The sequence below is a fragment of the Platichthys flesus genome, chromosome 2 (genome assembly GCF_949316205.1).
Source record: "Platichthys flesus chromosome 2, fPlaFle2.1, whole genome shotgun sequence".
In the NCBI taxonomy this organism is placed as follows: Eukaryota; Metazoa; Chordata; class Actinopteri; order Pleuronectiformes; family Pleuronectidae; genus Platichthys; species Platichthys flesus.
The window spans coordinates 26,739,167-26,811,255 of record NC_084946.1 but is presented as its reverse complement, the minus strand read 5'-3'; the positions used below and the strand labels follow the sequence as shown (position 1 = coordinate 26,811,255).

General features: G+C 42.6%; 2 protein-coding genes across 2 annotated transcripts in view; one reads left to right on the top strand and one right to left on the bottom strand.

Moving 5' to 3' along the window:
* The window catches only part of asip1 (agouti signaling protein 1), a 12,972-nt gene extending 10,721 nt beyond the window's left edge, over positions 1 to 2,251 (top strand). Inside the window, exons 2-4 of the mRNA XM_062411979.1 lie at positions 1 to 6; positions 458 to 510; positions 1,681 to 2,251. The exon at positions 1 to 6 is cut by the window's left edge and continues 166 nt beyond it. Of these exons, the coding sequence (XP_062267963.1) occupies positions 1 to 6; positions 458 to 510; positions 1,681 to 1,839 (218 nt within the window). The 3' untranslated portion in view covers positions 1,840 to 2,251. The remainder of the gene's footprint in view (positions 7 to 457; positions 511 to 1,680) is intronic.
* Positions 2,252 to 13,725: 11,474 nt separating this feature from the next.
* Positions 13,726 to 40,282, bottom strand: raly (RALY heterogeneous nuclear ribonucleoprotein). The gene is made up of 8 exons (XM_062411896.1): positions 39,983 to 40,282; positions 36,429 to 36,501; positions 32,823 to 32,870; positions 29,219 to 29,382; positions 24,250 to 24,369; positions 22,109 to 22,299; positions 20,697 to 20,744; positions 13,726 to 16,787 (listed from the first exon to the last, which is right to left on the bottom strand). The coding sequence occupies exons 1-7, from the start codon at positions 40,236 to 40,238 to the stop codon at positions 20,700 to 20,702; spliced, it is 897 nt and encodes a 298-aa protein (XP_062267880.1). The 5' UTR covers positions 40,239 to 40,282; the 3' UTR covers positions 13,726 to 16,787; positions 20,697 to 20,699.
* Between the last annotated feature and the right edge of the window lie 31,807 nt (positions 40,283 to 72,089).

Genomic DNA, 72,089 nt, shown 5'->3' with positions numbered 1-72,089 from the left:
TCATGGGTAAGTTTCATTTTATTTTCTGCCAAACTCTATTAATTTAACTGTAAACACCCTGTCTCCTCCATGTTAGCCGGTGGGACACGGACACAACTCAAAGTCACTTTACACAGCAAACTGATTTTTGTCAAGGATAGTTTCTCAATCGTTCTTATCACACTGATGTTTGATCACTTTTCCAGAAAGATTAGTTTTACTTACTGACTTTAATTGACTGACTCATGATTGGTCGATCATGCATTAACGGCCCCCCCCCCAATTGCTACAGCACAGAATCTGGCTCCAAATGTCCAAGATGGCAGCTTTTGTATCTGAAATACTTTGGCTTTTTTCTCGACAGTGGGGGGAGGTGTAGAGGAGTCGTCCATCTTTATAACTTTATATATATATATATATATATATATATACATATATGTAGTGCTCAGTATTTACATTTTCTAATGTTCTCTTTCAGAGTTACCCAAATCAGTCAAGAGCAAGAGAGCAAAGAAACAGAAGCAAAAGAAGGTGAGCACACAATAAACCTTGACAGCATGTGATTGTGTTTGTTGTAAAAAGGATGCATCAATATTTTATCATTTGTAAAGTAAATCCACATGTGTTACAAAATGACCACAATTCAAAAGGTCTGTTTAACTGAGATCCCAAATGAAAGCCCACCTGTTGAGTTGAGATTATTTTACCACACATACTGTTTCCAAAGTCGAAGAAAAATTTATCTCATGGTCAAATCTTATTTCTTGTTCTTTCACAATCTTTTGTTTTCGTTGTGTGAATATTGTTGTGCATGGGTGATGAAGACAGGGACAGTCTCTCAGGGCAGAGGCTTCCGTGCAAAGGGATGTAAAAAAAGAACTGATATTCAAGCAGGAAATTAATCGTCAGGCAGCAAAACACATGGAAGAACTTAAGAATAAGTTCAGGAAAATGAAACACAAACTCACGAGGAAGCTTAAAGTCCAAAGTTGATCATGGAACGATGTGCAGGCGAGGGGAGAGGAGGTTAATGTGACTGATGAAGTGGGAACGGGTGTCAAAAATAATAAGAAGAATCAAAAGGAGCTGGGTCGAAAAGTAAAAAAAAAAACAGAAAAAACTTAAGTCCTCTCCTCTGTGACCTTGATCATAAAAAAACTATTTTTAACTTACGACACGTGGAGGATAAAGCACAATGACAAACTCAACGGTGTGTGGACCTACAATTCATGTGAGGCTTCCTGTCCCGTCCGAACAGAATCAAAGATCCCTCGAAAACATTGTTTTCAGTTACACACAGGCCACACAGTTAACCATCAGCTACTCAGCCCAAGGAGAAACCAAAACAGATCTTGTATAAAACCAAAAAGAAATGAAAATGGTGAACATAGACCTTTTTTTCTTGGTGCATCATTATTGGATTTAAGGGGATTGTTCGACCATTCTGGATTTAAATACATTTGTTAAGTAAAGTTAGTGTTTTTAATTTTGTGAACCCCAAGTTTACCAATGTATTTAGGTGAAGAAGAGGTACAAGATACTTTCAGGTCATTTCACTTCCTTAGAAAGTTTAATGAGGACTGAGTTAAACAACATTGAACCTCATTTGAAATATCTTCATCTGTAGTTTGATGATGTAGCACGAACACCAACCGCTTCCAAAGTTTCACCACATGTTTTGTTTCTCTTCCTTTCCGTCAGAAAAAAATGGCGAGGCGGCCGCGCCCCCCGGCGAACTGCGTTCCCTTGTGGGGAAGCTGCAAATCCTCCGGCAACGTGTGCTGTGACTTCTGTGCCTTCTGCCATTGTCGGCTCTTCAGAACTGTGTGTGTCTGTCGAATGGGCAACCCCCGCTGCTGAGGGGCCACGTGCAGCCGACCCGGCTCCGGGCTCACAGGGCAGAACTTCATGCTGCAGCAGGCTACGTGAAGTGAGGGGACTCACTTCTGGGTTTGGTCCATGATGTGTAAGTCTGCCTGAAGTCCACTGCATGAGAGCACTTTATCACAGAGGCCTGCAGCACAGTGAACGTTCCCGAAGACTCCGACAGGGTGTGACTTCTGTAGCACTGCAATCAAACTCCTCAATAAAAGGTTTTTAAACAAGTCTCTATTTTACTTTGAGCTTTTAGCATGCATAGATAGAGTTTATGCTCAAACCATTTTGTATATTGCTTTATTTTTTACACAGAAAAAGATGAACGTACAATAACTTTTTTTTGTGAGTATCAGACATTTTATAAACCTTTGTAAGAATAAAGTCCTTTACTATGTTTTCAATGTTTTTTGTCTTTTTTAGCCCACGTTTATTTTAACAAAGCTTGTCTCATGTGTCTGACTTCCCTCGAATCGGCTGTGGGTCGTGACTTCAGACAGAACTCTTTAAAAACAAGTTAGATTTCCAATCTTGCCAGGCACTTGAATTATTTGCTTCTCAAGCAAGAGGAAAATTGTGTATTTGTTGGGGATTATTTTCAGAGGTGGATTAACACACAGGTGTTGCCTTAGTATTTCTAGTGGCTGCACAGTGTGTGTGAGAATCAATCAAAAATAAACTGCACTGTGTAAATAACGGAACATTTGATCCAGTGTAAATTTATTAAATGCTCCGTTTTGAGGGAAAGAGTGGAGGCACATAGTAAAGAACCAATTTGTCAATGATTTGAATCTGCCTTTCAACGGACGAAACTAATCACATAAATAGTTGAATATACCTAGAAAATAACTTAAACTGTTTTTATTATACAGAGATATGTACTGTAATACGTCTGAAGAGCTAATACACTTGTTAGCACTGAAATTGTTTGATTTAAAGTGTTACTTTCTGCATGCAGCTACACAATGCGCCTGCTGTTTACGTGCTTTAAAACAGGCAGGACCCTCGCTTCGCCCAAGAGCCCACATCTGAACACAGAGCAGAGCTGGTTGGCTCAGCACCTGGAAGAGAACACAGACACATGGTCCTGCAGCCTTCCTGTTGTTTTGTCTGCAGAGCTTTAGCCCGGAGGACAGAGATCAGTCTGCTGCTCTCAGTGATTCATCTGACCTCCAATCTTACCTGAAATAGAATTTACTCAGATGATCTGGGAGAAGGGAATCTTCATCCTGTACTGTCCTTGTACCTGTGCCAAGTAATGCTCTGTAGACCTTTATAATCAGATGCATCTCTGAAAACAGACAGTTCACATCAGCAGTCTGGACACCCATTGACTCAGGCCTGGTTAAGGTTTTTAACTGGTGCCTGTAATGGGGGATAAGACTAATCCTGCTGTGATCGGACTGACTGAGAATAACAAGGATATTGATATCGAAAGAAAAACATTGTGTTCAACGTCTCCATCATTTATATCTTACCAGTAAAACGATCAATTCTTTTTCTACTTGTCGGAGCCGGTAAAACTTTGTGAAGTCTGTCAAACTGCAAAAAGGCGATTTCACAAAGTCAAATGTTTTGTGGAGGAAACTGTTGCAATCCGATTTTAATTAAACTTTTGATATATATATATAGAAGTTAACGATAAGATGCTGCTATTCAATATTTTTGGGCTATATTGTTTTATCAATCAGGGTAAATTAATCTTTCATTTGTAATTTTTAGTAACATTATTGTGGATTAACATTAAATGTCTTCAAGACCTTAATGAACATGTCGTTGATGTAAAATGATCCATCAACAATTAACACAACTGTAAAACTGTTTAGCTCATTATTGATTTAACTATATATCGACTGTGTAGGTGATTTTCATGGCAGATATTATGTCAACAACTTTCTCTGCACCATCAGTGATGAACTGGTTTAGAAAGAAGAACACAGTAGATAAAGGTCTTTAGATGGTGGTGACCAAACCGGAGGGAAAAGTGAATATTTGTTCTTCATTAACAGTAGTTTTACCCCGGCAGTTCTGTGTCAACTTAGTGTTTAATTTTAACGTTTTAAATTTTAACATTTTAAAAGCTTGAAATTATGTTACAGCACGTTAAGCGCGAGTACAACTGAAAGCAGGGTGGGCCCGAACATATTCGTCCAACATCTGTCACATCAAATGAAAACAAGTGCTGTTTGCCATAAATAACGATGATAAAATCCAATTCCCATGAGCCGATTTCCAAGGAACAACTACAGGGAGCCAGGTCATTATTTATGACGGCTCCTGCTCAACATCATCTTGCTTGGTTCAGGTCTGTCCTGGAGTTTCTGATCTTTGGTTCCGTTCACCCTTGGGCAGAGGTTTCACATTTGTAAACATGTGATTATTATAAATTTGTCAGAGGAATTTTTCCTTTGACTTCGAAAACTGGAGACATGTGTACACACACACACACACACACACACATATATATAAATATGGATTGTTTAAATGTACAAATCAATGTGATTAAACCATTGACAACTCGCACAATCAGAAATCACAACTTCCTTTTGTTGGTCTCCATTTCGTTAATGGTCACGATCGACCATAAACAGCACCTGTTGATCAACAGGCTAATTTCTGTGCATCAACATTAATAAACTTCTTTGCATTGACCTCTTGTGACTGACCCACATGCACAGATTCCCAGGTAGACTGATTTATAAGGGGAACATTGCCTGCAGGTGGCAACATGCACAGGTGGAAAAATCGGACTATTTCTCAGTGCACGGCATGTTTTTGGTTTTCCGTGCACAAATACATTTGGGTATGGATGCACATTGTTTTCTGAATGAGGCCCCTGCTATGGTCGGAGGTGGGAGGGAGGAAGAAGGATTACTGCCGACAGCTGGACGACAGACGGATGTGAGGATGAGATGCTGAAGCACTGACAGAAAGCAGATCTCACCACATCACCTCTGGGTCTGCCATTTTGTAGATGCTTTTATTCATATCTGTTACTCTTACTCTTCAATAAAAATAAGATTGTGTACGCTCGGCCACTGTTTCCTTTTCAATTTGACACACAGCAGAGACCTCCAGCCAATAAAACCACTTCTCAAGCCATAATCATCCTGTTGAGCATGTTACAGAAAAGTCATTGATAAAAGAAACAGATGATGGTTTATAGACAGAGAACGAAACCATCTGAACTTCAATCCAATACTACCTGCTTCCTCAACTTCCTTATTTGCTCCTGTCATAAATTACTCCAGCCACTAGAGGCCGCCTGATGAAATAACATAACTGCATACTGAGAAGATGTAAACCGTGTTCATGCGAAAAGCTAAATTAATTCTACACCATGGGGCGGTGTGGCCTAGTGGTTAGAGTGATGGCTCTCCAACAAGAGGGTTGAAACCCCACTCTCACCCATCTGCATGCCGAAGTGTCCTTGGCAAGATACTGAACCCCTAAATGGCCCCTCATAAATGTTGAGTGTACTAATTGTAAGTCGCTTTGGACCAAAGCATCAGCCAAATGACATGTAATGTAATGCTCCCTGGGGCCAACTAGTGGCCGGTTTGATGAACTGCTGTCTCTGGGCCAATACCAGGACTTGTCTCTGGTGAGTCTCATTTCCAACGCTAAAGTTTTTCGTTTGATTTCAAATATTCCAACCCGACTTAAGGGGAACAATGCCATTGCCCAGCAGAGAAGGGGGATTCTCATGTTTCCCTGACTTTGTACATAGTAGAGCACAAAGAAACAGACAACTTTTCATCCCTGCAGCTTTAGGGGGCAGTAATGAGTAGCAATCTTTGGCACGCTGCTGAAAAGAAAAAGACGCATAAGCGGAAAACTTCTTAGGCCAAGGGACAGGAAGTCTGGCAAAGCGCTCAATTGTACTTTTCCCCAAAACTTTTAATTTCATTCCAAAAAAGACGTTGACGAGTAACTGTTTTTTTTTTTTTTTTTGCTGCACATTTGGTTAATTTATCCTCCTCTGAAAAAGAGCAGCTCTCCAGACTCAGCTTTGTTGTTGGAATCAAACCACATGGGTCACGATGAAACGTACGTGCCACTATCGTGCAGCGTTGTCAGAAAACACAAACTAAAGCAGTTGTTGCGTTTGACATGTGTCAACCCCCTGCTGCTGTTGTTCTCTGTAAGCCTTCATAATAATGGGTGTGTCAAGACAAGTCACAGTGGGTCGCCCTGATGCATAATCCACAGAGCTGCTGCAGGAGACTCACAGGATGTTCTGTCACAGTGGTGGTTTTTCAAGTCTGATGGAAAAACCCTAGAAAGGAAGAGATTAAGAAAATGGGTCAGTGATTTCAGATTTGAAAGATGTTTGACATGTTTATTGTCGCCAACAATAAACTGTATGACAGCCTTTACACATCTGAGCTCTGGACTTGTCAGTGAGTGAATCAACAGAAATCCGAGAGTGGACACTAACACCCTCTCTGGGAGTTCAACATCTGCTCCGCTCAATAAAAGCAGCCCAGTGATATGATGCCCAGAGATTTTCCATCCCATCATACTCGATCTGATTGTTTTGAACCGTAATATAGGCTGGTTTCATGAGAGGCTGAGCTCTTCATCCCATCTGAGGTCTGAAAACATTTCTCTGTAATGGATGTGTGAGAAAATACTGATGTTTTCAATTCTTGTTCTCTCTGAGAGAAAACAGGAGCTGGCAGTGATGAGTCCTGGCAGCAGGACACCAGAAGGACCAGACATGTCCGGGTGAGGAAAGCATCAGGGGTTTTTAATGGATGTTCTGAACTCAGGCCGAGAGGCTGTTTGTTGGAGCAGAGAAGGATCTGAGAGCATCACAGAGTAAGTTGTTCCTGAAAACTGAATAACATGATCATCAGCAGAGTCTGAACCAAACTTCATGTGTTTGTTCCGCTGTTTCCATTTGATCTGGTCAGTTCTGGTTCGACATATGTGCTTCCTGTCGTCATCACCTACGTGGGCTGCGTACACTGATACTCGACACTGATTGGTTTGTAGACTACTTATTTTATTAGCAATTTTTTTGAATCGAGTGCATATAGAAGAAAAAAGTTGTGCTTCTTTGTGATTGGATAAAATGAATCATCCACTTCACTTCCTTTGTTATTGTTTTTCAACTACAAAAGCAATCCTGCTGCCTCTTCTTGTTCTTCTTCTGTTGTTTAATGCTGACTCATCCTCCTGTGATAGGCCTTGAAGTGCAAACTATCACACTGCAATGAAAACAAACCATGGTTCAGTTTGATCTGATACCTCCTGGGGCTAAGATCTGGTGCGTGGTTTGGACTAAACTGAAGAATGAAGGTCCACACCCAGCAAGGTATATTTTAAAGCGCCATAAATGTTGGGAATGTATAATTTAACATCTTGAGGGATAAGTTACCATAGAGACACGTTGGCTTAGTACCTGTCTGTGAGGAACAGCAACGTTATTAACTTTTTTGGGGGGGGGGGTTAGAATACCTATAACCTCCATTTTCCTCCCTATCACTGTTACAACATGTTCGTTGAGGACAGAGTGTTGATGCTAATGGTGTTGGCCTGATGGATGAAGTGTGAAACAGGTGCAGCTGACTCGAAGGCTGAATATGATCGATTCAGTTTGAGGAAAGGTATCGCTGGTAAGTGGATTCTTTTGAAAGAGCACAACGTCCAGGTGTTTCTTCTCCTTGATGTCTTCTTCGGTTGGGCTTCCGAACTTCTTAAACGCCTAGGAGGCTGTTATGCACGTGCACGCAAGCAACCATGGCAGCCGAAGAGCCAGGTATATCAAATACCCAAACCGGAGGGGAAACACACGTGAAGCTTGTTTTGCTGAACATACAGAACAACGACTGTATATAAAAGGGGACTAAAACAAAGCCAAATCATCTTGATTGCCCCTGGTGGGCTGGGTGCAGTATACCTCATAATCCCCTGCCTCCTCCATGTTAGCAAACAGGACACGGACCAAATTAAATTACAATCAAAGTTCACATCAAGTTATTATTCCCTCAAAGGTTATTTCAAACATTTTAGGTTCAGATCTTATCTTTATGATGTTTGTTCAGGTTAGCTAGTTAGTGAAATGTCCTGATTGACGGCTGAGACAGACGTTGGGATTGGTCAGATGGGTTCGTCCTCGATACACCAGCTCAACTCCATGATTAAGATTTAGCTTCTTTCCTCATTGTTACAGTGAGGTTAGCATCGTATTGACCTGTTTACTCTGGTATCTTTGTCAAGCACGTTAGCTGCTACAGTCAGATGGATGGTAAGCCCGGACAAGAGGTAATTTAGTCTGCTCTTATAGTTTTGCTGTAGATGATTGACACTTTAATTTATACTTGTCATGTGGTTAAAGTTTCCAGACGGACTAACTGGAGGAATTTTCCCCCAACAGCTGTTCCTACGAGCAGCCGGGGCCCCGTCAGACGGCGGGAGCCATAGAAGAGAGGCAAGGGGCGGATGCTGTTGAAGACAGATCAAAGGACGTGTCAGCCCGACAACTGAGGACGATATCGTAAGGAAAAGACTTGTTTCGATAACAATCTGTTCCCCTTGTCATTAAAGTAATTGCTGCCCGTTTATTTCTGACTGCCAGTGTTGTGACCCTCAGCATGAAAGGGCAAAAAAAAAAAAATCACTTCATCAAATGTGTCATGTGAATACTCCGGGGGGAACATACACTCAGCATGGAGCGGGAGTCCTGTGTCTGGAAAGAGGGATCTGCACTGACTTATGGGATGTTGAACCTCCAGATGCAGAGGAAGAAGACAATGGATGGTTTCGTCATGCAGCCCACGGACAGTTTGTTACAGGAGGACATGGGACACCTGGTCCACGTCAGAGCCGTCGTACCAAAGCACCGTGTCGGCTGCAGGTGAGCCTGATCTCCACCTCTTCATAGAAGTCACAGGGGTTTGATTGGAAGCGGTGTTATATATATATATATATATATAATTTCAGAACAATATATATATATATATGATATACATATGATGTACGATTTCTGCACAATATACCGTGAAAACTGTTATTTATATTATTTAATGCAGACTTTACAAATGTAAATGATGCTGTTATTATGCAATCATGAGATTTTCTGTCTCTTGTACTAGCAAATATAAAACAAACACATTTTTATGGAAGTTACCAACTGAGCTTTTAAATTAGGAAATCTTAATTTTCACTTTTCACGTTGTTAAACCTGAAAGTCTGAACGAAGCTTCAAGTCTTTGTTCCATTGTTTCCACTTTCAGAACATTTGTACATCCTGTCGTCATTAACATGGGCTCTAATGTTCTTAATGTACTTAATACTGACTCAGCCTGTGTTGTTCGTGTTGTCAGTTGGGTTTCTTGTCGTCTTCGTGTTTGAATGGAGAAAATGACTGAACCGCTTAATTTGGTTAATTCCGTTGCCACTCTAATATCGTTATAGTGTCACCACCGCCATTATATTGTACGATGGCTGCAGCAATCCACGATCCACTTCATCTGCTTTGTCTTTTATTGTTTAGTAACTTCCTGTGATGGTTCAAAAGTCCGATCTATGACCAAAAAGTGTTTTGAGGCTGAAGACAAACCGAACCATGGTCATGATTACAGACGTTGTTCTGATATACTCAGGTTGTCCAACTGTCTTTCAGGATCATTTTGTGAGTGTATAAACTCAGGTCAGATGAGAAATGAGATAAAAAGAACAAAAAACTAATTGTAGTGATGCTTCAAAAACTTTATAACTTATTTCATTCACATGTTATCAGTTTGTCAGGTGCTTGTTTGTCTGTGGACAGATTTCAATGCGATAGCGTCAGTGCAAGATGCGGTCGGAGCACTTTGAGACTGAAGTCTGTGTTAAAGCCAAACGAAGGCTCAGTTTAAAGACGTATGTGTTCATGTTGGGGTTGTCCTTCGGGATGTTTACCCTCATCAATGCCGCTAAAAACTTTAATCTGGATGATGTACTCCTACACGTGGCATCTATTGCACTTCTGTCCGTCCTGGGAGAGGGATCCCTCACATGTGGCTCTCTCTGAGGTTTCTACATATTTTTACCCTGTTAAAAAATTTTTTAGTAGTTTTTCCTTACTCTTGCTGAGGGTTAAGGACAGAGGATGTCACACCCTGTTAAAGCCCTATGAGACGAATTGTAATTTGTGAATATGGGCTTTACAAATAAAATTTGATTGATTGATTGATTGATTGAAGCCATTAGTATTAAATACACTGTAGTAAGGACAGAGCACTTATGGGTCGGATACCAACAAGGAGATATTTTGAAGCTGTAACTCATGTGTTTTTTGTCCAGTTCTGAACTTCTTCAGACACATACATCGATTCCAAAACACCCCTCCACTCCGGAGTTACATGTGGGTAGAAACCTGTAGAGATAAGTGGGAAAACATGTCGATCACTGAACCTGCTCTGAACATAGCGAAATCCAAACGGTAGATTTATGCCGGATGAAGCATCACACTCCCAAAATGATACAGCGCACGACTTTGAAGCTGAGTTTTGACTTTCAGCTTGACAAGGGATCCAGCAGCCAGAGGTAAAGAGAAATGAAAAATGAATCCCCGAAATGTGTTCAAGATATGAAATCCATGTGTTTGCCAGTTTCAAGTACATTTGCAAAGATCGCATACAGATGAGAGATAAAAGAAATCTCTTGGAGAATAGTGTCAGGAGGACTAACACTCACTAGATCGATTGTTAACTGTGCACAGGTGTCGAGGTTACGAGTTCAGACTCGGCCTCGATTTTAAATGGCGTCTAAAGCAGATATGTTGATAAACTATCGTGAGTTAATAAGATCAAAATCTACTATTTACAATGGACAACTGTCTGTGACATTGAACATTAAACATTAAGAAAATATTAAGTTTTTTTTATTTGACTAAATCACTATATGATGGGTACAGACCGCCGTCATGGCAGCAACATTCACAGAATCACTTTCTGTTTGGCAATTTGTCTTCAAAGTAAAAGCACAACATTTTTTTTTTTTTTGCAACAATGCTTCGTATGGACCTGGAGTACAGAGCTTTTTATTTTGAAAAGCTGGGAATTTGGGTTGAATTACATTTTAAATATACAAATATAATAGTAGCCAATAAAGTATTAGCAGTTTCATGAATGTGAAAACAGACGTTGAATATCCAAGGTATGAAAGCGCTTGAAACCTGTGGAGGAGAAAACACACTGGGATGGTTCCTCTGTCCCAGGAGATGCAGAGATAGCTTGATAGCCTGAAGTGGGTGAAATAATCATAAGAACTTAGTGAAGGTGATAAAGTGTAAAAGTTTATGCATAAAGCCTTAATTTCATGTTCTGCACAATCAGCAAAATTTTCCCCATTGTGTGGATAAATAAAGAAATCTAATCTAATCTAAAAAATAGAAGATATCAAATCTGAGGGAACAACATGGAGGACGTAGATTAAAATTCTCGTCAACACCTGGAATTTTATTTATCTTTTCATTTTCCTGTTGTGCTGTGAAGCTGGTGAACCCGGTTTCCTTCTTCTCCTCTGCCACAGCACAACAGTTCTAAAGGTTTATCAGGGTTATTCAAACATATCGAATCGATGCATCTTCTTGTACAAACACAGATGAAATGTCTTTGGCGTGAAGAAAAGAAACGACCGCAGCAGAACATCATAAAAATCATGAGCCCTGTAACATCTTCACTGACCATCAGTTCACTGAGGCCGAATTCCAGGTTCTATCTGCTGCAGGCAACTGAGCACCTGGCACAAATTGTCCACGCTGGACTAGGATGAATAAAAACATTCAGAGTTTGTAGAAGTTGCATTTTCTGATAAACGAGAAGCTCGTTATTTTACCAACCAGGTACTTCTTGGTCTGTCCCAGTGTCCCATCATGTCTCCAGCCCATGATTTGTCCCCCTTTGATCTGTGTGGTACCTGAATTTGTACTAACATTCTGAAGTATATGTACAACATCGCTTGCACTCGTCCGACCACGACCTTGACATCTTTGTTGTATTTCAGGTTTATCTGATGTCAGCGCTGGTGGAAGTTGGAGTGAGTCACACGTTCGCAGCGAGGAGCAGCAGGTGCAAACAGTTAGCGGCTGAGCGTACCACAGATGTTCGCAAGTTCAAAAGAATTACTGTAGCAAATATATATATATACGCACACACACATACATTTATACACATATTATGTATACTTATACTTTTGTGTTGGAAATACTGACGCTTCGTTATTTTGGGTAAAATTTAACTCAAAATTCTTTTTTTCAATTTGATCACAAACTTTCTTGCCACTTTTGCATCATTTATCTGTATATTATTATTAAATTAAATCGATTACTTTTTAGGCTCATATATATATATGTATATATAGACACATTTTAAGGGACATGTTTGCTTGGATTTGGTTCCGATATAAAACTTCTCCACTGCTCATTATGACTATGACTCTTTAGAGCTTTGCACCATAAAAGTAAACACGCTTGACGCTGTCTCACGCAGCCTCTAGAGGTCACTAGATAATAAAATTTAACTGTGGGTCGTGATTAGCTGTTTGCCACTGTGACCATTCAGGTCAGCTTTTACAGGATAGTCGTTAAAAGGGAGAAGATGTTTTCAGTAAACACATTTTATCTGGTTGGTCGTTGCGAAACTGTGATCTGTGAATGTGAGCTGCACAAATACAATCCGACATTATTTGATCTGGTATAAAAGACGAGTTTATGAATAATTGGCCCTTGAACACAGGGTGGTCTCCGGAAGTTTGGTGAAAACCCAACGACCTGAGTTATATCAGTATTTTCTGACAGTGTTCCAAGTATTTTGGGTCCTCGTCTCCAAGTGCCTCATTGATGTTTAATGGGGCTGAGGTCAGGTCAGCGTGGAGGAGAGTCCATGGTCAGACCTCCTCAGTCCTCTTTGGTCTTCAAACAGTTATCGCAAAGCTTTGAGGTGAGTTTGGGATCATTATCTCGCTGCCGTATGAATCATTCTCCTCGAAGATGCAAACCAGAGCGTACAGCATGTATATGAAAAATGGAGTCCTACTCCTCAGGGTGGAGGTGCGGTCAATGTGGTGCAGGTGTCCGACTCCAGAGAAGGAATAACAGCCTCAGACTTGAATCTTCCCACCACCGTGTTTCACCGTCTGTTTGATACACTGCAGGATCAATCTTTCCTGTTACATTCACCCGTCGCTCTCATAAATCTCACAACTTGGATTCATCAGCAAGACGCAGGCAACGCTTCCCACTCCGGAGAAGGAGAACCGCTACTCGTCCTCTCGGACCAATACATGGAATACATTTTAATTTGGCAGAATTAAGCGAAGTGTGTATGTGAGGACGGAGCTTTTCTGTCTCTTAGGGATATGAACTCATATTGATCGTGGCCACTTGGTTCCGAACTGATTGTGCTTTGGACCCAGTTCCTGCAAAGAGTTTGAGAGGTCTCTGCCTCTTGGAATCACTCACGCTCAATCCACGATTTGATGTTCAGGCGAAAGATCTTTGCTTAGAATAACAATATGACACGTTCACTCAGTCTGAATCCAGATTTCTGACGGCAGTGCTACTTAGTAAGCAATGATCTGCTTTTTAATTATTTTTGGAAAAGGTAAAGCCAGGGAAATGTGAAGGAGTAGAACCCATTTATTATATGATTATTAACAATAATAAAAGTTAATAGAGATATTGGTATTTGAATCTGTTTCATTTCATTGGCCCCAAGAAATCCACATGGATCGGCCTCTGATATAGATTTTCTGTGAGCACATCGAGGACCGAGGTTTGTCGTAAGTAGTAAATGAAAAATAATGAAATAATTCACGTATTCAGACAAACCACTAGTTTTTTTATTCATGAAAGATGTAAATATAAACGTTCTCAGTTTGATCTGTGATAACAAAAGTCCTCAGACAACGGTCACAGCTTCCACCTCTTTTTATTTGGATTATTTACATGTGTTGTAAAGGCCTCGGTGCAGACAGAGGAGTCGGCATCATCACCTTCATCACCTTCATCGTAAAGGAGGTCGTTGAAATAACAGCAGAGCCTTTTCAGAACATCAGCATGTAGCAAGTGGACGGGAACAAGAGGAGAAAATGGGGAGAAGAAGTGAAAAGATGTCGAGAAACAGGAGGAAGAGAGGAAAGAGAGAGACACAACATTTCACCCTGAAGATTCATTATTTTATAAATCAAGAGTCACTGATTGAAAAGAAAAGAATCGTTGAAAATTCAAAGCTGGAGATCTGATCATTTCGTGGTAAAAAAAAAAGTTCCAGGCTGTAGATCACATTTACATAAAATGATGCTGTACTGGCTGATGATTCAGGAAATTATAACAAGTATATACAAGCAACAGTACAAATTACAGTGTAGCCTGTGTGAAGGTGAAGTTCTTAAACAAACCTGCTGACAATGACGAGTAAAACTAAAGCAAGAGAAGGCAAAACAAGGCAGTGGGAGAATCAGCTCAGACTTTGGGTTCAAGTTTGTTTTCAATGTCGCATTTAATAAATGTATTTGTTTTGAGAAAATGTTCGTAAGACTTGAGGTGAGAACATTTATGTTTTCAGATCAAACCTAAATCCGTAATACGTCATATTCTGCAGCTGGTTCTCTCATTTGAAACATTAACAACACAAAGACCTCGATGACATCGTGAGGAAACGTAGAATCATGGGAAGTTTTTAATGGGGAGCTGAATTATTCACAGAGGTTTTCCTGATCTCAAAATAAATGGATTAAATTCATTAATTAAATCACTGGACAAAGCAAATTTGTGTAAACAATCAGTATTTCTTCAACATTGTTTGGTGGATACAAGACGTCTTAAAGGACTTGAACATTTACTCCGATTGTGACTCTCATAATTTAAAATAGTTGATGACTGAAATCCTGAATCATGTCTGAATATGACCAAGATCTAAAAAAGTGTATCAGCAACATTTGGCTCTAAACTAGAAAGTAAAAATGTAATTGTATAAATGTAAAAATAGAATTCAGCACGATTTATATCATACGTCCAGTAGTTTAATTCAGAGAACTTACATATTATCCCTTTAAATCATTGTGCTTTCCCAATCTCTCACACAGAAAAGAATAGAAAGAGAAAACAAACGAAATCAAGATCTGTATGAAAACGAGACGAGAGTTGAAGAATAAACCCAGAACGAGGAAATAGCAGTGTTTGGCCCAAAGAAGAAACCAAAGACGACCAAGAAAAGCCCGAGAGGAAAGTGACGGATGTAATAAAAGTCTAATGTGAAGTGAGAAAGGAAAGTTGGACAATGGAGTGAGAAATAAATAAAGTGAGAGGGAAACAGGCGGAAAGACGTGGACAAGATAAACAGATGTTGGGAATAAAGAAAAGCGGTCAGAAAGAGATGGAAGCAGGTGAATAAAGGAAGGATGAAACAGACAGAGGGGGGGGGGACAAAAGGTTCAGAGACAGTTTAACTTCATCAGCAGCAACAAAACGATTTTATCTCCTCTTTGAATAAGTGTCAACTGAGGAATCCCGTGATCCATATTTACCTCTACTGCTAATAAGTCTATATTTACATTATAATGTGTGTTTGAGGGACCGAGGCTGCTCATCTGCAAACTGGATATTATTATGACGGGGAAAAGACCAAATTGATATTTCTTTATGCATCAGGACACAAACTTGATTCAACTCTTAAACAGGCTGTTTATGAATCAGTTAAAATCTGATCTCGCTAAAGTGGAGCCACAATAACCCTGGTCGCCCCCTGGTGCATGGCTAAGGCACAGGTCAAAACACCTAGACATCAATCAGTCATGTTTTACTGCTTCATCTCTAATGGGGCCAGTGTCCTGTTGGTTTTTAATTCTGTTGGTTTAACTTCTTCTTGTTCAGCACTTTGAGACGTTGTTATAACATCATCACATCAAACTTTGATTTATCAGCTCTTATCACCACATGTCAAAGCAATTAGCCATAGTTCTAAAAAACATTATGACCCATTCCTCATTTTTAACAAAGCCATTTTGGGGCCATGACTCTATAATAGTGTTAACGATCTTACAATGTGATTATTGTTTGATAAATATATCAGATAATTAATCAATTACAATCTATTTTGAACTGTATATGTGGTTTAATAAGCTGCATTAGATCTTGAAACTTATTCAATATTATCACAGATTGGGTTTGTGGTTAAACTTTGGAGCTGAACGTTTTATATATATATTTTGTTTTTACACAGATGAGGAAATTTCTTCTAGATTTTAATCCAAAAAGAATTTGCCTCAACCAGGTTTTGTGATGGAGAACCAGCTGTGCCTCAGCACGTTGTGTGTTCAGTTGTGTTGCTCTACGTTGAAGCAGCAGATGATGATCCCGTGTTTGTGGCTTAAACCTGCTCAGATTAAGATGCGTGTTGGCAGCAGCCTGCTGTTTTACTGTCTCCCCGTGGCTCCGAGTGTCTCCTTCACTTTCGGTTTTTCCTTGTGTATGTGTGTGTGTGTGCGCACACGGGTGTTAGTATGTGTAACTCATCACTTTACGACGTGTTCTGTCAATACCCTGCTGTTTTAGTATCTTCCTGTTGCTCTGGTAAAGTGTGAAGTCTGTCTCTGCTGGAGTTTTAACGTGTGTGTGTGTGTGTTTGAGTGCGTGCGTGTTGCTGTGTGTGTGTGTGTTTATGATGGTTGACATTGTGAGGACATGTTGGCAGGTCCTCACAAACATCAAAGGCGTGTTTGAGGGTAAAGGGGCTGGGAATGTAATTTGTCAGTGACAGTCCTCACAACTGAAGTAAGACAAGTATGTGTGTAGGAGAAAGTGAGTGAGGGTGAGTGTGTCGGTCGAGCTCCCTGCTGTTTGATGGCGTTCCTGTGTTGTCATCCATCTCTCTCTCTCTCTCTCTCTCTCCCTCTCTCTCTCTCCTTCTGTCTGACTCGTCCTCCACAGGCCTCTCTATCTGAAACAGAAATGACATTGAAGGGATAGTTTCATTTATTGGGTGAACTATTCCTTTAAGCCTTCACACATTCAGCATGAAAAATGAAACAAAGACGTAGAAATCGTAGGAATAATGTTCAGTAACTTCACCTCTACACACAGTGGTGTCAATTCGACCTATGAATGAGTTTTAAATATTTTTCTGAAATGTTTATGTTGAAGTGATTTGACCGTCAGGGCCACCGTTACAAATCAATTTAACCCTTCAGCTTGAGTTTTCACACGGATTTCAGTTTGTCATTGGCCTGACGAGCTTAGCGCCAGTGGGACGGGTTGACCTGCACTCAAGCTAACGTTGATATTTCACACAGCACTTTGGACTAAAGCATCGCCATCTGATTTTCATTACGACCGTGCCCCGTCTCTTCCCTTTTGGTTTAACCCTCGTAAAGCTCCGGTTTCTCTCAATTCAGAAGACATTCAAACAGGCTTTTAACCTTTGACCCTGACTCGTGCTATCTGTGACACATAGTGCAGACTTTACGGCCAACAGATAAATGCTATAGTAAGGTTAATTATTTCTGTAACACCCCTGTTAGTGCTTCTATAAAGAGAAAAAACACTGGTGGGGGTCCTTTTAAAGTACCTTCATTTACAATCCGTATCCAGAACTTTACATCCATGGTGTAAACCATTAAAGTATTTATGTTTCAAAGTGATGTTTCAACACGAAGCTCCAGGAGAACATGCTAACTCCACACAGGAGGAACCGGGATTCAAACCACAGACATGTATGTGTTGTGTAAGTCTTTGAAGGCGACTCTATGCAGTACAGTCAAAATATATTTTATATTTGATCTATTCTGTGTAAATTCCTTGCGTGGCAGCTTCTCTTTTACAGGAATGCCTTGATCACTGAAGGCTGCCCTGGTCTGAACTAGCATTTGCATCTAATGCCTTGCTCAAGGGCGCCAAAGTGGCTATGTTGAAGGAAGGGCAAGTGCTGCTTGATCACTATTTCAACCCATTTAATCCAGTTGCATCCAGACACTAAAGTCTATTTGGACACAAACCAAACTGGCTTCAGTGGTAAAAACACGTTTGATTTCATGTAAATAAAATAAACCAAAAATCTAGACCTGAACAAAGACGCGTTATATTTCTATAAAGGTTCAGTTTTCAAACATTCTTTGACAAAAGAAAAAAAGTTAAACTGTGCAGTTCTTGGTATTATCTGAGAATCCAGCCGTGACATCGAATCGAGCCTTCACGTTATATTTGTTCCCTGCACATAATCTCTCAATTCACAAACTGCCGCGGGGCCGTTTTATTTTATCTGGAAAGACCTCGAATCAAAAGCCGCCGGTCGGCTCAGCGGGGATTTGATCATCGAGTCCAGTGTTCAGGGTCGACGAGTCACCAAGAGGAGGAAGGTGAGGGCTGAGGGAGGGTGGACTTCAGTTTTCCAAAAGGACAAAACGTGTCTGAAATGAGGCTCCGACTGTTTGGTCTCTGTGTAATTCAAGTATTATATAAGAGTAGAGCTTTTTATTATTAGACATAATATCGTAGTACGACTCTGCACATGCTACGAAACTGTGACAGGAGGTTGTGTTCTCCTCTAAAGCCACAAGTCGTATGACGTCAACATTTAACATAGAATATAATAACATAGTACATAATGGGACATCCAATTCCTCGTTACTGCTATCCATCCCTCCATGGAGGACACAATCTATTATAATGTGGTGAATTTAGAAAGAATGGAAATGAAACAACGAGGATCCGATTCATCTGTTGTTGGTCACATCTCATTCTTCTGCTCCGTCACGTACTGTACAAGCTTCATTTAGACCACACTGAAACCAGAACCACATTTTAAAGATCACTAAGAAATGAGTGTCACAAAAGCCGATCGTTGTAAATACCTGGCAAACAACTAGACTCAGTGTTACCATTAATAAGGTTAATAAGGCATTAGTCATGTTCTGTGAAAGCAGCAGGACGACTCCGTAATTAGAACGTTTTTTCTGATCTAATTCTGTGGAGCGACCAAGCTCACGAGCAGAATGGTGGTGGGATGTTGTGCAGCCACTCAAAGGTCGAGGTGTTCTCTCTTCACTCGTCCGAAACTCCTGCCAAAGCAATTGCTTCTTTGTTTACCCAAGACGAACCTAAGACGGTCGGACACTGAGATTCTACTATAACGTCTTGGATATTGCACTGTCCCCCCCCCCCCCCCCGCGCTGGATATCTGTGTACACAATCAGCACAAGTGGGCGGCATCTATTACAAAAAATAAATATCTGTGCCTGAGTTTCAGGTTTTGTCAGGGTTTGTTTGCTCGACAGGTTTCCTGCCAATATCATGGAATTAGACGGAGTCAGATCCAGATGTAAGAATGTCAAAGATGTTTAAAGATAGAACGATGTTCTCCAGAGAAGCAACAGTACATTTTATGTATAGGGAAATATTAATATAGTTCATACAATGTGTTTTGTGTGTCATCGACAAACACATTCACAGTATATGTACTACAGCCGAACCAATGATAATTACCTCCCCATGGAGACTCGTACTTTGTCTGTCTGTTGGTTTTCAGAATCAATGCAAAACCAAATGAACAGATTTCCACAAAACTTGGTGGACGGGTTCGAGAAAGTCTTAATGTCCTTTTGGTGCAGAACCAGGAATTAAATTTAACTTTCTCTGTGGTCGTTGCCACAGAATTCATTCAATCCAGAGAAGAAACATGCATCTGCCAAACTCAATATTAGTGATTAGAACAGTTTAAAGTATAAATGAAGACGCTCAAAGTTCTGAGAGTGAATGGAAATGTAAGAAGACGTGCGGGTGAGCACAGACTCGCACAGTGTGGAGAGCACACGGCATGTTCCTGCCCTAAAAATCATAAAGATCTGAATTCAATCAAAACCAGATGTATATCACTTTATGTGAAGCTGCGTTTGTTTTCCAGCCATCGGCTTTAAACTTACTGAGGCATATATATATATATATATATATGTGTGAGTGTGTGTCCCTGTGTGTGTGTATTTCTATAACCTTCTGCCCCGGGCCTGCACAAATTGCCAATTTCCTCCTGTCTTTTAAAAAACACTTCCACGCTGGTCAAATGCTCCGCCAATTTGCGATGGATTCTGACTTTGTTTACACACTTGGGCCGTGACAGAGTTCTGTTATTTTGCTTTTATTTGATTATTTTCAGACATCACATGGAGATAATTTGTTTCAGGATATTCATTGATTCATTAGCTTTGCTGCTGATCCTCTGAGGGTCACTGGGAGGCTACAGTCAATCCCAGCTGACACTGGGGAACAGGAGAAGGAGGAGGAGAACATCCTGGACGGGATCACAATCAGATAACTGACGTATAAAGGCAAACAGCCATTTTCACTCACACTTACAGGAGGTTTAGATTCTACAAGTCACATAACCTGCCTGTTGTTTTTACTTTGGAGGGAAGCTACAGGAAGCTGCAGAAATCCAACAGAGACACGGGAGAGTTCAAACCTGTTGCAGAAATATTTACTGTAAAACAACAAGAGGGCAACTCAATTGAAAAGTTAATGACCTTATGGAAATGAACAACCAGGCAGGCTGGTGTTAGGTTGTTGGTTCAATTCCTTGACGAGCAGGGTAACTATGAGTGGGAAAGTGACAGCACCATGTGTCCCTTCCTTATCTCTGCCACTTGGTTTGAAAGTGTGAGTGTGAAGGTGCAGCAGCAATAGATCCCTGGTTCAACAGTATGTGTCTTTACTTTGTTGCTTTTCAAACACACAACATCTAAAAGTGGTCAGGAATAAGAAGTGGAGGCTGATTTAAGTCCACTGGTCCTTTGAAAGCTGTGAATGTGAATACATGTGATAGACCCGGACTGAACTGAGTCCACAGAGAAACACTCACGTCTCACGGGTGAAGGGATTCCCTCTCTGATGATAGGCGACTGTTTTCCTGAACAAAACAACACAGCGTCAGTGAAACTGTCCTCAGATCAGGATCACGTCCACTTCTGACACACCATCACTCAACAGGAGGCTGGAATTCATCATGTTTTCATAACAGGTTTAGAAGAAGAACTTTTTAAAATGTTTTTACAGTTAACATTTTAAAGAAAGTAATATTCATTGAAATAACATCTTATTCTCACAGAAGTAAAACATTTCCACACATATTTCCACACTCACCTTTATCAAAATTTAACATTTTGTATATCTTAAAGGGCATTAGTTATACGACTCAGGATTTGATATAAAGAATCACAATTATTTGAATTTTAAGGATTTATATGATGAAGAACCCTGTTTAACCAATCCAGTGAATACCAATAAGATAAAGTCTGTGTACACCCGGGTCTGTTCTCTCCCTCACTTGAGGACGTCCCCTCTGCTCATCGTCTTTTTGAGGGGATCAGTATTGAGCCCCCCCCCACACCTCTGTGAATTAAAGAAGCTGAGCTTGTCGAAACCCTTTCATTGCCACGAGCAGCTCACACACAAGAAACTCAGCATCGAATACACGGGAGCATCACTAGGTATTAAGAGGGGGAAGGTTGCATAAGAAATTAAGCCCTGAATCTAAAAAGCATTATATTACTTAGCATCAGAGAGAATTCATCATTATATTACTTAGCATCAGAGAGAATTCATCAAGTCGACTGTTGCCGGTGACTTTCTGACCTGTTCTGAACAACAACTCCTGCTTAACCTCACAGATAAAATAAGACATAAGACAAAACAATATTTGATTTTCCATAAAGGTAAATAAAATATCTTCCAGCCAATTACGCTGGGAAATTTGATGATCTGAAAATTACACCAGGGAGCCATCCCTCAGAAATCCCCCTGATGATTTGATAAACTATTCTGATCTCCTTTTATGAAACGATTGGTGGACTCACCACACACCGTCAGTACAACATTTAATAATATATAATACACACATGGGGCATCTTTGAAATGTGCAGCAGTTACAGGCTGTGAAGAACAAAAGGGATCAAATCAACAGATCATACAATAATTAATAACCAATCGCATAATCAGCAATTACGCGACAGAAATCTACTCAAAGCTGATATGAGACAAAAGTTGAAATAACGTGAATAAAAAAAAGGGATTAAAGGGATTTTGTGCTGCCATACATGCTATGACTACTTCCTTCATGAACCCAGTTCATACACTCATATATAGAAAGGCCTCAGTTGACTAATTAAGTGGAAATAAAAGGGAAATATAAATGAGCATTAAGCCTTAAGTCCTCTGTTGGATCAATGTGAGGACACTCAGTGACACTCAGACTGGTACAGGTGTAATACGCACCATGTGGTCTTGGGTGTCGTGTGGTGTGTGCTCTCCCTCCTCCTCTTCCTCATCTTCTTCCTCCTCCTCCTCCTCCTCCTCAGCTTCGCTGTTCTGTCTTTGCTCCTCCTCTTCGTCATCCAGCTCTGAGCTCGACTCCTCCCCTTCCTGCCACGCCTCCTCATTTTTACACTCGTCTGCCTTCCTCAGTTCTGGATCAGAAGGAACAGACAAACACAAAACCACCAAACATCAGACTTGTTACAGCAGCAGAGTCAGGGTGAGACAGACGAGAGCATGACAATATCTAAAGGCATAAGAATGAAAATAATGCATTGAATAAAAGGTGCAGAATATGTATTTTACATACGCCTTTAACTAGAGAAATGTTGTTTTACAAATATAACAATAATTTGGATATTGCCCATTGGTTTAATAACATGGACCAACTCATCACCTGATAACGAATTAGCTTCTGGATGCAAGGGGCAAATGTTTTCGGAAATCTGGACCAAAACTCCATCTTTCAAACATGGTATTTTTATGAAATGTGAGATGTTACTAGTGGAATGTTTCTCCACACAAGCAGTGGTAGTTTTGATTTCTAAGACCATGTATGAAAGCAGATATCTGATGTGTTTAAGACACTGTGCTCCAGATCCTTTGCTCCTCACACGGACTGTTTACCTGCTGGCGACCAAAACTAGAAAAAGAAACCAGAAGCTTCCTGTCTTGATTCTGCACGTTCTCCTGCAGAGTCTGTCAGTATCACTGTCTCAGTCACTCTGGTCTAAGCTTTAACTCCCAGCTTATTAACTCGGTAAGAGATTTGATCATTGAGGTCTGTTCTTATTTTTTGGATCTGCCTCGTCCTTTCACCTCTGGACCACAAAGCCTGTGAAAGTTGGGGAAACTCCTGGAATCCTGAAATAAACTTTATTCCTAATTCATATCCTTTTATTTCCTCAAACCTTCACAAAGCCAAATCTGCCTCCAGCACTTTGAAACACAAGCTGTTCGAATGCAGTCGTCTCACAGAATAAAGTTTAATAACCCGTCGCTAAACCTGCTGACTTCCCTTATTGTTGGATTGTATGCGGTACCGCTTCACTGCGCTGTCTGTGCATTGCTCTCATAAAACAATGCCACGGCTTAGGGGATCAGTCGGTGAATCTAATGTGCAGAGAACCATGAGAACCTCATTATATCATCTGGCAAGTGGGCAGCTCGCCGTGAGACTCCCACATGAGCAGTACTGGGTCTCCTGTGTGCCATGAATTTATATTGTGTATTTACATTCCTAAGAAAACTGTTTAACTTCCACTAAAGCAACAAACTGGGGACTGGTAGCACATCTGTAGGCAGCAGCAGCAGTAGCAGCTTGTCAAGGCCCTGAACCTGACGGTGGCTGATGGGATCAGAACCTCACCGGCTGGAGAGAGAGTTTACAGCTGGAGGTCGAGGAAGACTAAACCCCAAAACATTTTTATCATTTTTATTTAATTCACTTCTTCTTATATTTAGCACCACCGACAATTAAAGAAGATGATTTTAAGTGGAAATGAATTGATTCCAGAGTGGACTTTTAAAGTTTAGATTACTGTTGTTTGAATTTAATTGAATTGAATTCTATGGTATTGTATTATACAACAAAATTCAAGGAAAATAATCTGTGAATCACATCTCTGTACACCTCTGATTTATGTTTGAATGTTCACAACACAATGCAACAAAACAACAAAATGCTATACAATGCTGATGGAGAACACAGGACAACTCTTCGGCTTAATAACTAATTCTGAATGAAACGAATACTTAAGAATTTATAGCCTTCTTCTATTGGTAGATATTATTTATAGAAGGTGTTTCATCATGCATGGGACCTGATTTATTATTCAAATTAAGATATCCCTCGCTAACTATTTCATTAAAAAAAAAAAGCCAGTTAAGGATGCAGACAAAACCAAAGGAAGTGAAATCCTAAAAGTTATTTCCTGCTTGTTTCTCTTGATGTGAAAATGATTTATTCCCCCCCCCAGTGAATCTAACGGGGCGTGTACGATGAGAGTGACAGTTATTACTCAAACGATTCTCACAGTTCATATTTCTCAGCATGTTTCCATTTACAGGTTTACAGTGTTTGACTGTGTAGTGTGAGTCACCTGCGGCGGTGATGTGTGCGTCTTCTGTGATCTGCTCCAGTCTGCCCAGCAAAGCTTCGATGTTGGTTTTAATCTGAGTCAACTCTGACTTGATCGCCTGAAGCTCTGCACCCCTCACTGCTGCTAGAGAGAGAGAGGGAGGGAGAGGGAGAGGGAGAGAGAGAGAGAGAGAGAGAGAGAGAGAGAGAGAGAGAGAGGGAGGGAGAGAGAGCGAGAGAGAGAGAGAGAGGGAGGGAGAGAGAGAGAGAGAGAGAGAGAGGGAGAGAGGGAGGGAGAGAGAGGGAGGAAGAGAGAGAGAGAGAGAGAGAGAGAGGGAGGGAGGGAGAGAGAGAGAGAGAGAGAGAGAGAGAGAGGGAGGGAGAGAGAGAGAGACACACACACACACACATACAGACAGATATGAGAAAAGTTAGTGTTCATGCTCTGATTAATAATTTAAGTGTATAATTTTAGTGTGTGTTACTTTATTGAGCTCGAGCTTCCGTCTCATGCTGGAAACTGAAGTTAGAAAGACATGAATTTTAAACACTGGTCATGTGATTTTCTGAGGTCACTGAGGGGTCAAACCATGACATCACCAGCAACCTGCCTGAACCATCTGACCAAAGCCGGGGGGTGGAATTGAAAAATGGAGAGGGTTCCGTCTTTTGCTTGGGAATCTGCCAGTGACATTTCTGATGGTTATTGTTCATGTGAAGCAAACACCAGAGAAAATGTCTTGGAACCCAAAACGTCAGGGTTCATTCTTTTGGGATCCATCAATCTCCCCAAGCGCCTGAACCAACACATCCTGAGAAAGTGCATCAGAGCCTCGGGTCTTATTATGTGATTCTTTCAGTTCCCTTACTCTTATTTTATTTCATAATAATTTTTATGAAATTTCAATCCAAACAATGATTGTTACTTCAAACCATGAGATAAATATATATATATATCGTATATTTCTATTTGTTAGCTTCAATGAATTTTTCTTGATTTCATTTATTTATTTATTGATCTGATTTAGCAGTTAAATTAACTCATCTTGTATTGCACTGACATGTTGTATTTTCATCGTTTGTCCTGCAATAAAAAAAAACAATGAAGCATTCACAAGTTTCTGGAGCAAATGACAGAAAAGAGGTGAGAGAGAAAGACGGGGGGTGGGGGGGGGGCAGAGTGATGAGTACATTGGTAGCAGCAGAAAACAACTGGAGTCGTGCAACACATCTGGTGGTTGTTTTTTGTTTCACCACAATATACTCACAATTATTACCATATTTCACCGACTGTGAGTGAGGGAGGGGATGTTGCGCAATGCTCTTCCACCACTCCTCTCTCCCTCCCTCCCTCGCCCTCTCTCTCTGATGTCTGTGCTTCTTCCATTACATCGTCTTGCTCCCATGTTTTCGTCCCTTCTCTCTCCCTTCTGCCCTGATTTCTCTATCTTGTCCACTTCCCTGTGAATCCGTTTGTATCTTGTTCCATTTCTTGATTCTCCTCCCGTCTAATTGTTTTCTTTCCCGTCTCTCACTCGCTACTCTGCACGTCTCTGCTGTCAATGGACATGTCTCAATACGCAAACCCAGCTGAGACAAATCTGTCTTGGTCTTCAGATGCACTAAAACTATCTCCTCCTCACTCTGGTTTCTAAGTCAGATCTTTCAATACTCAACTCCACAACCTCAAAGTGCCAGATATGCAGAGTTTGACAAGATCCACGGCTGCTGATGTGCAAGCTGCTGCAGACAATACACTTTCTAAAGAATTATGTTTTGCCAATTTATTTTTCTGGAAATAAAACGCTGCCAGCACTGGGAGAAAAGCATCCATAAAGATTTTACCATCTCTGGCAGGACTCGGCATGAACTCGGTAGATAACATTGTTGCTCTGCATAATAATGCATCAAGCAAACAGTTATCTATTGTAGAGGTTCATCCCCTGCAACCCCCCCCCCCCATCCCAGACTGATCAGCTCCTACAGTTAATCATCTAGAGAAACTCTTTCATATTCAAAGCGAGTTTGGTCGCCCGCTGCACAAGAACTCAACCAACCTCAAAAACACACTCTGTGGTGTAAACACTTAATTTACCTGTGATTTAATGTGTTTATTTGACCAGTAAATCCACAATTTAATAAATATAAAACAGTGCACTGCAGGTTTTCCACATGTAGGTAGCCAGGCTGCATGTGCATCAGTGTCTGATGATAACTGCACAGTTCACATAGTCTGGATGTATGGCACTAACAGGGGATCGGAGCCTGAGAAGATCCAGGTCCCGTCTGAGAGGTTAATGAATATCAGATGTTTCTCCAGCCCGTTGGCCTGGATTTCAAAAGGTTACCTTTCCATCAGAATTTTGCAATATGCTGCATCCAGAGCTGCGTTTTTCTTCCTCCTCAGGATCTAATAAAAGTCAGATGCTATAAAACACTTGTGGTAACACTTGATTCTCTCTGAAGTTAAAACTATAATAAGAGGAGGAGGAGAAAAAACGGCACAAGGGAAGTATTTAACTATTGATGTTTGACAACTTAGAGTATTCTCCTCCAGGTTTTATAGCACCTCCCTGACAGTATCACTGAGTTGTGGTCTGGGGGGAGTCAGTGAAATAAGCCAGTGTGCGAGGCGGAACATTTGATCGCTGTAAAGTTTTATATAAATCCATATAATTTGAAAATACTATCTGCGCAAGTTCTTCTGAGATAAGTTGAACTAACCTTGTTTTGGGATCCTCTCACAGCTCGAGAAGATAACTTTCTTTGGTTTTTATCCATGCATATAAAGGTTTGTGTCACTAAAGCCTGAGAACAATGTTAACATCAAATAATTCTATTAATAAGCACATTATTGTTTCTGGACTGTTTCTACTGACGCAACTCGTCTTCCTCCCACTGCCCAGAAATGCAGCCAAAGCATCTCAGACATGATCCAGACCAGGACAGAGGTCGGAGCCAGAACCAAGAAGGAAAGCTGTCAGTATGTATTTAGCATTTTAAACGTATAGAGACAAGAGGAGAAAAGAGAAACTTTGCAAATCTTTGAGTCCAATTTGGTCAAATGTACTATGACAACAGATTAGTGAGACACATGATCTAATAATAAACCTAATATCAGAGCGTTCGGTGCTCGTTTAAACAGCAGGAGCACCGAGTGAAGGACCTGGAGTCTGTCAGTCGACAGGAGCTTGAGATCCCACTGGGGTTCCTCCACACTGAATTCAAGGCAGCTCCGGAATTACTGCATTTTCTCTTAAGCTCAGACTTCTGACCTCGGCATGGTCCCTGCAGAGGGAGCAACAGGAGACAAGATGATGCCCCTGCACTCTGAGCTCTTCTTGTCTTTAAATGGAAAACACTAAAGTTCCCATCACGTCTGATTCCCACCAGTAAGAATTCTGAAATCCCAACTTAATCCAGACCCGGTAGAAGTGAAGAAAGTTCACACTGTTTTAACTTCACCTGAAGTACTGTCTCTCTCTCTCTCTCTCTCTCTCTCTCTGATGATGGACTGAACTGATGAAGCACTTCTTCACTTTCCATCCCAGGCCTCACTCAACCATGAACACACACATCACATCCATCACACTCCACACATCAGCTGTGGGGGTCAGTGTCTGATCCGAGGACACAAGGGAGCTGGAGCTCCTCAAGATGTCTGAGCGTTTGGGTTCGGGACATTCTCTAGACTCTAGCTTGAAGAAGAACAAGCAGTGTGAAGAAGTAGAAACTCTTGTGTGTCTGTTTGACTTTTTCCTTTTCAAATCCATTTTTGATGCAACTTTGATGAGTACACAGAAACACACTCCGATCAGTGACATGAAAACTGCTTTGTGAGCCCGGACGTTCAGGGAAACTCAAGAAGTGAAAGAAAAACAACTCAGCTGCTGTTTGGAAAGAAAAGGTCCAGGTCGAAGTCAGATGTGAAAAGAGCTGAAGCAGAAAAGAGCTGAAGCAGCGTCGCTCCTCACATCTGGAATCTGAACATGATGCTGGATGAATGTCTAATGAGCAGGATGCAAAAATAAAGTGACAACAGTCGACCCGCTGCCTGAACCTGCCACCGACATGTAAAACATGAGAGCTGAAGGGAAGATGAAGGGTTCGAGTCAGAGTCAGAGTTAGAGGTTCAAGAGAGGAGAACATGAGAGAGACGAGTCAGAAGATTCAGAAAGACACTTAGTTTTCTAAAGTTTACTTTCAATGCAACAACCGATATATAGATAGACAGACAGACAGACAGACAGACAGACAGACAGATAAATAGATAGATAGATAGATAGATAGATAGATAGATAGATAGATAGATAGATAGATAGATAGATAGATAGATAGATAGATAGACAGACAGACAGACAGACAGACAGACAGACAGACAGACAGACAGACAGACAGACAGACAGACAGACAGACAGACAGACAGACAGACAGACAGACAGACAGACAGACAGACAGACAGACAGACAGACAGACAGACAGACAGACAGACAGACAGACAGACAGACAGACAGACAGACAGACAGACAGACAGATAGATAGATAGATATGGGATAAATGGACTGATCCAGGAATTGTATTATAAAAGTATTATTATTAAAAAGACATAAGTATTCCTCCAGTATGATATTGAGTGATACTGAAAAAGAAAAACTAAAATCTGATTGTTAAAAATTCCTTTTTGACATTATTACTAATATTATTATTATTTGAATATATTCAAGTTTTATTTGAAATTGTAGGTGAAGCACAGCACAAGGAAATGTGGGCTGAATACCTTATTGAGAATATATTACATATGTGTTATACTACGGGGACACAGTGAAGACGTGGGGGGGGGGGGGGGGGAGCTGGCAGAGGCTGCACAGCTGTTTGGACACAAACGATTGAGTCTGAATACAAGTGGCAGCGGCTCTCCACTGCTGGTTCACCGTCTCTGCTGGATGAAGAATATCTGAATATTTGTTTATGTTTAATAAGCAGACACTCACATCTCTGTTTGTTTCCATTGCTGGTGGGGAGCACCGAGGCGTTACGCGCCAGCAGTTTGACTGGCAGGGATTTGACTCGTCGCACCAGGGGCACTGCCACCCGCGGGCGTTTGACGGGCACCACCCGGGGAACTGGAGACACCCTGCCACGGAACTCAAACAACCTGCAGAGACAGACAGGAGGGAGGACAGAAGGGAGAGAGAGACAGGCGGGAGAGAGAGACAGGAGGGAGAGAGAGACAGGAGAGAGGACAGGAGGGAGAGAGAGACAGGAGAGAGGACAGGAGGGAGAGAGAGAGAGACAGGAGGGAGGACAGGAGGGAGAGAGAGACAGGAGGGAGGACAGGAGGGAGAGAGAGACAGGCGGGAGAGAGAGACAGGAGGGAGAGAGAGACAGGAGAGAGGACAGGAGGGAGAGAGAGACAGGAGAGAGGACAGGAGGGAGAGAGAGAGAGAGACAGGAGGGAGGACAGGAGGGAGAGAGAGCGAGACAGGAAGGAGGACAGAAGGGAGAGAGGGACAGGAGACAGGACAGGAAGGAGAGAGAGACAGGAGGGAGGACAGGAGGGAGAGAGAGACAGGCGGGAGAGAGAGACAGGAGGGAGGACAGGAGGGAGAGAGAGACAGGAGAGAGGACAGGAGGGAGAGAGAGAGAGACAGGAGGGAGGAAAGGAGGGAGAGAGACAGGAGGGAGGACAGGAGGGAGAGAGAGACAGGAGAGAGAGAGAGACAGGAGAGAGGACAGACAGGTGGGAGGACAAGAGGGAGAGAGAGACAGGAGAGAGGACAGGAGGGAGAGAGAGACAGGAGGGAGAGAGAGACAGGAGAGAGGACATGAGGGAGAGAGAGACAGGAGAGAGGACAGGAGGGAGAGAGAGACAGGAGAGAGGACAGGAGAGAGGACAGGAGGGGGAGAGAGACAGGAGGGAGAGAGAGACAGGAGAGAGGACGGGAGGGAGAGAGAGACAGGCGGGAGAGAGAGACAGGAGAGAGGACATGAGGGAGAGAGAGACAGGAGAGAGGACAGGAGGGAGAGAGAAAACAGGAGAGAGGACAGGAGAGAGGACAGGAGGGGGAGAGAGACAGGAGGGAGAGACAGACAGGAGGGAGAGAGAAGCAGGAGGGAGAGAGAGACAGGGAGGAGAGAGGAGAAGTAACCGACAAAGTTAAGAACTAAGAAGAACGAAGGATGAATTAAGCTGAAAAACAAATTAACAGAAGGAATAGAAATTAAGTTATTCTGAGAAATGAATTCATAATACAAACAAAAAACATTCAAAAAAATGATTTAATTTAAATTCACAATTATCCAACAATTATTAATTATTAATTTTGTCTAAATATGTAATAATTGAGGAATTTACAAATAATAAAATAAGATATTCATTCAGTCTTAAAGACACAAAATAAAATACAAATTCGGGTACAATCAGGAATTGCTCTTGAATAAAAGAATATTATAACAAGGGATTTAGAAGAGTGAAATATTATAAATAGAACCATTTTGTCGTTCTTAATTTAAGTAAAAACCTGGAGATGCACAGAAAACCATCTGGTCCTGAACGACTCTGAGACCAGAGAGCTCATCATGGACTAAATCCCACTGCTATCAATATGATGCAATATGTGTTTGTTTTATACATTTTATTTAAAATCATTCATCTCTTTTTTTTGTGTGGTTTGGTTTTTGCAATGGTGCAAGAGAGCAAATACCGAGTTAAGTTCTCTGGCTGTTCCCTCCAAAGGGGGAAAGTGATGCATTAATCAGGGAATTAAAGAGACACAACTGATCTTCCCTCCCTGGGAGAAAGAGGAACCAGGATGGAAGACTTTGAAGTTGTGTGTATCCAGTGATTCTCATCCCACTGCCTCGACTCTGTGAGCAAGCATGTGCCATAACAACCCTATTAACTGACCACAGACCTGTCACTCAAAGAAACACAAGGACTTCCATGTATTTTCCCTGTAACCCCTCTGTGATAATGTTATCGTCCATTATCTAAGATCAAATGCAGCAAATAATCCAGATACTTCAACACTGTTTCCTACTCTTCTCCTTCAGGCTGTTTTCAGACTCGTCCTCCAGGTAAAATCCAGAGTTTGTGTTTCACACGTGCACAACACAGCAGGAGGTCCTCTGCACAGACCCCCTCACAACAGCATCAAATCCCTCAGGTGGAGACAGGAAGTGATGTATTAACTCCGCTGTGGAAAGCAGCTTTAATCTTACAGTGACTAACCTCTGGAACTGTATTGTTACTATACTGAAGAACTGCTCCCGTGGCAGAGGATGCTCGACATTGTCATTATTTCCCCTCGGGCTGATCACGTCCTCAGATTGGAGACAGACACTGACGTCGGGGCTCATCAGAGGCATCGTCCCTGATTCATGTCAGATGGACATCTCAAACGTCCTGTTCCGCTCTGCTCGCTTTTTAAGAACAAAACAACCAGACTTGCTGGAAGCACGGGCGATGCCAGGATGACAAATGCAGCAATTTCTTTCTGCCCTCTTTGGTTTAACGGCGATGACTTTGATGATTTTCTTTTTTTTACTTTCAGCTGCTCCTGTCAGAGCGGTTCTGATTACCACACTGTGGCAGGACTGTGGAGGTCCAAGTAAATCAACCACATCAAACCAGATGTTCCTCATTATTAGTTTCATCAGATCCTCACGAGCCAAAAGCAGATAATCCTGCTAAAAATACTTTAGTTGGAACTATGCTGAATAGGATCTGTTACTGTTTGGCTGCTGTTGGGGTTTGTGGGTAATTTATCACCAATCAATCGTTTATGAAGTTATTGTTTATGAGTCATCAGGACATCTGTCCGGTCTCCAGCTGAGAGGTTCTCTCAGATTGGCTTTTGACTGAAGCTGTGATTGGATCCGTCAGTTCATCAATTCTCCTCCAGCCTGACAAACCTTGCGTCAATGGAAACACTGGGATCTCAACTGGGATTTATTCAGATAAATAACATTCCTGCAGGTGCACAGACACACACCTGCACAGCTACTGCTCCTCCCAACTTCACCTGACTTCAAAGATAATTCCACAACATCTACCAAAAGAGCCGAGCATCCATCTTCCTACATTTGGACTGAACCAGTTCTCTTCTCCAGTATATTAACATATAATATATAAAACAATTGTACCTGTCCACTGGTTTAGTACACAAACAATAAAGACCTGCACTAAATTACCTTTTAAAACTATTATTATATCAACAAAACGTTTGGTCATCAGCTGATTCTCTCTCACACAAACAACACTGATCCAGGTTTAGTTACTGTCTGAAGATGAACTCTGTTTTTCTTCACAGGTGAAAACTGTCTCGTCTTCATTTCCACGTCTCATAACAACGATCCCGTGAAGAGCTTCGAACTTTATATTCATTCTTTATTCCTCAGCAGAGACGTGTTTGAGTCCAGTGGTTCTCCGAGCAGCACTCAGACCTCCGGCCTCCGGGAGGTTAACTCGATTAACCTTCAGCTGATCGCTGGAAACAGCAGGGCCACGAAATCAAAATGCTCAGAGTCTGAATTCATCTCTGCTGACAGGAGGAGAAATGCTGGAGGAACCCCAAGAACCATCCTTCCTCTTACCTGTCATAGAATTCTTCTCTGTAGTAATCGTAGTCAAACTCGTAGCCGCTGGGGGAAAAAGCACATTAGGACATATTGACTATACAAAACACACAATGCATTTCATAACACAAGCATTAAATCCACATTTAAAACATTGCATGGGAAAAAAGCTTAGTCGAGCTTTGCATGCAGAGTATATACAAATAAAAAACATTAAAAATTTATAAAAATATAACATCAATACTTCTGAACTGAGTGGGATAGACAAAGAAACCACAACAACTTCCTATCTGGTTAGGAGACAGAAGGAGATGAATGACAATCTGAAGTGAAACCTGTTTAAACAGAGAGTGGATGAAGTGGGAGATGTTTAACAGGTTCTGACACTTGTCACAGCACAAACATCCCAGATGCTCGGTTCCTCAGATGTTCGGTCCAAACAAGAGACCAGGGTTTAGAACGCGGAGGAGACACGAACACGTCAGATGTTCTTAAACCCCAGGAAAAGGGAATATACAATAACTGTGTGGGGATGGGGCGTAGCAGGGGTTTGGATTTTGAGTCCAGGTTCAGCCGGGGACCTACTGTGTGGAGTTGGCATGTTCTCCCAGTGTTTGCATGGTTTCCTCCAGGTTCTCCTCCTTCCTCCCACAGTTCAACGCTCTAAACTAACCATCTGTATGAATGTGGGAGAGAGTGGTTGTCCAGACCCCCCCCCCCCCCCCCACCCCCGATGATAAGGTGCAAGAATGTCTCTGTAACCCATCACACCCTCAGATCGTCTGGACCTCACATCGGTAACGACAGATGGCTCCTTTGATTCTTGGGGGGTGGGAATCAGGGTTAAATGGGTCAAACCCTCCAGTGGCTCCAGCTTTAGTTTCACCAGGGAACCATCAACCACTTTAACAGATCTACTGGGATATCAGGTTAATTTCAGTTCACCTTAGCTGCACTCGTCTCATCCAGAGGCTACCTGCCCAGCTACAAACATCAGAGGAGCCAGAAACTTTAACTTGAAGTTCATTTGAACAGTAAAGTTTTTTAGTCAGTAAAGTACTTGTTATTCAAGGACTGCTTTATTTATTAAATATCCTTTTTTTCAGTTTCAGGAATTCTCCCTCTTATTGGGATTGAGGTACATTTATTAATTTATTAATATCTTTACATTTATAGATTATATTTTGTGTGTATTTTAAAAACCTTATCTAAGCAAAAAACTGCCAAAGAATCTGATTTCTCACGATAATATTACCTCTGTCATATCAGAAATACTCTGTCTCTGTTCTACGTTAAAAAGAAACAACCTAAACGTTCTGAGAGGCTTTGATGCACGAGGACGGAGACGTTTAAAAATAGAAGATGGTGCTTTAGTTCATGAAACAGCTTCAGCTCTCCTCCATCAGCAGGGTGGTGCTGACCCGGTGGGTTTAAAGTGTCGGATCTCCTCAAGTTATCTGGTTCAGATCGACATTTGTTCCTGTACTTAACATATCTGTTGATCTTATGTGGATCTGATGAATCTGATGAATCTGATGAATCTGATGAATCTGATGGATCTGATGAATCTGATGGATCTGATTGAATCTCATTGAATTTCATTGAATCTCATTAATCTGATGGATCTGAGGAATCTGATGGATCTGATGGATCTGATTGAATATGATGAATCTGATGAATCTCATTGAATCTGATGAATCTGATGGACCTGATGGATCTGATGGATCTGATGGATCGGATGGATCGGATGGATCTGATGGATCGGATGGATCGGATGAATCGTATGAATCTGATGGATCTGAAGAATCTGATGGATCTGATTGGATCTAATGGATCTGATGGATCTGATGGATCTGATGGATCTGATGAATCTGATGAATCTGATGGATCTGATGGATCTGATTGAATATGATGAATCTGATGGATCTGATGGATCTGATGAATCTGATGGATCTGATTGAATCTGATGGATCTGATTGGATCTGATTGAATATGATGAATCTGATGAATCTGGTGGATCTGATGGATCTGATGAATCTCATTGAATCTGATTGGATGTGATGGATCTGGTTCAATCTGATGGATCTGATGGATCTGATTGAATCTCATTGAATTTCATTGAATCTCATTAATCTGATGGATCTGAGGAATCTGATGAATCTGATGGATCTGATGGATCTGATGGGTCTGATTGAATATGATGAATCTGATGAATATCATTGAATCTGATGGATCTGATGGACCTGATGGATCTGATGGATTGGATGAATCGGATGAATCTGATGAATCTCATTGAATCTGATGAATCTGATGAATCTTATGGATCTGATTGATCTAATGGATGTGGAGAATCTGATGGATCTGCTTGGATTTAATGGATCTGAGGGATCTGATGGATCTGATGAATCTGATGAATCTGATGGATCTGATGGATCGGATGAATCTCATTGAATCTGAAGAATCTGATGAATCTGATGAATCTGATGGATCTGATGGATCTGATGGATCTGATTGGACCTGATGGATCTGATGGATCTGATGGATCTGATGAATCTGATGAATCTGATGGATCTGATTGAATATGATGAATCTGATGAATCTGATGGATCTGATGAATCTGATGGATCTGATTGAATCTGATGAATCTGATGAATCTGATGGATCTGATGAATCTGATGGATCTGATTGAATCTGATGGATCTGATGAATCTGGTGGATCTGATGGATCTGATGGATCTGATGGATCTCATTGAATATGATTGGATGTGATGGATCTGATTGGATCTGGTTCAATCTGATGGATCTGATGGATCTGATGGACCTGATGGATCTGATGAATCTCATTGAATCTGATGGACCTGATGGACCTGATGAATCTGATGGATCTGATGGACCTGATGGATCTGATGGATCTGATGGATCTGATGGATCTGATTGGATCTGATGGGTCTGATGAATCTCATTGAATCTGATGAATCTGATGGATCTGATTGGATCTGGTTGAATCTGATGGATCTGATGGATCTGATGGATCTGATGGATCTGATGGATCTGATTGGATCTGATGGGTCTGATGAATCTCATTGAATCTGATGAATCTGATGGACCTGATGGATCTGATGGATCTGATGGATCTGATGGATCTGATTGGATCTGATGGGTCTGATGAATCTCATTGAATCTGATGAATCTGATGGATCTGATTGGATCTGGTTGAATCTGATGAATCTGATGGATCTGATTGGATCTGGTTGAATCTGATGGATCTGATGGACCTGATGAATCTGATGGACCTGATGAATCTGATGGATCTGATGGACCTGATGGATCTGATGAATCTGATGGACCTGATGAATCTCATTGAATCTGATGAATCTGATGGATCTGATGGACCTGATGGACCTGATGAATCTGATGGATCTGATGGACCTGATGGATCTGATGGATCTGATGGATCTGATGGATCTGATGGATCTGATTGGATCTGATGGGTCTGATGAATCTCATTGAATCTGATGAATCTGATGGATCTGATTGGATCTGGTTGAATCTGATGGATCTGATGGATCTGATGGATCTGATGGACCTGATGGATCTGATGGATCTGATATCAGAGGCGTGTACCTGTAGAGAGAAGCTGCAGATCTCTTTAGGACTTTAGGTCTAGTCGGCTTCGGTTCTCCTGCCATGTTGACGTCTGAGAAGAAAGCAGAGGAATCAAACTTTTGTTAAATTTAATTTAAAGCTCCTGTTCCATTAAAAGCCCTTAAATCTTGAACTGATCTGGACTCAGAGATATTTATTCCAAAGCCTGGAAGAGAGAGAGAACCTATGACAAGATGAGGAGCATGTGTGCCAACGGAGCTGGACGGTGTGTTATGGCATAGTCTCCACTGGGGGGCGCTGCTGAGCCATTTTACACCATCTACAGTGAACTTTAAACAGCAGCTCAGGCTGTTCCCATTGGTTAACGTCACATTAATGTATATCCACACATTTATAAACAAACCGAGTTCGACCCAGAGTGAATAAATGATGAAGACATGTGTTAATAAATAAGAGTTTCTGGTGTGAGGACGAAATCAACATTAATGGAAGAGGATTCAAAGGTTTAAAGTAAAATAATCTATTTGTTGCTTCCTGCTTTATTTACAGAGCTGAGTCGAGGATGCAACACACATACACACACACACACACACACACAAACACAAAACCACACGCACACACACACACTTAGATAACTACACACAGTAATGGGAACACACAAAGGTGTAATTATCCTGCATTAGTTGTGGACATTTACAAATCAAATGAGTGATTGATATGGAGAATATTGAAATTAAAGGATTAATAATTAATCCCAGTCGATGAGTAGTTGAAACCAAAACCCTGTAAATTTAATTAAATTCATTTAAAAAAATGATCTCAGATAGAAGTCAGTTAAAATGTAGAGATGAGGTTTTGTCTCCATGTTAATCTCCTTTAATCTCTCTGAACTGTCTTTGATCTCATTTCACTCGTTAGTTTCTCTTCTGTAAATGCTGCCATCAAACTGCCGCTGCTGCTGCTTCTCCTCCTGTGGGTGAATCTACTTTTGCATATACTTATATATATATATATATATATATATATATATTCTATCAATGTATATGTTTATACAGGAGATTAGAGAGCATTTAAGAATTGACAACAAACTTGACTTTGACATGAATGAATGAAATCTCCCTCCACTTATTGAATTAAGATCAGAAACTACAGACGTGTGTAAACCTCTGAAACCTCACAGCTGACACACACGTCAGTAGTTGATGATCTTTCTTTACGTTTTTTATATATATATATTTAGTAGAAAAGATGGAATATGTGTTGAAGTGGTGAATTCGAAGCTTCAGCCGACAACACAAATCTCTCAGGTCGACTTCCTCAGCTGTGCTTCACGGGGAGTAATTGTTATTTCTTTCTGATTATTTATTTAATGCTTTAAATTGCAAATTTAAAGTTTGTGTTTCTATTAACAACCTGAAATACATTTTAGATTTTATTTCCCTGAGGAACATAACGCGCTCAGCAACACCTGGCTGGTGGAAACCGTGAAGAACAAATCAGGGAAACTGCTCGTATCAGTATTAACTGCTTGGTGGTTAATTGTCGCTCGGTTCTCACACAGAGAGAAAATCATCAGGGGTGGGAGTCAATCCCAGAATGCACTGGGGGGGGGGGGGGTGGGTGCTCTGCGCGGCGTTCCAGTCTCATTACAGAGGAAGCTGCAGTTTTCACCCCACCAGGACCTGCAGGACTTTGGATTGTGGGAGGAGACTACCTGCAAGACACGCCCCCGCAGGCACGACAGGAGGAAATTCACACACACACCTACACACACACACACACACACACACACACGCATAGTCTATCCATAACCATTGGGGTCATTTTTGTTTTACCATCATCTCACTTTTAGGTTCTGAAGTCGTGTTTACTGGGAAACCAGAGAAGTGAGGTGGTGACAAGGGTTAGTCTGACGTTATAAACTCTGTAAATACTTTAAACTGGAGCCCACGGTCGTCTGTGATGAGAGGAGGAGAAGAGTCGAGGAGATGAGTGCTTCAGAGAGAGAAGACGGAATTGATATGTTCCCCATGGCAACACACGCAGCACATGTGCACACACATACACACACACACACACACACACACACACACACACACACACACAGAAACACAAAAAGCTGCAGCGGGGCGGAGAGCATCACTTAGTGATCCCTTAGCTGTAACAGCGACACTACACACACACATACACACACAAACACACACACACACAAAATCACAGTTATGCCAGATACATTTGTGTGTGTTTTGTGATATCGCACAATTAAACCTTTATCCCAATACACACACATTTTCAGTTATGCTCATTCACATATTTTCTTGTATCAAGCACACATGCACACACATGCACACACACACACACACACACACACACACAACCACACACATATACACACACACACACACACACACACATACACACAAACACAGAAACACAAAAAGCTGCAGCGGGGCGGAGAGCATCACTTAGTGGTCCCTTAGTTGTCACAGCGAGACCACACACACACACACACACACACACACACACACACACACACACACACACACAGACACACACACACACACAAACACAACCACACACACACACACACAGCACTGAGAGTCTATTAAAGATTTTTGTCTGACTTTGAGAATCATTGCAGGCCTATTAGTCGTCAAGCAGCGATTTCATTTTTGCATTAAGCTCCTAAATTATGCTCATTATGAAACGATGCAGAAATGACTGAGTTCCTCATAATGCTGTGAAATGTGGAGGTCAGGGTGAGAAGGGCTTCATGGTTGATTGATTGATTGATGATTTGTCTGACTTTGACATCAGCACAGCAAGAAAAAACAGTTTCACGTGTCTAAACCAGTAAAACAGACTGGTCTGTGAAATCGTACCAACAGATTTGGCATCAGGTTTGAAATAAAAAGCTCTGGACTTGTGAAAGGATTCCGTGAGGATCTGGTGTTTGGGATTTTCAGGAGCTTACAACAGAAGCTCCTGAAACATACTGTCAGACAAACGCTGATGATTTGGACCAAACTGAGCTCGAGTGAACTTTAAGATGTGCTTGTGTTCACTGGAGCCTTCAGGGCCTCAGTCGCCTTCAAGTCACATTCAAAAGACACAAAGCAGCCGGAGCTGAGGGAATAATGGTTTGTTGTTGTCTACTCACTCGTTTGTTCCTAAGTGGAAACACAAAAAAACCTTGTTTGTCATTTTAACCACTTGAATGCTGAAGATACTGGGACCTCAACTCTCTGGGGGGGGGGGGGGGGGGGGGAGAATATAACTTAATATATATCGTAGTTGGTTAAAGTCATTTAGGTCCTTTCAATTTAAAGTATGTGTTATTTTCTGTTCCATCAATTTGTGCTGAAATCTGTGTAAAAGGACAACTCTCCTTTTTATTGACCTTCAGAGGAGCTGCAGGTAAATTCACCTCAAAACTACTTTGCATGAAAACAAAGAAGCTTCTATCCCCAGATCTCTTCAGCGTGGACACGTCTCGGCCTCACGACTCGTTTGCACGTGTCCTCTTCCTCAAAGACTCAAAGATGAAGGAGAGAGATGAACCAGGGACTCACCGAGCGTCTGCCCCGCCAGCACCCGGCCGTTCTCCCCGACCACGGCGCCCCGGGCCTGCCGCTCGCCGGCGTACTGGATGAAGGCGTAGCCCTTGTGCACGGAGCAGCCCAGCACGCGGCCGTACTTGGAGAAGATGCTCTCCACGTCCGACTTCTTCACCACCGCCGTGTTGAGGTTCCCGATGAACACCCGCGAGTTGATGGACTTCGGGTCGTTCTTGTTGGTCACGTTACTGGTCTGGACCTTCAGCGACATGCTGGACCGACGAGGTGGGGGGGCGACCTGGGGGGAGATGGGATGTGTCGGGGGGGAGGAGGCGCAGAGAGACGGAGGATCTGAAGGACCAAAGAGGACAGACAACATCGTGTTAGTCATTAAAAGAGAGAGAGAGTGGAGGACAGCTGCAGCAGATCAACATCACCGACTGGGACATTTGAGATTTGAGCTCAGAAATCAACAAACCTCTGAGAGCGAGTCTGTGAAGTGATGATGACGAAGATGAAGATTTGCTTCATTGAGTCTCAGTATGGATTTTATTTATCTGCCGAACAGGTTTTCATTCATAACTTATAACGTTTAGAAACGGAGCATTGTGCGTATCGATTGCAACAGCTGAATTCTAAACGTGTGTGTGTGTGTGTGTGTGTGTGTGTCCTTCCTACACTTTCACCTTCCCAGTGAAACCTGACTGGTCCAACTCTCATGAATCAAATTGAACTTGACCCTGGGGGACTCAGGAGATTCAGTCAAACATTCGGAATATTGTTGATTCAGAAAATCTAATGTGTGTGTGTGAGAGAAAGACAGTGAGAGACTGTGTGTGTGTGTGTGTGTCTGTGTGTGTGTGTGTGTGTGTGTGTGTGTGTGTGTGTGTGTGTGTACGAGAGAGTTTGAATGTTTCGAGTTCTTAAATAAATAATAAAAGACCCACATGTTGTTCAATGCACACACACACATATAAACAAGTTGTTTATATTTACAACTTATGCATCGTTGCGCACACACACGCATGCACGCTCACACACAAACACACACAGACACTTAGGGCTATGTGCCATGTATGCATGTCAGTGTGTTTGCAGTTATTGCATCAAAGTGTGAATGTTAAAAATGAATTTGTGTGATAATTCCAGAGGATCTGAGTGAAACGGGAAAACGAGCCCAGTCTCATTGAAGAGTGGATTTCAAACACGATTACACAACGAACATTAGCATGAGAAGAAACACACAGAGCCGCTCAGCTGGAAGAAGATGTCAGAATGACTCACGCTTCACACGCAGAGGAGTGGAAGTGTTGTCATTGTGAAGCGTTGTTCATGAAAACGCATGTATCCATAGAAATCCGTCCTGAGTGCAAACAGGAGCAGCAGCTTCTTGTGTGTCTGTGCTACACAACCACCTCATGCTCCACACGCACATTATCTTTAAAAGCCTCCTCCTCTGGGGGATTCACGGGGCCATGATCCACGCACACATTAGCATAACACCGCTTCCAGTCCTTACATGACTCAGAGAGCTGACTTTGTGCTTTTCATGTAAACTCCTGCTCATGAATTCAAATGCTAACTGCTCGTTAGATTCACATTCAGGAGATAACATGTCAGGGGGGAGGCCTCCACACTCGTGTTTGTTTGTGGGTCGAAGCTGAATGTCTGGTGATATGCCTAAAGGAGACCACATCTGGGGTCAGGGGTCAACGGCGGTCAGCGGGTCAGGGGCTAACAGCCAATCACGGCTCTCTTCAGTAAGAACAGGTTTAGTGGAACAGTTATTTTTAAAGTTCCTTTGTATTCATGTTCTCCTCGGTGCAATTCATGTATAATTCTGATAGAAAAGTAAGTTTTGAAATTATAATAACTGTTTTAAATGTATGATTTTATTCAGCGGCTGTAAATTTAACTGGAGCTTCACTTCGAGCTCCGATTCAGCTGCGTTAAAAAATGGATTCACAGAAGAGACACAATGAGATGTGTAGTTCAAACTAAACTCAAGCAACAACGTGTTTTGAAATAAATTGTATTAGGATTAGTATTTACATATTTGACAATTAGTTGGTTTTCTGCTAAAACATCCAAACAACAAAAGTTGGATGACACAACAGCCAAAATATCTCAATCACCCCCTGGTGGCTGGCTAGAGTATAGGTCATAAACCCCTCCTCATCCATGTTAGTGGTTAGGACATGGAACAAAATTAATAAGTCAAAAATGGATGTGCAGTTGTTCAGTTTATGCTCAGTTGTGTGTTAAGTAGTAGTTAGATGATATAAAACATGGAGAATGTGTGTTTCTGTAGGAAGTCGTCACCACGGGTCGATCCCCTGATCCAGAAGTTAGTGTCCGATGCGTTTTGTGTTTATTTCAGGATATGCAACACAATATCCACTTGTCACAAAAGTATTAATATCAAACTTATGCACAGCAGTCAGTGAATACAAGGCTCAGAATGGTATCGTATGTGATTCAGATAAAGTTCAACAAACTCGTCTCCTGGTGTGAGACGTTGAGTGTTGTCAACACACAAACACCGAAGCTGTCACATCTAAACACAATGATATTTCCCAAATGAGTTAAACAACTTGAAAGGCATATGTGTTGTGTGGAGGGTTGAATGTCTTGAGGAGGACACTAGGCGTCCATGCCTGAGCTGCTGCTGTGCCCTTGAGCAAATCACCAAAACTTGAATGCTCCGTCCAGCACAGATCAGTGACGGCCGGACCCCACAGCGGAAAGTTGTGTTACCCGTGAGTGTGTTTGTGGGATTAGCATTCAGACAAACTCTCCAGGTTCACTGAATCCGATCCATTAGCATTCCTCAGTCCCACTTGGAGAACAAAGCGAGCAGCTTTACACCCAAATGAGCTTAATTTCATGAGTTTTTAATTAAACTGAAGACGTGCACATATCCTGCACCGGCACAACCTCTCCCTCGGATTCTGTGAGCAGGATTAGCAATTAAAGCGAACACCGCGGGGGACGGTGTTGTGATTATACAGATTATACAAATGCTGCCTTCAGGCGCTGTTGGAAATGGCATCACAAATAGGACAGAGGTAGCATCCCACAGAGGTCTGAGAAGTCACACACGACGGCTGAATAGTGATTTTCACCTCACTCACTCAAATTATTGATGTTAAAATCAAAACATGAACATTCATTTCCATTGTCAGATTTGACATAACAAGTAAAAGCGTCCCATGTTTGGTGATTATTTCCAATTTCAACCCGAGTGATCAAAATGAAAATACTGTTAAATTCAACCGACAATTCAATTTGTCCAATTAGTCAGACTTCTGCTCTGACCCTCAGTTTCCCGACATGTTGATTCAATTCAGACGTGAAACATTCAAACGAGTTATTTCAGTGACAAATCGCTGCTCATTCCATTCACAATGAAACTGAATTACTGTGAGTGTGGGAGTTTCAGAAGCAGATGGTAAATATGATCCACACTTTTGACACATATAATAATCCAGTTACGTGCACAGCTTCTGTTTTCCGTCTGCAGGGCAAACAGAACGTGTGCTCATTGAGTTCCAGGAGTAAAACATCCGCTGAATGAATCAACACATCACACAGATGATGATGAACAATCAACCGCAGCAGCACAAACAAAGAGACTGACAATAACTCTCTGTGCTGGAATGGAAACAGAAATGGAACTAGATGACAGTCAGTGGAGCGGATCCCTCTGCCCGGGCCCAGCACGCCCTCATGGAACCACATTTAAATACACTCAGTCCACATTTCATACATAGAGTTACACACATTCACAGATATCATGGTCCAAAATACATTGTTCCATCTAGATCGATTAATAAGTCCCCAGGAAATCTGTGAAAATTACAAATACTGCTCACAAGTGAATTCCTGGATCCGCCCCCTTTATGTGGGTCCATCCCAAAATTTCATAAACTCATTCTTGGCTCAAGTCCCATCCTCAAACCTAGTTCTGTGGAAATCCATCAGTTATTTTTGTATTAAAAACCTTTACGTATAAAAAGAGCTGTAATAATTATACACATACTTCCAGGTGTCCATGGTTGTGACACAATACATCCACTAGAGGGCAGACTTTCAGTTGACTGCTTGTGTGAAGTATTGGCTACACTGCCCTCTTACGATTTCCGATGCTCCTATTTGTCCGATTCATCCGTATCCAGTCGTTTGTAGGAAGACGAGAACAATTAAGGACGAAGCCTCCATTCACTGTCGTATCTTACGTTGATTTTAAACGAGCCTGTAACCTTCACTACCCACGTAACTCCATGCATCCTTAACTTTGGCAGGGCTGTTGAGCAGTACATCCACTAGAGGGCAGCACCGAGATGATATATAGTGACACATAACGAAATGTGGACGGGGAATTCTATTCACAACCATAATTATCAATAAGAGTCATCTCCATAGTTGAAAATGTTCTGATGTTGTTTAAACTATTGGCTGCACTGCCCCCCTTTGATTACCAGTGGTACTGCTCCGTTTCTTCTCTTTCATCCGTATCTGTACGTGTTCAGAAGACATTAACGAATATGAAGGAAATTAATGTACGAACTGAAGTCTCCGTCCACTGACTCGTCTGCTGGTGAGCTAATGAGCATCAATCCCTCCGACAAAGCAACAGACAAAAACACAGACAGGGGGTCCGTGATTTATGAGACTCATTTTAAAACCTCACTAACTTCGGCCTTCGTGAGATTAGACGAATAAAACAAATCCTCAGAGCTTCTGTGACATGTGAGCACAGGGTGTGATTTCAATAATCAACCGGAGGAGAGATGAAGAGGAGGTAAAAACACTTTGCTCCCTGTTGTATGGTTGTTTTTCTCCGTGTTGCTTTTCTATCCTCATGTTTAATTGATGTTCGGCTGTAATTTGTGTTTCTTTACATCCACACAGCTCCACACTGCTCCACACTGCTCCACACAGCTCCACACAGCTCCACACTGCTCCACACTGCTCCACACAGCTCCACACTGCTCCACACTGCTCCACACAGCTCCACACAGGTCCACACAGGTCCACACTGCTCCACACAGCTCCACACTGCTCCACACAGCTCCACACAGCTCCACACTGCTCCACACTGCTCCACACTGCTCCACACAGCTCCACACTGCTCCACACTGCTCCACACAGCTCCACTCAGCTCCACACAGCTCCACACTGCTCCACACAGCTCCACACAGGTCCACACAGGTCCACACTGCTCCACACTGCTCCACACAGCTCCACACTGCTCCACACTGCTCCACACAGCTCCACACAGCTCCACACTGCTCCACACAGCTCCACACAGCTCCACACTGCTCCACACTGCTCCACACAGCTCCACACTGCTCCACACTGCTCCACACAGCTCCACACAGGTCCACACTGCTCCACACAGCTCCACACTGCTCCACACAGCTCCACACTGCTCCACACAGCTCCACACTGCTCCACACTGCTCCACACAGCTCCACACAGCTCCACACAGCTCCACACTGCTCCACACAGCTCCACACAGCTCCACACTGCTCCACTCAGCTCCACACCGCTCCACACCGCTCCACACCGCTCCACACAGCTCCACACAGCTCCACACAGCTCCACACAGCTCCACACTGCTCCACACAGCTCCACACTGCTCCACACTGCTCCACACTGCTCCACACCGCTCCACACAGCTCCACACAGCTCCACACTGCTCCACACTGCTCCACACAGCTCCACACAGCTCCACACTGCTCCACACTGCTCCACACAGCTCCACACTGCTCCACTCAGCTCCACACTGCTCCACACAGCTCCACACAGCTCCACTCAGCTCCACTCAGCTCCACACTGCTCCACACAGCTCCACACTGCTCGACACTGCTCCACACTGCTCCACACTGCTCCACACAGCTCCACACTGCTCCACACTGCTCCACACTGCTCACTCAGCTCCACACAGCTCCACACTGCTCCACACTGCTCCACACAGCTCCACACTGCTCCACACTGCTCCACACAGCTCCACACAGCTCCACACTGCTCCACACAGCTCCACACAGCTCCACACTGCTCCACACTGCTCCACACAGCTCCACACAGCTCCACGCTGCTCCACGCTGCTCCACACAGCTCCACACTGCTCCACTCAGCTCCACACTGCTCCACACAGCTCCACACAGCTCCACTCAGCTCCACTCAGCTCCACACTGCTCCACACAGCTCCACACTGCTCGACACTGCTCCACACTGCTCCACACTGCTCCACACAGCTCCACACTGCTCCACACAGCTCCACACTGCTCCACACTGCCCAGGTTTAATATTTTAGAGCTCAGCAGTTTGAAGTGGGATCCTTTGATGTTTAAGTGGACCCTACATCACGAGAAGGAGAAAAGATGATCTGATGTTTGAGAGCAGCTTTCGTTTGGACTCACTGAGGCTGTTAGTTTGAATTCACCTCAGTGTGAGTGTGTTTGTGTACTTATAGTATTATTGAACATTTGGACTTGTTTCAAAGTGTCAATACAACGTGGCTCCGCCCATTGGTTTGACATTTTGTCCAGGGCCATCTTGTTTTTATGAAACCAGAAAAGGCCATATTTGGAGAAGCAAGGGGGTGGAGCCTGACCGAGAGACTGAGATATAAAGTCCTTAGGAAAATGTTTACTGACGTTATGAATCAAGTGAAGAGTAATTTTCTTATAGACTTTGTTAGAATCTAAATTCTTGTTTCTCTTTTGTCTTTAACTTCCTGCGATTTTTGCCAACTGCTTTAATCTCAGACTCTTCGGATTTTACCCGTTGGTCTTTTCTGAAAACGACTTTAGTCTTAAACTTCAGCATCATTTCTTTTAGGTTGATATGGACGTCTGATATTTACAGTACCATCCCTCTCGTATGTAGCCCCAGGCTGTTTACATCCAATTAATACTTATTATCCTCGGTGGAGTCAGTTTATCTCCTCTAGTGTCATAAAAAGTCATGGAAGAATTTATTGAGTCGGGTTTCTTCCTGTCAAAATTCTGAGTTCATTTTGAAGAAGTAGGTCAGTTCAGAGTGTTGCTGCCAGGACTTTGTGGAACAGTGGGGAAGCTCTGAGAGGACGACAACATGAAGAACATAATAAAATGTTTTCCGTCTGTGGGATGAGGAGTGACTCCGCCCTCAGCGAGGCGAGGGAAGGTCATCCCACCACCGGGGAGCAGCAGCGAGAAACACTTCATAATAATAAACAGAACGGACAAGACAGCAGCAGCTTTGGGATTAGAGCCACAAGCTGTGCTTCCAACACGAGGTGGAAACTCTGTGATGGGAGGAATCATTCTGCTTCTACAGTCAATATTCCCACAGCTAATAACACTGATGTCACAGAGCTGAGACGTTCACGTGACCTTTAAAACCACGAGACGCCTCCTGCTCCACCTTCTCTCTCTTCTCTCCGCCTCTATCATGGTTTCATACATTTAAAGATTAAGATTAAGATGCATTTATTTATCCCAAACACATGCAGGTAGGGAAATTAAACCTCTGCTTTTGACCCATCTGGTGCAGGACACACAGATCAGTGAGCGACCATGTACGGTGCACAGGGAGCAGATGTTGGGGGAGTAAGGTGCCTTGCTCAGGGGCACTAGACAGGGTAGGGAGAATCCTCTTGGATTTTTGGAGAGATCAATCCAGGTTCGTCTTTTTGTTGTCTCTCCGTGTAGTCGAACCAGAGACCTTCTCTGCCCATAGTCCACCTCCTCTCCCCATACAGTCTGAACATTTCATTATCCAGATCCAGTGAATTCAGATCAGAACCTTCAGCTTAAATAGAATACAACCTAACATAACTTTTGTCTAAATGTTCTTGTGTGTGAAATACCGACACACACATGAAACTGGTTTCACCCAGAGACACACAGCGCCCCTCCGCTGCCACTTGAAATTCTTTTAAGCTTTCGTTTCTACTCTGATCCATTCATGTTGAATTATTGCTCGAGGTAACAGCTGTGGCAAAAGGATAAACTCTGATCATAAACACACACACACACAAACACACACACACACACACACACGCACACACACACACACACACACACACACACACACACACACACACACACACACACACACACACACATACACACACACACTTGGTTATTGGCTCACAGTATAGCTGAAGATGGAAGCCCACAGGAGTGAGGCTGCAGGCTGGCGCACACACACACACACACACACACACAAACACACACACACTCACACACACTCACACACACACACACACACATACACATACTCACAGCCGTCGCAGCAGACACACAAGTCCACTAGGAAATGAACACACTAAAACATATCAAAATCACACAAAAATCAAGACTTTGTATGAGGAAACCACACGAGGAAAAACCCAAACAACTTTGACACGTTATAATAAATTCAGCAATGAGTGTGTTTGGCCGTGAGGTTTCAGGCGACCTGAGATGTTTGGGTCAATAAAAGCAGCGTCTTCCATCCCGCCTCTTCACCTCCGTCATCCCTCCCTCCTGTTGGAGTGTTGAACCATTTCAAGTCTGGAGAAGGCTGCAGCCTCCGTGTGGTTAAACAACTGAGTACTCCATATCCGACTGTTAGTCCATTCATTCAGGGCCTTTTGTTTATCTGAGATCGGTTCACGGAGGAAATAATTAATAGTAATATTAATAGTAGTATATTCATTTATGAAGCACTTACTCAAAATGTAAAAATGTATAAAAACACTCCAACACTAGTTATAAAAGAATAAAAACACTGAACCTGCGACAGAAGCTTAACCGTGACCTCCCGATGAAATAAAAGTAGAAATACGTCAAATCAGGCAAAGCAGTATTTAAAGGAAGCTGCATGAGTATTTCTTTCCTTCTTTCCAAAGCCCTGTCTCCCTCAGTCTGTAACAGAGAATCTGAAACAGTTAAAAACACCCTGCCAGAAGATATCGGCCTCTGAGGGAGTTGTCTGTCAAGAAGGAAGACGTCCCTGTCCACAGAGACACGTTCTCCAGCTCCTCCTCCTCCTGAGACGTTCCCAGGCCGGACAGAGTTTGGTCCCGGCAGTAGGTTCTGGGTCTACCCCTCGGTCTGGAAGGTGCTGAGGAGGCCTCCAGATGCTTGAAGCCCCTCAACTGGTGAATTAGATGTTTGATTCAATTCAAACTAAATCATAAGAAAAAGGTCCAACTAGATTGCAGCTGTAAAAGTATTTATTTCAAATTTTCCATCAAAAAAATAAAGTCCCAACGTTAAACACATGTTTTCAAGAGTCAATTTGAAACAGGTAAATTATCTTTTAGCCACAAACCCGAAGTAATGACCTCCTCTTCAACGTGTTATCTGCAGGTCTGCAGGACGTGAGGATCTAGCCTCGGTCCCTGCAGGTGTGTGGACGGTAAAAAGATAAAAGTATTTGATAGAACACATGAAAGAATGAAGCTTGTTTCTTATATTGATTGCATCCATGTTTGTTTCCTTCTTCTCATCGCGTAAACGCATCCTTCCACTATATACCACCAGAACTCATCTTACATCTCGACTCCGGCGTGTCTGTGCTTCACTGACTTTCTTTCCATCGGCAGGTGGGTGCAGCACAGATTGGGAATCAGCCGAGGACGTGAGCAGAGCGTCTCACTTGCTGTTTACATGTGGGGCTTTGAGGCCGGGAGCTACAGGGGCTCCGTCTCTCAGCAGTGGACCGGATTAGTTTACCTCACAAGTTAAAGCACATCACCGGAACAAATACTAATTAGAAAATCTGCATATTTTGGTAATACGATTTCTCTGATCAGTGAAAAACATCCTCCTCTCTCCTTAAAGAGGCGTGAGGATGAGGAGACGGTGACCAGAAGCCCCGAGCCTCTCTCTCTCTCTCTCTCTCTCTCTTTTCTCTTCTCACTTATTTCTCCGTGATAACAGAAGAATCCACCTCAACACCACTGGCTGGAAATGTACCTTTCATTTCTCGGCCCATTACGTTGTTTGGTGGTTTGTTTTGAGGCATATTACATATTACAGCCTTTCATCACAAGAGAAGCCCTGGAACACTTTGAGCACCGCAGGCAGTCACTGACTGACACTTCTTGGATTTGTGTTATTCCTCATGTAATTTACAGAAACAAACACGATGATGAGGCCGAGCAGTGGCAGTGATCCACTTAGAATAAACCCTGTGCTCCTCGTGGTTAAGGGGCAGACTTGCTTTACATTTCACAACCTGCAAACTGGGGCTTATAGTAGAAACACGTGAGTCAAGATCAGTCGAGGAAAAAACTATAGAGTCGCTTGTCGCTTGATCCACAGATTGAAAAGATAAACCGACAGGATATTGTTTGGCTAATGAACAAATATATCACCTATAACAAGGTGTGACATATTCTGTTCTTTACCCTCAACAAGAGTAAAACTACCAAAAGAATCTGTGGAAGGAAACTGAGAAACCTCAGAAAGAGTCAGATCCCAGAGATCCCAGAGATCCCAGAGATCCCTCTCCCAGGACGGACAGAAGTGACGTATATATACGTATATATCAACAAGGCCCGAGACCCCCACCTGACTCTGACTTTTATTCCGCCCCCACACCTCAAGCATGTGTTAAATCAACACATTATATTATATTATATATATTGCAATCTGACACTGTTCACTGTTTTGCATTTTGCATTTCACTTTTTGTATCTTTTATCTTTTATATATTTTTATTTAGATATGTTTATGTCTAGATATAACGTTACTTTGTATAAATATTATAAATAGTGAGTAAATATATAGTTTTTTTTATTGCTTTTCTTATGTGTGTTGTTTTTATTGTGCTTTTATGTTTCTATGTTCATTGAATGCACCAATAACCAGAGCAAATTCCTGGTAGGTGTAAACCTACTTGGCAATAAATACTTTCTGATTCTGATTCTGATTCTGAAGCAGCGATGACAAATTAATTATCTTCTGCTCGATGGTACAACGTGGATAACTTGGCTTTAGGAACTTCTCCCAAACTCAGGGCTGAAGTATATTCAACCATCTTTCTTCACACCTCTGTTGCAGATGTTTCTTTAAAACATCAGAAGCAGGATCAAAAAACAAAACCATGAACTTGTCTTTAAAACTTTTTTCTGCAGCATAAAGAGAATTGAAGAAACCAGTCCGACCTGCCAGCACCAGTCTCCAGGGAGGCAGCAGCTTCCTTCTCCTGCCTGTGTCCAATCAGACTGTTTGTTGACTACAGTGTGTCTTTACAGCTCCTGACACCAGGGCCTGTACTGGGACCAGCACACCGCTCACTGCTGGCCTCATTCCACTTGACTCCTCCATTCCCACTCAGGGCAACATTAGCCGTCTCCACAGGTTGCCTATAAATCATTGCCATGCAGGCCAACAGGCAGTAATAGAGACAGAGAGTCTCTCTTAGACTGCATTAATGAACTGTTGTTCCTGGAAGCAGGACAGAACGATGGGCCGATCGATGCCTCCTTGTTTTCTGCTCTGCCATCAGCTCGGGGGGGTCAATTAGACGGAGGACGATTTGATGAATCAACGATTAATTAAATAACGATTTCATGGATCCTCAACAGAAGAAGGTTTCCGTCTCCATCGTGAGTTGTCTGGAGGCGGGCGTCTCTCCTGCTCGAGCTCAAACTGTCTGCACCTTCCTGTGATTCCTTCATTTGTGTTTCCTCTGGAGGATAAATTGTGTTTGTTGTCCTTGAAGACGCTGCAGAGGATTTGTGTATTTCTCCCTGAAGGTTAGAGGTTTGAAAAAGACAGAAATAGGATCTGATTTCATGTTGTATTCAATTTACTCTCAAACTTTATTCTTCTTCTCTCGTCTTCTGTTTTCTGTCCTCTCCTCATCTTGTTTTCTACTTTCAACTTTCTACGCTCAGCTCGTCTCCTCTTCACCTCTTCCCCATCCATTCCTTCATCTTCCTTTCATCTCCTCTCCCCTTTGTTTCGCTCTTCTCCCCTGTGCTCCCTCCTCCACATCCTCCACCTCTTTTAAACCTTTCACTTATTTCCCATCTTCTTCCTTCCTTCCTTCCTCTCTCCCTCTCTCTTCAGTTTCACCCTTTTTTTTTACACAGTTTTTATATTTCAGCTTTCCCCTTAAGTTCTTTTCAGTTTCATTCATCTCTATCTCTTTTCTATACTCTGCACTTCTCCTCCAATCCTCCCTTCTCGACCTCATCCATGCTTTTCCTCTCCATCCTCCTCCTCATCATCATCATCATCCCTTCTTTTCCTCCCTCCTCTCCCCCTCCTCCTCCTCATCACAGTATTTCCTTCCTTGCTTGTTCTCCACATGATGAACGAGTGGCTGTTCCACTCATCCATCTACTGGGCAGCCTCATCTATCTGTCCACTGCCGGCCCACACACACAAACACACACAAACACACAAACACTTCATATAACAAAGGCACACACAAACATTTAGCGTGAAACACACACACACACTCAAACTGTACAGAGAGAAAAAGATGAAGTGTAATTTGAATGGACTTGACCCTACACACTCGCACACACACGCACACACGCACACACACACACACACACACACACACACACACACACACACACACACACGCACACACACACACACACACACACACACACACACACACACACACACACACACACACACACACATACACACTCCCTCAGGGTGTGCCTCAACAGCTTCTGATTAAAGAGCCTCTATAGAAAATCAATACCTCCTTCATTACAGCCTTACCTCTCTCTATCTCTCTCTTTCTCCACCTCCAGCCTCTTCCCTCCATCACCCTCCCTCGCTCCTCCAAGTTTCCTCCCTCGTCCAGACCCGACCGTGTCAATATCTCTCCCTCACTTCCGAATGTGCTTTACGCTCAAAGCAATAAGGCGTCTCACAGGAAGTAGATTCAGCGTTAACAAATCATAATGAACAAACTGTGACACAACACAACACAACACAACACAACACAATGCTGTGGTGACTGACTCAGTTGATTCAGAGCCACAAGTCGGGAGAGAAGCGTCACAATAAAGAGTTTGAACAGGAAGAGAAGCAACTAAAGAGTTTATATGAAGATGGACCGGTCCACTAAGGAAACAGGCCTCTTCCATGTTAGTGGATGGGACCAAACCAAAAGTCCAAAGCATCACAAGGATGTTTCCTGTCATAGTTCTTATCAAACCGATGTTTTAGGTTTTCACGTTCCAGATAACTTTAATAAACAGAGATATGTTTCAGTTGCAGTTTCTACAATAATTTCTATATATTTGTATCCAGGATATTCTAGCTTCATTTTCATCCCTTCACAGGAGGAAGTGGAGACTCGTCCATCTTAACGCAGCCGTGTCTTTAGTTCCCACTGATAACAAATACAAACATGTGATTGGCTCGTGTGTCTATAGCTCATAGGAAAGAGGAATCTCTCCGGATCCAAACTGGCACAAAATGTACAATTCATCCATTTAATTACAGTCGATTCCTGATTTATACGTTCAAATGGATCAACCTCAGATTTATAAAATGTTTTGCTGTTTAAAAAGAGTTGTTTATTCTCTGCTAGTGAAAAATCTGCGTTTAAACTTAAAACAGATAACAATGTGACATTTATTGTGATTAATATTGATTTTAACTGATCTGATGAAATTTATTTTGATATATACGTTTTGTCCACATGCCAGCCCTAGTTTCAAACACATGATTAACTTTGGTTGGCACCACATCATCTCTTCCATCGACTGCAGCGTCTTCCTCATCCAGACTTCATCTCTAGAACAGCTGACCTTCTCCTCTGCTCCCCTCCTCACTGGTCTCCACGCTCTCACTTCAGGTCGTCTCAGAAAACAAACTGTGGATCGTAACAAGCTTCTTAAAGACACGTGAGCTCGTTCTGTTTCCTGAACACGTGGTGAGCCTCCGCAGGCCGAGTGGGTTGTGGAGTTTATCTCTTCTTCATCCAGCTTCTCTCATGGAGCCCTCCTGCTCCCTCGCTCTGTATTGAATTACATTTCCAGGGTCGCATCTGATGACCGCTGTATCTGCAGCACCAGCTCTTCTTCCCAGTTCACAGGGTCAATTGAAATACGTCCCAGTCTGTGTACGTCCCAGTTCAGGGAAACATTCCTGCAGGAAACGTCCAATCACAGATCTGAGAGCTGGAGCATCTGGAGCCTTCAACAAATTAATTCCTTTTGTCAAAACAGACACTTTTCTCTGAGGAGTCCCCCCCCCCCCCCCCCCCCCCCCCCCAGAGTTTCATTAAATTAGATTGTGTGTTGAATATTTTTCTTTAAATTATAATTTGAGTTTTTTCCTTCCTGCAGCTGCGGATTACAGGATCAGCACTTAACAGAGGATATGCAAAGGAGTGAAGAGGGGACAGGGGCTCAGACACACAATGACACACACACACAGACACACACACACAGTGTCGGTTTGAGTCTTGAGAGGCGTGTTTAATTTATCCTCCAGAGCAGATTAAAGCCTGAGCTGTTAAAATCGCCCCCCCCCCCCCCCCACAGGCTTCTCTGTTAACATAACAAGCCCTCCTACACACCTTGCATCAATAGCAGTCAAGTGTGTAGCCTAATGTGTGCAATGCTAGTGTGTAGTGTAATGTGTGTAAGGTTAGTGTGTAGTGTAATGTGTGTAAGGTTAGTGTGTAGTGTTTTATGATTGAAATGATTTTTCACCAGATTTAAAAAGGAGAGAATTTGTTTCCTCAGCAGATGTTTCCTCCTCGGAGGCTGAGTCGTGAAGTTTGAACCTGATCAGGTTCTTAACTTCTCAATCTAGTTGAGCTCTAATTTATCTAAAGCAGCTTGTTGTCGTGGGCTGTTGATCTGCTCCACATTTCATTTTTCATTATCTCACCGGGCGTCGGCTTCACTCAGAAGCATCGATGGTTAGATGACATGTAAACGATCTGTCTTTAAGTAGCCTTCTACCAGTGGGTCTATGGGCAGCAAACCAGCAACCTACTGGTTAGAGGATGACCGCTCTACCCCCTCAGCCACAACTGCCAATATAGTAATAAACAACTTCCTGTGGTGGCAGTAGTGTGTGTGTGTGTGTGTGTGTGTGTGTGTGTGTGTGTGTGTGTGTGTGTGTGTGTGTGTGTGTCATGCATCATATGAAGCGGTGACAGGATTATCCAGCAGCACTTGAATACTAATGAGGAACCTGAACTGCTCTGATTGGAAGCGTTCAATCAAACTTCATTTTGCACACAGTCAGCATCCACACACACACTGAACCTGTGTGTGGACCATGTGATGCCTTCAGCATGTGTGTCACATGGGCATACACAGGTTTTAATTCACTCGTAGTTAGCACAACACACACATATACACACACACACACACACACAAAGACACAAGCTCTAGAGTGTAAATTTGATCTAAATTAGACGTCCATTCCTACACACACTGAAGCTCTTCATCTCTCTCTCACACAGACACACACACACAAAGACACACACCGATCAGTGTGGATCTAAGTGAATTGTCATTGACTGCCCATCTCCTCTCATCCCTCCTAACCAATTCATTTGTAGCAGCTGAGATGTTCAGCAGAGAGCCGAGCACGTCTCATTCTCATCATCTCCTCATCTGAGCCTCCTCCTCCATCTGGACCGCTCGGGCCTGAGGAGGGCGGAGCTCTGCCACAACCCACAGGAGCTTCACTGAGCTCAGATCTGACAGAACAGAACTTGAAAGTCTCAGAGCGTCTCCTGATACTGTGATTTCAATCTGTTTATCTTGAGCTGCAGTTAGAGACACAGAACATCTAGGTTCTTTTGATACCATATACAACTATGACATCAACGCCTCTGAGAGCTGTGGACAGGTTCTATGTTCTGACCCGGAAACGGCAGAGTAACAACAAAAGGTTATTTTTCAATTTGCACCAATTTGCATCAAGCAACCGTCTTATTCTGCAAACAACAACAAATCACGTTAGCAGCTGCAAAGACCAACATCAGGTCCTCAACCCTGACTGTGTGCACCAAGGAGGTGTGTGTGTCTGTGTATGTGTGTGTCTGTTTGTGTGTGTGTACAAATTGTAATTTACATCCCGTTCTTTCAAACTTGATTTGGGTAAATAGTGAAAGCTCCATGGCGCCATGCAAACAACAGATACAACAACTTGCTCCAGTAACTTCCTCCTTGTTCTTGTTCCCCTGCTCATCTGCAACAAGGACGTGATTTCATCCTCTCAATGGTTTGTTTGTTTGTTTGTTTGTTTGTTTGTTTTTTTGTCAGCAGGAGTAAAAGCTACCGAATGGACCAAACTCGGTTCAAGGATGGAAACGTGGCCCAAGAGAGAAGTGTTCCATTCCGGTGGCAGCTCCGGACAACGAAGCGGATCGAGGTCTTGTATCTCTTTGTTTAACATTTAAATGCTCCACTCCCCCCCCCCCCCCCCCCCCCTTGCTGGACAGACGGCGTGCTGTCGGTTTATCAGAGCCACACAGTGAACGTGCAGTAAAACAAACTCTGAGCCCCAAAACAGGGGCCAAGCGTTTTTGCCGGAGCTGCGGCGGTGATAACACCAGTGGGTGTGGTCGTCAGCGCACTGGGAACTCTCCCCTGGACCAGTTTTCCCACTGCCGAGCGTTTCTCTGTCGTTTATTGGGACCATCAACCATCCTGACACTGCACAGTCACCCACTGTTGTGCCAATACATCACCTGTGATTAACAGAGCTCGCCCCCGTCTCCCCGGGGCCGCGGCTTCACAACGAGCTGCCACGCTCAGCGAGGACGGGGGGGGGGGGGGGGGGGGCATTCCTCTGGGTATGAATAGCTTAATAAATAATTCACTTACTTATGAACGTGAACTCATCATGCCATTGAATGTGACGAGCTCTCTGAATGTGACGAGCTTAACGACTGATTTCATAATTTATTGCTTTGTTTGAAAGTTCATCTGTTTATTCATAATGTGGTTTTGTTCCCCTGCAGCGGCTGCACGCCACAGCGCGTCCAACACGCAGGCCTGGCACTCGTCATTAAGTCGGGTCATTAGCATATTGCTTGTGCTGCATATTCTTTGTCATCAGTTTCTCACACACACACACACACACACACAGCACCCCCCCACCCATCCAGCACCCCACCCCCACCCACAGCACCAAACTGAGGAGGGATTTTGTGCTAATTGGATCCAAACAAATAAACAAAGAACGGCAGACAAGCACAGCTGAATGAGTGTGTGTGTGTGTGTGTGTGGGGGGGGGGGGGGGGGGGGGGCTCACTTATGACGACTCATATCTTCACAAATTCTCTTTTTAGACTTCATGGCGAGAAGATTTAATCAAACTGAGTGTCAAAAAACTGAATAAAGGGAAATTCACACACACAAACACGCACACACACACACACACACAACATCAATATTTATTCCCAGAGAAGTTATTTTCTATGGATGTTGGATTATGGATAATGGCTAATAATGAATATGGAGCACTGAACTCCTGCTTCATTAACATTTAAATGGTTTTTAATTGGGGGGGAGCTTCTCTATTGGTCGAGCAGTAGAAGAGTAAGAACTGTAGAATATACAGAGTTTGCGTTTTTCTCAGTTTTCACGATTTAGATCATTTTTGAATGTTGAACCCTTTTTTCTACTTACTCAGCTGTTTCAGAGCAGTCGGTGAGTTCTGGGCCGATCTCGATCCGACTGAGTTGTGAGTTGTGAGTTGTGAGTTGTGAGTTGTGAGTTGTGAGTTGTGAGTTGTGAGTTGTGAGTTGTGAGTTGTGAGTTCTCACACAGCTCACGTTACGTCCTCCTCTTGTTTGTCCAATTACGTACAAAAGAGACAAAAGAGGCGAGAATCTGAGGTGCAATCGATCGATGATAACCCTGCATGTGTATCGTATATATATATATACATATATATATTTACTGTGTTTGTCCCATAATAATTTTATAATCCTACAACAATAAACATCTTCAGCTCAATGTTTTACACTGTTATTTCTCTGTAGAGCTATGTGTGTCTCTCTCTCTCTCTCTCTCTCTCTCTCTCTCTCTCTCTCTCTCTCTCTCTCTCTCTCTCTCTCTCTCTCTCTCTCTCTCTCTCTCTCTCTCTCTCTGTTTAAAACATCCATAAGGTCTTAACTATCCTCTGCATGCAGGAAGATTTGAGCACTGTCTCTGTTTCTCTCTGATTCCCAGTGTAAACATATCAGTACACAACATATTAAGTACTAACAACATAGTACACAGTACCAACAGAGTGTGTATTTATAACTTGAACCAGGCTACAATGTTTACCTGAGCTGCAACAGAAAACAAACCATCCTCAATGAGTCTTGGATGAATTTAAACTTTCATGTGGTCGAGCTGCAACACAATTACTTTAAATCTGGGGATAAATGGGTTTTTAAGATCCGCACCATCACATACGATGAAGGCAAATCAGAGTATTCCGCTTGTTACCCTCTAGGAATGAGTAAAACAGTAAAATACACAGATTAAATTAGTTTTTGACGTGTTCCAAAAACCTGTAAAACCCAGAAACCTGGATTTCTCTGACTCTCTGTGTCTTTCACCTGCCTGCACCTCCTCCTCCCTCCTCCTCCTCCTCCTCCTCCTCCTCCTTATCTCATCCTCTCCACCTTTCTGATTATCTGTGTGTTTCTCTCCGTCCCTCTCCCTGCAGGAGGCGGCAAAAAGAAAACAGCGAGATAGCGGAATGGAACAAGTGGAGCTGCTGCCAGCGGCCGCAGACTGGCATTCCAGCTGATTGGCACTGCCGGCGCTTGACACTGCAGCACATACAGGATGTTAATGGGAACCACAGCCCGGGGATACACTCACAGTCTGGACTGGGAGTGTGCGTCTCTGTGTGTGTGTGTGATGGCCACTTCTTTACATACACTGTGTGTGGCAGCACATCCAGGTGTTGTGTATTCACTGCACGAGTTTTTACATTTTGTCCCATCACCACCGGCTATAATTGTGCATCTGCTGACATTTTCTTTCCTGCGTGAGTCTGATTAATTATTGAATCAATCTGAATTCTGTCAAGTCCAATTATCTGTCAAACGTTCACGTACGGAAGCTTTTCAGAATCACTGCTGTGGCCTCAAGGTCTCAGGTTCGAATCCCGTGAAGAGAAAGTTAAAGAGTTTTTTTCTCTTGCTGTGCTTGTGTGTCGCTCAGAGACCAATTACACAATTCAGTATATAAACACAGTTTATCCAGTACTTTTGTACAATATTTGAGTACTTTACCTCAAAACTATCAAATTAATTGAGTGATTTTTAGATATTAAAGCATTTCTATAAGATACAAACAACAACCACAGTGTTTAACATGCAGATAAAAGCTCCACCTTGCAACTGCAGCATTAAAAGGCAGTTTCCATTCATCCGTAACTTGAGCCTGCTGCTTTGCGGTTGGGGGGTGGGGGGGGGTGGGGTGATGGAGTCAATCCCAGCTGACGTTGGGTGAGAGGCGGGGTTACGCCCTGCAGGTCACAGCAGACCACACGATCAATACAGAGACAAACAAACAGTCACTCCCACATTTCCATTTTCCACACTTCACCTTCCGTCTGTCTCCCTTTCTCCACCTGTCTCTGATGTCTTAATGATTTTCCTTTGACCTCGAAGTTTGTCTTCCGCTGCCTCCTCTCTCTCACACACACACACACACACACACACACACACACACACACACACACACACACACACACACACACACACACACACACACACTGACAGAGAGGACAGAGCCCTTGGGGTGAAGGTTGCTGAATGCTCAGTCAAGTCAGAAACGAGGTTGAGACACAACTTCACCTTTACCTCTCTCCACCACTTCCTCTCCTTTGTTCCCTTCATCTAATCCTTGAAATAGATTTCCACTGAACTTGCTGGAGGGACGGGATATTGGCCGAGAAAGAAACCAGAACGTTTTGGCAGGGCTGCGGAGAAAGAGGCGGATATGAGATTGACGTTTTTTGGCATTTTCTCATATTTCCTCAGCAGAGATTCGTGAATCTTGATGTTGGAATCAGATTTGTTTTAGGGACTAATATCTATCAGTGCAATTTGGTGCAGATCCAAATTAAAATCTGGATCTATCTGAATTAAACGTGGTTTCACATGTGGGCAGGTTGTTTCAGGCGCTGGATGATACAGGAGAGGATGCAGGACCTAGTTTTAGAACTCGGTCCAAAATGAACATGATGGATTTGGTGCGAAATTTATGATTCTATTTGACTTAATGTAATTTTTTTTAGCTGTGGAATAGCTGTGGAATAAATTAAATATCGAATATCACAGATTCTATAGTGTGTACAAAAGTGGTTCATACTTCCTGTTTGCATTCAGACGGCACAGAGAGATGAAAGCTACAGTTTGACCTGCTCCTGGTGATCCAGACTTTAATCCCTCAGCCAGGAGAGGCAGCAGATTCCTCTGCTCTGGATCAGGGAGCTGCAGCTGATCTGAGGTAACATTCATGTGAAATGAGGATCACATGAGTTTTTCTGTTTGCAAACCAAACGTTCATCTTCGATAAGTGAACCCACTGCGTTGAGAACACACAGTAGATACACGTCTGTTTGCAGGAGACGAGTCAGTCAGGAGAGACATTTCAGATTTACATGTTTTCATGAATCACCCGTCAAAGTGAAGCCGCGGGGAGTCGACACCTGACGGGGGAAAGGACCTGCGTGTTCCAGACGTGAACAGGCTGCAGATAAGACGTCAGGACACGGGGAGGACGGTGTCTTGTCTCCACCTGCTGCGAGCGGATCGAGTCCCCCCCAACCCCCCCCCCCCCCCCCCCGCCTGAGTCCCCCCCGCCTGACGCCTCCTGAGTCTCCAGCAGCTCGATGCACGACAGCACGTCTGCATTCAGCAGGATCCACCTCAATGTGACATGGAGCTAGTTTCAACTCATTAACACAACATGAACTTTACGCCTCCATCAACTGGTGCACCTTCTTCTTTCAAAATGTTTGAGATCTAATGAGTTCATCGTGCGTCCGAGGGAAGGGCAAGAAGAGTAGGATGTCCCTGTGACCTTGACCTTTGACCTTCCAGCACCAAATTCCAATCAGTATTTTGAACCATAAATGTCGCCAACTTCAGCGAAACACACACAACTTTCTGAATTTCAAAAAAAAAAAAATCTGAGAATGATCCACAATCCTGAAACAAAACATATTGATAGTATTTGCTGTCCTCATTTTTCTTTCATCTTTATATTTTGAGTCACCACTCAGTCTTCAAAAACACTGTGTATATTAATAAACACACACACAAACACACACACATATACACAGACCCACACACACACACAGGAGGTGTTTAAATAGGATTAGCTCTATACAGTCCCTCAGCCTAATACTTAAATAAAGGCCTGACTAAATACTTTAATGAGGCAATTGGATGCAGAGTCATGACTCCACACAAACACACACACACAAGCACCCACACACAAGCACCCATACACATGCACACACATAAACAAACTGCTTATGCCCACTTGCTTATACCAATATGTTTAAAGCCTGTTTATGTGCCAAATTAAAATTCTGGTAAATACTAAGAACAGCTGCACACACACACACACACACACCCAAATACACACCCACACACACACACATACACACACACACAGAAATGTCTTTTTAAAGGAGATAAGAGGACATAAAGAGCAAAGCTGGAGGGAGGAGACAAGTGAAGGAGAGAAGAAGAAGAAGCAGAAGAAGAAGGTTGAGGACAAGGAGAGAAGATAAGAGAAATAACAGAAGAGGAGGATTAAGAAGAGGAGGAAAAGAGAAATGAATAGAAAAAAGAAAAGACAAGGAAGAGCAGGAAATAAAACCAGAGGAGAAAAGGGAGCAAACCAAAAGGTCAGAGAGCCGGGGTTTGGATCAGTGCAAGTACAAGTCATTCACTTTGGTTCAGGACTGATAACCAGAATTACAGTCCAGTGGTTTAAAGTCAGATTTCAGATTTCATGCTCACAAGGCTAAAAAAACACGTTTATCCGAATCCCAATTTGAAGAAACTGGTTTTCACAGGAATATGACGGACGTACTAATAACCTGAAAACATGAGGCCTCCAGCCACTGGCTCTCGAGGAGGCAGAACAGATCTAATACATCCAACGTGAGTGAATCTAATTAAAAAAGATATTCAACAACAGCATTATCACTATGAACCTATGGGACCTAAGCAGCTGGAGCATTGGGGAACAATGTTAAAACAACCTACAGGACCATGAGACAAAAGAACCTAAACAAGCCACAGATTGTTAGATGATTGTTAGAGTTCCACAAATGTCTTAATTCACGTCCCAAGGCTTTAAAGACTTGTTTATCCCATGTTCAGCTCAGAACCTGCTGTTTTCCTTCCTTCTCTATTTGTTTATGCAGAGTGAGACCTGCAGGAGATTTGTCTGAGCAGGCGTTGGCTGTTTGACAGGAAGTGTTGCCGCGCCGCACTGATATGAACATGTTACACCCGGGAGCGATGAAATCCACAGAGAGCAACTTGTCTGCAGGTCAGTGTCAACGAGTTGTTCTTTTATCGCCTGTTTGCAGGAGGAGAGCGGCTGAGACACACTCCTACATGACGGTGCACGAGCAGCTCCATGAAACTGTCAGCGATAAGTGTGTGTGTGTGTGTGTGTTCGTGTGTGTTCTTTTTATTACGTCTCATAAAAACAGACACTAATATTTGTCACTGCTCAGACAGGTCATGTGTTTTTTATGGCGCCTGCCGTGTGTCCACCTCCTGCTGAACGAGACATCTCAGAGACTCCTGGAGGGAGGGGTTTGAATTTAGCACAAATGTCCTTTTTGGATTCAAATATCAATGCTCAAGGTCACATGACTTCACAGCCGTCTGATTCGTCCAGGCGATATCCCAGAAACCACTGCAGGGGATTTGATTTCACTAGATCTCTTCACCGGGACTCAAGGATGATAGAAACTGGGGTCAGAGGTCAAAGTGATTTAACTCTGTAACTCATTGACTATGACAAACAGTCCACACACTGAAAGACACAAAACTATATTGTGATGATACATTAAAAATCAAAAGGTCAGAGGCATCATAACGTTAGGAGATTATGATCATATTTCCTGCAACTTGACTGGTCTGCAGAGCTGCTTGTTCTCATTTGTCCATGAAATAGTGTGTCTGCATGCATCAGTGTGAGATTGTGTGGATGGGGGGGGGGGGGTCGTTGTTTATTTTATGCTTTTTATATCCTGTTCCAGTTACGCCCTGTTACTTTTACCTAAATAAAACCACAGCTGCTCCCATATCTGTGTTTTTAATACTAAGTGTGTGTGTCTTTGTTTGTGTGTGTTTGTGTATGTGTGTTTTTGTGTGTGTTTTTTTGTGTGTGCTTTGTGTGTGTGGGCAGCAGAGTATTATCATGTAAATAATAAGGATTTTATTATAGAGAGACTTTATTGGAAACCTTTTTCATTGTGTGTGTGTGTGTCTGTCTGTGTATGTGTGTGTCTGTGTGTGTGTTGACCTCAACACTTTAATGGAGCTGTGTGTATATTAGTAGATGCTTTTTTATGTGCAAGTGCGTTTATATGTTCAAACAATGATAGATGGAGGCAATTTCTCCTCCGCATCATAAACAAGACATATTTATTAACCACTGTAAATTGTACACACACACACACACACACACACAAACACACACACACACACACACACACACACACACACACACACACAGCCTGTAATGAAGTCATGGATTGGAGATACATCTTCATCTTCATTAAATCTACTTTCTGCATAAACAAAAATATGACTATAAGAGGATTTTGCTGCTTTAAGCTGATTTCCCATATGCTTGTTGTTTCTATCAGTACCGGAGGTGAAACCGAGCAAACGATGACTGAGTTACTTTTAAAGGACAACGTGCATTAAGGTGCACAGAGGTGACAAACAGACGCACAACCGACACAAAAGCTGCACCTTCATCATCTTCAACGGTAACTGTCCTTACTGCAGCTTCAACCACCAGGTTAGCTTCGTCAGGGGCCGTGCAATGGATTGTAAATATCGAAGGACACAGGGTCTATCATGCATCCAGGCACTAGGGGGCTTTGGGATAACTAAGCTTCACTGTTCAATATATAAAGTCACTGTTTGTTTTATATAGCACATCCTGGCACTGGGCGGGTGGAGAGTAGTGACTACAGCAGGTCACTGTGTCGATCGTGGAGATAAACATGATAAACTGAATAGTTGTCTCCTCTTAAAGCTGAGAAGTCGACCTGTGACTGATCCTGATGAGTCGACCTTCTCATCAAGCAGCTTTGTTTCCTACAGAGCGTCACCAGCCGCTCCCGACCCTCCTCTAGGATAATATGTAATTATTCAACAATGGAACTGGACTGAAGTGGCGCTGTTGATTTTGACTGAAGCCAGAAATCCAGAGTCAGGTCAGAGTTTAACTCACGCGTGTGTTATTTTCATTATCTCACGCTACCCGGACCCTTCAGGACACTGATACTCATACTCATCCAGTGAGAAAGAGATTAGACATTGTGTAAATTTAAATGTCAGAATGTTATAAATATATATATTCAGTAAATAATGAGGTTATTTATTGAGAAGAGCTGAACCGGAAAAACAACTGAAGGACGAGCGACTTAAAAAACAGAATCCAGAGCGGGTGTAGCAAGTCAGAGGACAACTACATCTACACACACTCTACAATATGAAGCACACAAGTCTCTCTCACACACACACGTTTGCACAGCTTTCCCTGTTATACACTGCAACCAGCACCTTAGCCACGAGTGATTTAAACCAAACTCTAACCTGAACTTAACTTCAATTCACCTCCTAACACTGATCCTCGGTAGGTCAGTGGTTATACTGGTAAAGGTCCCACAGAGAGGAAACAGAGACGAATACACACACACACACATCTATACAGCATCACACATTCACTGTCTACGCAAACTTGGGTCACTCCATCATCGTGTAGCTGTGTCAACCCCCTACACACACAAAAACACACACACACACAATGCCAGAAGTGTCAAGATGATGGACCAGCCCATGAGCCTCTCTGATATGAGCAGCTGTGTCCCACAATGCACTGCAGCGAGTCTTTGAACCATTGTGAAGTCCTCTGGTCGTTTTTTCACTCGAGGTCACAGCCGACCGTCGTTCACATGGAAACAGCATGTAGAAATATATATTTATTATCAAATGAACATTTTCCTTAGAAGATGTTTTAAAACTTAGATTTTATATTTCTACTTAATCAAGTTGTTGTTAATAAAGAAACCTCTTCATAGGTTTCTGTCCATCATCCTAATAACTGGATTAAAGATGTGGCCAAGCAGAGAAGGGATGAAATGTTTATTTACAGGATAGTTTTTCATAAGATACTTGAATATATATACACACATACATATATATATATATACACATATATACATACATATATACACTTGATGCCAGGTAACTCTAGAAATAAAAGAGGTTAGATGATGTTGCTCTGCCCGTGTTCCTGGTGTCCTCCAAGCTGCCAGCGTTGAGTTAAGTAATAATAACGAGAGGGGAGAGCGTGGCCTAGGGGATAGAGCGGGGGCTCTGCAACAAGAAGGTCGCCGGTTCGAATCCCACTCTATCCCATCTGCATGCCTAAGTGTCCTTGGCAAGATACTGAACCCCTAGATGGCCCCTCATAAAATGATGAGTGTTCTAAAAATGTAAGTCGCTTTGGATAAAAGCGTCAGCTAAATGACATGTAATAATAATAATGATCCTGGACCGATTCTCCATTCACCATGGAGGCTGCTCCTCAGACCGGCTCGGGTTGAGCTTGATCTTGAACAAGACTGATTTCTACCAGTCTGGATGCTGATTGGCTGCGTCCACTCTCCAGAGCTCCAGGTGGATGCAGCATTGACAGTGACCTCACGCAGCATCTCCAGCTCCTCCTCAGTGACCGAGGTCTTCACATGAGGAGTGAGTGTTCAATCAGATTGGCTCAACTCCTCCTCAAGGCTCTGGGTGGATGAAGCATCATCTTCCATCTGTGGCCGCTCTTCAGAGGAGGCAGCATCTAGGATTTACAGGTCTGAGGACCAGGATCAAAACCCTGTCCTAGGATTCCTCCTTATAAGATGAGCAGAAGATGAAGAGGTCTGGACTTTGTTTACGTTGTGTTTGATCCAGTTGTTGTTCTATCGTACGAAACACAACATCAATCAATCAATCAAATTTTATTTGTATAGCCCATATTCACAAATTACAATTCATCTCATAGGGCTTTAACAGGGTGTGACATCCTCTGTCCTTAACCCTCAGCAAGAGTAAGGAAAAACTACAAAAAACCCTTTTAACAGGGTAAAAATATGTAGAAACCTCAGAGAGAGCCACATGTGAGGGATCCCTCTCCCAGGACGGACAGAAGTGCAATAGGAGAACATCATCAATAATCAAAGTCTCTAGCAGCATTGATGAAGCACAGTCCATACATGACTCTTCTGTCACACAAACTTTTTACAGCGCTGCCACCTGCCATTATCTCACAGCACAAACACAGCTTCTTGTTTTGTGTTCATAACAACGTTGTGCACTTCGCCAAAAGACAACAATAACAACAACAAACAAGAACAATGGGGTTGATTCAAGCGAGGAAGAGCAGCATTCTGGGAAAGAGGAAGACGAGCGGCAGAGCGCGGTGGAGCGAGGCGATGTCAAGTCACAGGAATAACACACAATATTCAGTTTCATAGATGCACAAAGCAAAACACAATTAAACTTCTGCTTCTGTTGTGCTACAGCGACGGGGTTAGGTCACATCACAAACACAGCTCTCACGGATTAGACCACATTGTGTAGTACCGCTGTCACAACAACTCACAACAACCTTCAAATCAAGTGAATGGCTTTTTAAGTACAAATAAGTTTCTACTTCTGAATCACCTCATCCAGTAAAACACACAACAACACTCGACCTGTTCTTCACTCTTATGTTTAAGATCAGAATTAAATTAGTTTAGGTTAAAGAATAATAAACAGTTCCATCCGTGTACCAATAACTTTAATTCACCTAACAATGGAACTACAGCTGTTTTCAGACTGGTCCTGAAAACCACATGGAACATTTTATTCTTTGGTTTTCTGGTTTTAAAGCCATTTTTTTATTTTGTTTAAAACTTATATGCATTTTATCCTTTAGGGTTTTATCTTTTGAAGTGTTTTTAGGGCAGGTGCAATATTCAATTCACTTTTATTGTGGGTCTTACACGATAAGTTCCTTGTGTTGTGTTACACATTGAACTGTTCTGCAGCTGCTGTAGCACTTTGGCCCAAGAAGAATTTCCCCCACTGGGACAATAAAGTATATTTGATTTGATATGATATGATTTTATTTGAGGAACTGCTGAGTAGTAGGTAGGGACCTTCCCCCCTGAGGTTTAGAATGATAGATAGATGGATCCTTTATTAATCCCGTGGGAAATTTAATTTACTTGCAGTAAGGAATTCTCCTCCCAGATGCGTTGTACATTTAATGTGAACTTTCACGTTTTAGCCCCATCCACTAACATGGAGAAGGCTTCACTTTGAGAAACCTTCATGTCATCCATCTTTTAACAGTCTATGACTTGCACAGACGACTTATGGATGAACCAAGTTGTTGTTTTACTAAACAACACAAATGATCCAACAAAATGTTACATATAATCATATAAAGATTACGTTTATTAAAGAGAGAGAGAGAGAGAGAGAGAGAGAGAGAGAGAGAGAGAGAGAGAGAGAGAGAGAGAGAGAGAGATAGAGAGAGACAGAGAGAGACCTCTGGCATCGTTCTACTGGGACATTGCAGAACAAAGTCGGTGACATGAACCCTGAGGCCACTGGTTTAATTTCCAGTCGTCTGTCTCCCTGTGGGAGGACGTGATGGTTCCTGTGGCCGAGCGCTGATGAGCCGTCATGAGAGGCGACACATCCTCACTTCAAAATGATTTAAAATCAAATCTCTTCTCACCAATAGCCTCCGGAAAACCTCACACATCCAACAAACACGTTTCCTGATTTACAGGTAAATTACTTTATTGTAAAATAAGAATCAGAGCAGCTTGTTATTCTGCAGGCCGAATTGGGGAATTGCTGCAATTACTTTATTCCTTTCTCTAAATCCAACCTACATCTTATTAAATCTAATTTCTCACTCCAAGATCCATTTATTTCTGATATTAATTTATCAATTCTGCTTTTTTTCCCCGAGGCAGCTACAATAGTTTCAACTTGAAGGTTTTTTATTAATAATTCATCTGGTTATTTCAGCCCTGGTGTAATCGACTCTCTGTGGAGCAGCTTCTGAACTAATATCTCAAACACAACGAGAAGCCACCGGTCCATTTTCGCAGCTATTACCCAGAATGCTACAGTATTGAACTCTCAGCGTAAAAGCTCATCATTTATTTAACTGGTATTTACCCGAGGAAAGTTGGTAAAGTGCAGGCTGTCGATGAGGAGCAGTGTCCTGCTACACGTTCCTGCCCGGAGCCGACACTGACACAGAATCCGAGTCCGGTTGGCTGAGCTGTTGTGGTTTTGTGGTCATGCCTTGCTCAAGGGCAGCTCTGCAGTGATTCTTTTAGTGCTGAGTGAGAATAGTACATCTCCATTCAGCTGTGCGAGGACAAACATATGAACTCAGCCTCGAGTCTTTCCTGCACCAACTCCCTGGAACTAGTGCCCAATCATTTCCACTATATGGACGTAGCTGTGCCGAGGCCCAACAGTTTGGATCGGCACCAAAATTCACCCACAACATAAATATCAGTCCTTGTTTCCATCGTATCAATTATCTATAGAAATGTTTAGAAAAGTTAAAGACAATAAGGATAAATTGCAATTTTTCTTATTTCTGCAAGGTTAAAAAAAATTAAAGTTATATATTGAACTTACAGTGTTAAAAATATGTAATTTTTATTTCATAATTTGGGATGTTTTAACCTGCTCCGTGCATATCTCATAACTCATATCTCATGCAGTCCGTCCCATTCCTTTGAAAACACAACATGTCAAGAACGCCTCGAGGAAATCACTTCTCATGAGACAAGGGGTGTAAAATGTCAAAGGTCAGAGGTGAAGGTCACAGTGATCTCACAAACATGTGTTGGTCTCTTGACCCTGATGTGTCAAGTCCATCTTTTGGGAATGTCTTATTTCTTTTAAACTTATGCTCAGTTATCACTTGGAGTCAGAGGTTGAACTGATTGGAGTTCAGTGGTCAAAGGTCAAAGGTCATGGTGAACTCATGTGGGTCTGGAAAGTAAAATATGCAAAGTGGGCTGAATCTTTTCTGTTTGGTGACGTCCATAACTGCAGTTTATTCAAACAGCTTTAACGTCTCCTGACTTCCAGTGTGTACTGACTCCGGCTTCAGTCCCAGCAGCCGAGCTGCAGTTCAGCTCCATTCAAGCTGCCTAAAGGTCATCCAAGGACAAAACTTCCTGCTGGTTAGCAGCCGTGAATGCTTGGTTTCCGGGGGCCTCTTGAAAGTTTAATGTGTGACATGAATTTTAATAAAGCATGGCGTCCGCCTCCCAGCTCCCTGACCTCGGCCCAACTTACAGTAAGTGTCTAAGAGACACAAAAGCCCCACATCAAATATTGAGCGACCAGGCAGTTTGCTGCAGAGGAGGCTGCAGCGCACACAGTGTGTGTCGTCAGGGTTTGTGGAGCAGAAGCCGAGACTGGAGCCGTGTCCTCGCCGTGTGGTCGCCACCGCGCTCTCTCTCCTCTGACCAGGACTGAGCAGCGTCTGTTATTCACGTCGGGAGAACGAGAGGATTTATTTTATCTGTCTTTTAACCCCTGGAACTTTTGGAGCAATTTTGAAGCTTCCCTCTCTCTTTCCAAGGAAAGGAGATCCACATCAGAAACCAAACCAGATTTCTATCATCAGAGAAACACAACAAGAGTCAGAGCTGATCGTCCACGAGGGCAGAAGTTCAGAGAGGCTCAGATGGAGAAAACCTCCTGAAGCAAAGCTCTGAATGTCTTAATAACATTATGGTTCAGTGTCAGATCAAAGAACGTTCACACAAAGTAAACTTATCATCAGATTTCTTTTTAAATACACAAAATATATGTAAACCCACTGCAAACGAATTTATGTATATTTTCTATATTTATCAAAGATTTGTAGTAAACTCCCACTTTTTAAATGTCCTGTTTGAAGTGTCGACATCTTTTTAATAAACTTCTTAAGACTAAGTTTCACGATCTTGCTTTTAGTTAAATAAACATGTATTTTTCTTTTATCGTACGGTTTATGATGATTTCACCATAATTTCCATAAACTTTATTGTTTCTACATATTTTTCTGTCTCAATATGTTTGTCTTTGTCAGTTTTTATTTTATGGAAAGAAGCCTAAAGTAAGAGTAAATAAAGTTTCATTATTAATTGATATTTAGTGTATGTTGGTCTTAGGGGTTAGAATATTTACCTACATCACTGTTTTTACATCTTTCTGTCTTCCCCTCGGTTTCATCTCTTTTTTGTAGATCTAGCACTCGTCCCTCTGTCCCCCCCCTCTGCCTCTCACTCTCCCTCTTTGTGTTTCTCTCTCTTTTCCATTCTTCTCTCACGCTGTATCGATTCACCTATCGATTTATTCCCCCCCCCGCGGTAAACTGTCTCATCTCAGAGCTGTGATGTGACTGTATCATCGCTGTGAGACATTTTGAGAATAAAACTGAAAAACAAAGTCGGAGAGAATCTGTCATGTGTCAGGATGAAGAGCTGAGGCGGAGGCTGCAGATTCATCAACACGTGTGAAGGACCTGAAGAAGAAGACGTTTGTCAACGAGCACGAAGCAGCTGAGGACAACAGATTCCGTCAGGATCGATACATCACTGCAGCTTCAACAATATTTTAACACTTTTAAACAACTCTAAGATGAACTGTCATCGCAGTTCAGCTTCCATCTTCTTTACTCTTTCATCAGAGGTTGAAGGTCCCCTCATGTCCTGGCTGTCAAACATCTGTCCCACATCTGTCCCACATCTGTCCCACGTCCCTCTGCACCTCCACCGAGGAGGTTAACGAGGAGGTCTGACTGTTTGTCAGCAGGATTACTCAAAAACTACTAAACCGATTTCCTTGAAACTTGGTGAAAGGAAAGGACGAATTCAATTTTGACACAGAGGAGGACAAAGTGGGTGGATCCAATAATTTGATCACTTTTTAGGGGCGTGGTCTGACTTTATCAACGTGGTCCCAGGAAATAATTCAAGATCTGGCAAAAACAATAATCTGGCATTTTCAGAGTAAAATCATCACTCATTCACTAAGCACTGCTTCACGATATAAGGACTTGGACCATATGGTGATTGGTGTGTGATCACAGCATATCAGTGTGTAGTGCAATTTGAATATAAGGGGACTGTTCATGTATTTATGCATGATTAAGATCTGAAGGATGCCCTGGTTGCATGTATGAGAGAGTGTGTGGGTGTGTGGGTGTGTGGGTCGGGTGGTTAGACAACTTGTATCTGTGTGGTCGGTGCAGAGAGACTCTCATCAGAGGTCAGGTGTGAGTGTAACCCCCCCCCCCCCCCCCCCCCGAGCATCACTACAGCCTGTTATTCAGTTCACATGATTCACCACAAGTTGCAGCAGAGATTTAACTGCCTGATCCTTTCGGCCTCTTAGCAGATCCGATGCACATTAACTGTGGATAGTGGACGTGTTTGAAATCATCTTTATTTACATCTCACCCCCTCTGTTCACATGTTAGCGATAGAGTCGTTAAATCTTTCATTAGCTTCCAAACAGAACCGAGCAAGAGACAGAGTGTGTCTGTGTGTGTGTGTGTGTGTGTTTGTCAGAGAGAGAAAGAGAGAGAGAGTGTGTGTGTTAAAGTGTGTTATCTATTATTCACATATTAATTCATGTTCATGCACGTTACTGAAAAAGCTCAGCGGAGGATTTTTTCTTCTTGCAGCAGCATGAGGAAGTTCAAGCTGCCGAAGATGTTCCACCTCTACCCTGCCATCATCGAGTGTGTCCTCACCTCCTGCCTCACCGAGGTCAGGGTCAAACTCAGACCCCCCCCCACACACCCCCAACAGGACTTGGAGGCGTACCG

Excerpts from the sequence above, each read along its gene's own strand:
- raly (XM_062411896.1), bottom strand. The coding sequence starts at position 40,238 with ATGTCGCTGAAGGTCCAGACCAGTAACGTGACCAACAAGAACGACCCG. Across the intron at positions 36,502-39,982 it reads GCTGGCGGGGCAGACGCTCG|ACGTCAACATGGCAGGAGAA; the intron begins GTGAGTCCCTGG and ends CTTTCTTCTCAG. Across the intron at positions 20,745-22,108 it reads ACGACACCCAAGACCACATG|GAAAACAGTCGCCTATCATC; the intron begins GTGCGTATTACA and ends TGTTTTGTTCAG.